The following is a 72,089-nucleotide window of genomic DNA, read 5'->3' as shown; positions in this document are numbered from 1 at the left end:
TCATAAATAATTTTTTTAATGTTTTATTACATAATTGTTTATACGAACGGTATAATTAACAAGATTTAATAATATATTGAACAGCTCTTTTTGGACTAGAGCAATGATATATATTGGATTTAAGGGGCAAATGGACAATCTTGGGACCACACTACAATCATGTTTATATTTTAACGTATTTTGATTTGTATAAAATTAATTTACTCGACGTATCTTCGATATTGTTAGTATCCCGATCCCCGTAAACGTTCGCGTGCAGTAACGTAGTGTAAAAAATAATTATTAGTTATTGACGAACTGTTTGCCATTATTACTGTTTACCATTATATAATGAATATGTCTGCTAGACGAGACCGATCATGCATCGATTACAATATATATTCAAGTTATTCGTTCAACCGACAAAATCTAGTTGCGTTGGTGTGCATTTCCTCGCATAACAATTACCCAATATGAGCACGTTATAGACGTAATAGACGCGACATAGTGTAATATATATATAGTGACCTTTAATATCACAACTATACAGGCATGTGAGAAAATGGGTAAATTCAACTTGAATAGAGTGTAATAAAATATTATAATGTAGTAATGTGTATTTATGAATTAACGTTTACAATAGATATATTGTACTTAAAGCGAAATAAGTGACAGTAGACGGACATGACGTGTAAACCAGTTTCATCGTTTTAACGATCTAATTCATTGATAATTTTAAAAAGAGTAACTTAATTTTTTTCTGCCAAAATTGTGCAACCGATGTCTTAATAACCGATAAAATGCTAAAACTGAATAGTAACCTCGAAATAGTACTTTTGAATAGAATCTTTAACCAATACACTGTTATACACTATCCATACAATTAATGTTAATTGAAGTATTTTTAGTATATAAAGGAGTAAAAAAAACTATTAAATACTTTTTACTACAATTTTGATAAAACTGAGATTTGTCTCCTTTAATGACCACACTACAAGTAAGTACAATAATGATAATTGATGACGATTTCTGACGGGGTTTTTTTTATGGTTTTTATAATTTGAATTTACGTGAAAATTAATTTGAAACTCTAATTAAAAAAAAAAAAAAAAAAGAGTGTTATGAGTGTTTTTGACTTCAGAATTTTGACAAATTGTACACGACAGACATACGAACATTATTTATAGTAGTATTCGCTGTTCTACTTGCGATTACAAATTAACCTTATCTGAAATTCAAATATTTAGTCAAAAATTGTTAAGTAATACATATTATTCATGAGTGAAATTAAATATTTAAATTAATTAATTACCTCTAATAGAATATAAACATGAAACAAAAGAATCGTCGGATCATAATTGTTCACAAAATAACACCAACGGGGTATATTGTGTTAATAAACTTATCATCAAAATTAATCTCGTGGCATATTACCATTTTATTACCAAATTTTGTGTAGTCATTATTAAAAATTAATTTTAAAAAAGACACACCTTTTCAATGATAACACGTGCACTTGACGTCAATTTACCATGTTTATAATACTATAAATTCACATACAACTCATAACTACATCACAAAACAAAGTTGAGTTATTCCCTATGTATAGCATTTTGGGTTCATCAATTCATCAATTTATTAATCTCCTCACAATTGAATAATATTTTGAATTTATAAATTACATTATTTTTTTTTTTTTTTAAATTCATAAAAATTAACATCTGGTTCATTATTTTGGCGGAAATTAAAAATGTATTGCAACACCGTTTTATGTCCGTATAATCTTCTTATTCCTTTATTTTATTTTGATAAAATCAATAATATTTGTAAAAGAAAATGAATTCTTAGTATAGTTCTCATCAATTTCACGAATATCTGTAGTCAAAATAAAATTGTTGAAAAATGGTATCTATATTTTCTGATGAAAAACATACAACACTTACTTACTTATTAAATCAAATGAGCTCTATTTTACCTACATTTTTAACTATAGAATGTTTATGGTAACTTATTGTAAGAAAAAACCGTGTTAATTAAATATTTGTACATAAACATCTATTAGAAAATAAAACTACGTCAAAATATTTATTTTGATTGTAAAAAATATTAAAATAAAAACAGTAACGTGTGTTTATTTTATATTATATTAGTATTAATTAATATTTAAAAATAGGTGATACTTTTTTTCACATATATTTTAGATCACTCTACCTTCGTTGTAAATTGTTATGTTCAATTTCCGCGTTACGATAACATTTAGAGAATCGGTGATCTATATAAAATTAAATATAAAAATGTATTTCTGTGTCTAATATATTGCAATAATTAAAAATTGTAAAAATACATATTTAGTAAATATTATTGATTTAAAGTATAGGTACATTATTAATTTTTCAACTGTATGGTTTTTTTGTTTGTTTAAGAATAACACCCATTATAATAATATGACTGCATAATATAGAAAATAATTATTTTTAGAAATAAAATTAGAATAATGATGACGGCAATCGATGAACAAAATTATTTGTACTTTTTGTAGTTTTTGATTTATTATTGTATGAGTATATTATACTTTACTATCTGTAATACTAAATAAAAATAAACTTTAGTTATATATTATTGCTATTATTATAATTAATTTACTGTATTAATATGTTTATGAACAATATAATAACCTATTTTGTATTAAAGTACTTTATTATCAATATTTTAAAGAAAAGATGGTTTCTAAATAAAATATTATACATAATACAGTTGTAATAAACGACCAAAGTATAATAATTGTGGTTTTATTTATCCTAGTTGTCTTTATTTACTGATAAAAAATATAATATAATATGAATTTATAATATTCATAATTTCAGCACAAATGTACAGTACTCCGTAAATCTGGGACCAGTGCTTCTACAATTTAATGATACTTCGAGTTTTTATTGAAGTATAGACCAAATTAAATGTTTAAGATACTATCCACTCAATCCGGACTAGCTTGACAAAGCCTTTCGTTCTTACTTATTAAACCAATCATTGCAAAATATTATTTTAGAATTTAAAACGCATAAATGCACATTTTTTTAGTATTGATATATTTCCTTGTTTTGTAAGTTATAAATACTAAATTTATTAAATTAAAAAATTAAAAATGATTAATGTTGTCATAATAATTTACGAAGATATAACTTGGTGTTAAAAATAAATATTCATATAAATTGTAATCTAAAAAAGTAGCTGTCGTGAAACCCGTTAATTCTAATTAGGTATTGATCTTTAAAATTTAAAACAAAAATGTTATTATAAATTGAAAAAACACAAGCTATGGCTTCTTTTTGTCTATCTAAAAATGATAAATATTCATTTATTACATTTTAAAATGTATCAAGTATTTTTTTTATCAAACTCAACTGTTAGGTAATGAAAATAATTATTTTGAATAATTTGAGTTAAGTCTATATACAGTAATATATTATTAGGTGATTTGTGAGAGAAAATTAAGTCTTTTGTTGTTATAGGTATTTATTTAACATTCATAAATTCAAATAACAAAAATCAATATGATAAGTGACGTACTGACATATGTTTGATATGACATATAGAATGTTATATAAAACATAAAATTAATTCAAACATTTCATTTCCATTTAAAAATTCATTCTTTTTAAGAAACTATATTTTTTTTTAATGTATAAGTATATAATAAAAATATGTAATAACAAAATTAATTTTTTAGAGAAGTATTATACCAAAATAGAAGAAGTCACCTAATGATAATACTATGCTTAGACTTTTTTTAACATTTGTAGACGCATAACCGCCGTAAAAATTTAAAATTATTATTTCTACAATCATTTTTACTTTCATATACCTCTTTTTCATATTTTATTTAGAACGCGTTTTCAAAATTTGTATTTAGATATTGTTATATTACTTGAGTAATTTAAGTCACCTTTAGGTACGAAGAAAAGTTTGTAAGACATGCGCAATAACATGCAAGAATCTGAATTCTGCAATGTATGTAAATTAGTTCAAGAGAATCAATAGATCAATTATTATTGACCGCAAAAAAATTACCTTAGTATTATTATTATCATTTAGAAAAACAGTGTATTTTAATATTTGACGTCTATTTCTATTTTTGATTAATGTTTATTAATATACGGCAATCTTTACAAATTATATGGTGGTGTATAAAAAATCTTCAAATTGGCAATATTAATTTTACAACAACTGGCATACAATGTAACTAACGCTTTACACGACGATTACTACGCATTTTGAATAAGTATTCCGTATAGTGCACCTCACTTTGCTTTGTTTTCTTTTATTTCTAGTAGTTTTCACTAGTTTTTCATTATTTGTGATTTATCATTATTTTTAGAACGGTAAACAAAACATTTTTCTCGCGCTCAGTCCTCATGAATTAAAAGCTTTAGAATTTGCCCTTCAATGTCAATAACATTTTAACATTTTTTTTTTAAAACGTAAAAACACTGTCACTGTCTCTTTTTTTACTTTTCTTCGCCCCTTATTTTGACAAAACACATTTTATAACTTTCTGTAATTCACCCGTCACGGGATATTTCTATTGTTTCTTCAGAACACAACGTTTGGTTTTTAGTTATTGTCCCTTATAATTTATCACTGTCCACCGCATCTTTTGAAAACATAATGCGGAGCTTATAATAATTCTCAACATCTCTGAATACGTATTACGTATCTCGTACGTTTTTCTTTTGGACATTGTTTATTTTTTAAACAATAAAATATTATATACATATAGGTAGCTTAAACACTGAAAATCAGCGGGTTATTCCGATCGTTAGAAGAAAAATTCTTTCCAATTATACGAATTACTCTTTTCTAAAACTTAAGTTCAAAATAAAATTGTTTTATAGGAATTAGATATCTAATTGTAACCACCTCCTTTATTAAACCAGCAAAAACCGATGTAACTTAAATTGATGACGTGTCAATAACACACGAATACAACCTATTAAACTTAATAAATTTGTTCGCAAAATAATATATACATACAATCATACAAGTACTCAATAATAATGTCACTCTTTTTCGGACATTGAATAATTTACAATGAACAAGCTTCATGTTTTACTTTTGTCATTATAATCATGTTGTTATACAACAATATTGCGTGTATGAATATTTTATAAAAATTGGTGATTAAATTCAAAACGGTTCTTAAAATTATAGTTTATTTATTTTTATTTGTTTTGTTTTTTTCCACACTTTAAAATAATTTATGATTTACATTAATCAAGTGTAACGATATTTATTATGTGCATGATATTTTAAAATTAAAAAATAATTTTAACAGAGATGTGAATTTTGTTATTATACTATTCATATTTAATTATGTAAATAATTATTTTATAATATATCTAATAGTTCTATACCTAAATGAAATTTCCGGGGTAGATATATTTCCTAGAAGTGAAAAAACTCGTATTTCATTGTTATATCGCTACCATTTAGTTTTTTAAAAACCTTTACAATAAATAATAATACACAACGGGCTAATTTTGGACAATAGTGTTATCAAATTCGTCTCGTGAAATCGTTATATATTGACAGCTGACTAACGAAACAAAAACAAAAAATAAATAAAATGAAAACATTATACACCAAACACTGTAACTTATGAGCATTTTTTTCATAACCCATAACATTATATGTGTTTTTAGAACCATAAATATTATATTACAAAGTCAACTTTGAACTTCAGTGATATCACAAGGCATTTTTTCTAGAAAAAAAAATATTATATATAATTTTACGACGCACTAAAACACCAAAAACCCTCGTTGAACGACCGTTTCCTCTACTGTTAAGCTTCCCTGCTGCGGTACGTTAAAGGTTCTAACCTACCTTCGCTGTTCTTACTGAATAATAATAATAATAATTAATATTAACGTCGTAATTATTAATATTTACGGCCCGTGGACGATTCAGTGACGTATTTGCCGTGCGCTTACAGTAATAATAGTTATCATATTATTTAATGTTATTATAAAATCGTCGTGTTGACGATTTAAGCCCACGGCGCCGTGGCTACGTATTATACATAAACTGCTTCACGGAAATACGCTCTAGGCGCAGCGGACCACTCGACAGTGTACGTTTACGCACGGCGTAATATAGATGTTATTAATATATTAAATTCGGTGAAAATATTGCCTTCGGCGGAACAACTTAATGTAACATTATAATATCTTCTTATTACATTTGATCGCACCATCTCAAAAACTCGGGGGCGGTATTTTCATAAATATTATCGACCGGTGTTATATTGACATGGCAAGGGATTTGATGTCTCATAAGGACATTATTATACTTATGAAAGTAAATGAATAGAATTGACGACAGCAAATAAGTATGCCACAATAATGACATTTCGTGGGAATGTTAATCTATAAACAAATACACGCCTATACACTTAATACCCTTATACTTATCAATAACTGGTCAAAATTAAAAATCATATTTTAATTAGTTTTTTTATCGTTTTCTTTTATTTTTTAAATAAGGAGACACCTTGAATAATTACTCCAAAAGCCTTTGACATACTAAACTGTAACCGAGTACATATATTGAAAATAAACAGGAAATATTTATCGAATTATTGTGTACCTATATAATCCTTATAAATATAAATTTTTATGTGTAAACGTAAACAGATTACAAACATTATTGGATTTGTTATTGTAAGTAATTATCATAAATACAAAATAAACAACATTTTTTTTTTGTACAACGATTTTAACCAACCCCCCTTCCTCATATAAATATTTAAATAATTGTCACATCAGTCAAACTTGATTTTGTCAAACTAACAAAGTGATCTAATAATATTGTGAGAGATAAAATAATAATATGTTATAAACTCATAAGCCATAAAGTATACGTCAATGTAATGATATCTTGTAAACTCAGTACCTATGCTTTTTTATGATCATACAACCAAAATATGTCATTCATTAATAGTTGGTACTGGTAAATCGTACTTGGACCGTACTGATCTCTGGGTGGTTCGTTGTGACTATCTCTATTAATAACCTTTCTTCCAATTATTATGAATTAAAATAAATAAACTCTTGTAAAAAGTTATTCTGATTTTAGACAATTGCGAATTATATTCGGTATATAGTAATAAATCCTAAAATAATTTGGTATTATTCACAGTAACAGTAAATCAACTATTGCTTTTATTTTTCTTATTTACGAAAACTAATAGAATTGCGTCTAGGAGAATCATTCGCTAAGTTTTGATTTTACAGACATTTCTCAAGATAAAGTTTTTTCTTACAACACAGATTTCAATCTTTTTTTTTTCGAAACTAAACTGTTATTATAGTAAATATTGCTGAGTGCACCGTATAAATCTATTTTCTGGAAAATAACCAGGATTAAAATATTCTGAATATTGAATAAAGGAGAATGCATGACGTAAATTCAAAAATGAAACGAAACTACAACTATATTGCGTATTTTAAATTGTTGGCGGTGCGATGTAGCTATTGTAATTTTTTTGTTTATATTTTGCTCTTTAATAAACATGTAAGTATATCGGTTTAAATGTGATTTGAAGCAACACGATAAAAAGTTGACGTACTATATAATAATATAGCAAAAAGTAAAATAAAATCGAAATTTACCCGCACACAATTTAGAACATCTAATAGTTAATGAAATAAAATCGCTATTCATATTTTCTTATTACATATTCCCATCAATCAATTCATTTTTAGACGATACTATTAATCATTATTTATTCCCGAATTTTGTAAATTTCTACTCGCGTTTTCATACCTTTTTTCGGGGGTGTAAAATTAAATTTTACCTCTTGAAATCGTACAATTACATAATAAAATCTGATCATATACCTGTTTTTCTTCCTATTAAATCATTAATAGATAAGTGGCAGATACTTATTTTCGTTGGGAAACATAATCTTGAAATTTAATGTATTTAAACTGACACCATATATACCATATAATACAAATGGCGTTTCGAATAGATTTAAAAAAGCGTTATCTTACTTGAAATATTATCTACGCGCAAAAAGAAAAAACACCATAATCCTTATGTCACAAGTTACGTAATCTTTAATTTACTAAGAAGGCTATTTAATTTTAACGCTAAATAAGTTGAGATAACTTCAATCGATTATCGCTTCATCTGTGAATGAATTCGAAGTTGTGAAAAGAGTGTTTCCCTCACTGCAGTATTTTCAACCGTTATCCAAAATCATTGAATTATTGAAAAAGTTTATTACTGGACGATTGGTAATAATTGCGAGTACATTAACGGTGTTATACGAACGCAGTGGATTTACTTTTAAACAAAATTATTCATTCAAAATATAATTTAGATTTTTCTCATCAGGTATGTCTCTTGACTATTGTGCTGACTCCTAGATTTTTGCCAAGTGCGCTCGATTGTTTTCCACTTCTAGTGTTGCTGACGATAAGTCGCGTAGGACGCCCGTGTATCATGTTTTATGCGGCGAAAATAGCGTGCAGCACCCGGCCGCGTCTGCCATCTACCGGAAAATTTCGAGTGGCAGAGGACGTGCATATTATATTTTGCGCTGTGTGGGGGGGTAGTGGTTGGCAGGGGTGAACGATACACAGCGATATGGTCGGTGGAAATTGACCCCGGATGAATTTGACGATGAGAATTTCGGGACGGCGGCGTTGGTGAAAGTATGACGTCAACGATGAGGTCACGGGGCCTCGAATGACGTAATAGCATACGCGTGCAAAAGCCCGGGGACGACTAAGCCGAGAGTGTTGCCACACAGTACGTCGCTGCCACCCCCTCGGCCGCGAGTGGACCGAGTGGATGGAAGCGCTTCCGCGGCGGTGGCGGAGGAATGTTTTCCGCGAGAGCGATGGTGGGTGAAAACGGGGTAACGGTAGCCGATTTACTGCGACGTTCCGTCGTGTTATTATACGACTATAATATACGCGGTGTATGTATACTCTAGGCGTAAACAGTTATTGAAATTTATGAATAATGCGTTTAAATCACAATAAGTTTTAGTGATACGCGTCATCGATGACAGACGAGCGAATAATTATGAAAAACGACGTAGGTATCTACCGAAAACACTAATCCCGAGTTTTCGATCTTTCAGACCACCTCACCGCCGCCGTCGATGTAAATTAACAGATAAAATGCTGTTTTACCAATACGGATTCTTTACGTGCTCTCACTACAGACAAAGTACATCAAGAATTATATATTCGTTATAATTTAATGGCGGGCCCGCGAATAGCACCTACTCTAAATTACCACACGAAGATAAGAATCATGATTATTAGCCGAATATATTATAATATACGCACTTTATATATCTGTCGCATATATAAAGTGCGTTTAATATTACCGAACATTTGATTCGTGGCAGTAACTCTACGAATATAGTATATTAGGTAATATTAAAGTCTTATCAGTGCAGATGATAATATTTGCACAGAATAAAATATATTCTATGGTATTTGGTACAATTCTGTATATCTGGAGTGTGCAAGATTAAAATTCTGTAGAAAACGCATTTGTTTTAAAAAGGTATGAAAAGGTTATATTTTGTAGAGCTCATACAAACATGTAAAAGTTACACCCCGTATTTTATTTTGTGTAAAAGGTAGGTACTTTGGAGATTTATTTTATACCACTTGAACATGTATATGATGAGTTAACATTTAATTTTACGGTTTTCATGGACATAATCTTGATTTTATTAAGGAATACTAGCTACTGTAATATGGGTTGAATTAAAAAAATTTTTAAGATGCTAGTATTTTAACTTCATCGGCTATTCGATATGTTCGCACAACTGTCTAAGGCTAAAGTCATTTCTACTCAAAACCTAGTTCGGATTTCAATGTATAACGACAGTGTTTAAAATTTAAAACATTAAGAATTGATAAAACTATTTGATTAATTTCAATAGGTATATACACAAAAATACAATATAAATAAAACTTTATCGGTATGGATAAAATAGTTTGCGGAGTCGAAACGAAAATCACATTATCTGAGAACAGAAACGGAATAAAAAATAATTTGAGCCGTCTGCCACGAATAATAGTAATAAAAAAAAAAAATTTAATTTAACTATCAATTATATTTGAAATAACAATACGTATGTTTTCAACCTTCGAATTATTACGTATCGTCGTCGAATGATTACTGCAGTATGACTTCAATCGCATTACTGGATCACAATAAGAATGGTCGAAAACTGCCGAACTATAAAACGTCCTACATCCACACACTATTAGTCACACGCTATCAGGCAACATCATTTATATTGCGACGGCGGTGCGAATAACGGTGATTTATACCCACCGGACTCGGCCCAGAACCACAAAACGCATGCTCCCCGGTCGTCAGCCGAAGTTTCGGGGACTCGGTCGGCGTCACCGGTGGTCACTGATTGATGGTGCCGTGTAGTTTTTGTGCAACGATAAACCAACTCACTATAATATGTGCGTTATATCATTATACACTAACCTATACATCACACACGGCACGAAGCAGTGTGGATGGAATAATAAGTCTCACGTCCTGCACCGGCGTTGCCCGGACCACATCCGCTCAGACCATACGTCCCACCGCGCGCGCATTTAGAGATCGAGTCGTGTGAGTGATCGCGGGGCCTACCCGGAATGCGATTAGTCATCGCAGACACAGATTTCGACTGTCTTCGAAATTTACCTCCCTATACACCCTATCCTCCCCGATAAACAAGTAACGGACGCATTCAATCTCGCACGCGAACGCGCCATAAAGTCATGAGCGGGGGGCGATTAGCATGCGCGGCGTATGCCGTCACGAGTTCATATTTGCACCGTCTATACCGTACACGCGTGTACGGGTAATGTAAACGGTCTCGTACAGCAGAGCTCGTATCGAATGTCGATGTAAACAATAAATTATACTTTTCCCTTTAATATGCCGTATGTTATATAATATTCGGTCTTCGCGTAGTTTGTTTTATTTTTGTTTTATAACTTATCGCGAGACCACATATAAAGCAGATTTGACGTCGGAAATTTTTGATCGCTTTATCATTACCTCTTAAACCGACCGCATTGTCGACGTTTGTTTATCGATGAATAGATAATTTTACAACGGTTGTGCGCAATCTATGAATTTTGTTTTGTCGTACATCCCTTCCTCGGCAATGGTCATCGCGTATTATTTACACACAAAATTCTATACATAAATTACCCATTTACATACACGATTTGGTTTATATTTTTATATTCACATTTACTTCATTTTTGTTTTATTGCTATTTGCTATACATGTTTTATACTCTTCAAGTCGTAAACTTTTACAATACAGTTATTTTTATTCCATGCGAATACCATTAAGTAAGTGTATTATTCAAACAATCTATATTTTTTTATACTCCAAGTTCAAAAAAAAAACTAACCAATTAAAAATACATAAATTATATTTCACAGTTTAAAAAGCAAAGGCGATTGAGACCCTTTTTGATAACTTATTCTATATAATCGTATAATCAATCTGTACAGTTTATTATATTGCATAAAAGATTTAATTAAACATTCCTGATTTCTGAATAAAGTAAAGTTATCATAAAAGATATTATACTCAACTGCTGTATTAAACGTACTAAATATTATATTCAATTTCACTATTTCTTATTCACTATTAAAGATATTTTTTTATTTAAAAATATTTAAAAATATTACAAAAGTGGTTGTAAATAGGCCTCTTGTCATTCGTATAATAGAATTTTCATCGAAAATAAAACTTATTTATTTTCACCGAAACATAAATAAACCTATCAAGTTTAATTTGTTTGTGTACAAAGCCATTGATGAGTGCGGAATTCATTAATATTTAGTATTGTTGTTAAATATCACTGAGTAAATAATAATACATTAAAAATAATTAGAACGCTTACATTCCAAATCATATTTACACACCTTAGTTAAAAATAAAATCCAATTAATTCATTATTGATTTTTATGCAACTAGCAATATAAAACATAATAATATATACTCGTACATTTCAAGACTTTATCATAAGGCATATTATATTATTCATTTTCTCATTATAAATAGTATGATAATATAATTCAATTATGTACGCATGCATAATGTATTTACGAGGAGAGATTAAAGAGATATATCTCCTCCCCTTGACCCTTCCCTTTTTATCTTATACTTATTTGGTTATAGCTATGATTTTTTCTATTTATCACTTTATCAGTAGGTAATAAAATGCTGGAACGTTTGGACATAACCAATTTTAGCTAAATCCACTCTCTCAAAGAAATCCTTAATACACCACTGTGCAAACGAAATCAAATTATCTACGAAGAATTATTTTCCGTTTAAAAAACAAATGTTGTATTCTTGATTAAATTTTAATGTTATTTATATCGATTAGCTGGCGCACTGTATAGGCAATTTCGTTACATTAACATAAAGATGGTTTTCAAACGACAAAAAGAATTTAAAAATCAATACAAAAAAGTAAAAAAAAAAAAATTTACAATTTACGTGAATTAATTACTAAAATATTCACATAATATTAACATTATTTTGATATATTTTACAGTATTTATATATATATATATATATACAATTTGAAAAATAGATAATTTTAGATTCTGAACGGAACGATGAATTTATTGATTTTACAATAATGTGTGTTTATTATGTATATGTACATCATAAATGGTCAATAAAATACATCAATTAATTTTAAGAGTGGTTTTGAATAGGAATTTGGATGTAGTTTTATGTTTTAAACAAATACTTTTTTTATAATCGGTAAAACAAACCAAAAACTAAGGAAAAACGGGAATTTTTACACGAATCCAATATTATTATTAATACTCGTTAAATATTTATTTATTAATCATGATTACCGACATTTATACAGTCTTTGCTTTGAATCGTTTTCATCGTATACAATTGATTATCATTGAATTAAAATTTAACAAAATCCATTGTAGTGATTTACTCAATAATGAGTTTCATTCGACGCCTGATATACAGTAGAGTGAAACCCACTTGCCTACCTTTTTTTTTAAATTATAACTTTGTACATCAATTTCAACTCATAAATTAAAAAATAGCTAATTCATAAAATGTTTAAGCTAAATATTGTTCTTCTCACGAATTGAGTAATTTCATCACATTGGCGTAGAATGAATTGTAAAATTAAATATATTTTATTTCAATCGGCAAACACAATATAATAGTTGTCATTTGTTATTTTAGTTGTCATGACTTTACGTTTACCATATTTAGGTCATCAAAACTATTGGTTTCCATTAGAAAAAAATTCCTCGATTATTATTCAACGCCCTTACTTTATATACAACAAGTCAATGGGCCTTTATACAGAGATTCAAGTGTTATATGCGTAAAAGGGAAATAATTCTGAAATAAACTAAAAATAAAATCTCTAACATTTGAAAAAAAATATTCTTGATATTTAAATTTATTATAATATTATTATAATATATAAATATAAGGTGTGTATTCCGTTTATATTTTAAATATCAATTGTGCATATTGAAACAACAACCAGATGTTTTAATATTTTATTTTACATTTTATTCGAGTTAAATTTATACATTTTATTATTAACATATAGTGTGCATTGAAAAAAATCTAATGATTTTGAAGTATAGTGTCAGTGATTAGTACCTATCATAATATTATTTCTAAAACTCAATACTCATATTTGTATATACTCGTATTGTACAAATACAAATTCCAATTATATTTTCTTATATGAATAGGCTTTTGCTGTTTTTTCATATTAGTAAACACTCTACTCATCAGCTTGTCATATAGTCAATATGTGTGTGCGTAGAAAGACGTGTAAGATAAATTGCTTTTCACGAATGCTATTTATAAATAGCTCTCTCTGCGTTAATAAGTAACGAAGTAATTAAACTTAAAATATGAATGATATTATCATTAATTTCGTTTTAATTATTAAATATTGATATCAAAAAAAGATTGTACAAGAATGTATAGTATAAATGAACCAAATAAACCTTTTTTTGAATATTAATCACGAACAATTATCAAAAATTACTTTAGGTATTGAAATCTGAAAATTATATTTTTAAATAAAATATTTTAGTTGTAAAAGTTTACAGAATTAAATAAAGCAATTTAATCAAGTTAATTTCTCATAATGGTTATATTTATTTTACCTTATTATATTCAATAAATAAAGAAAATCGTGATATTTCTTACTAATCATTTTTTTCTAAGAAATGTTTGCATTGATGTGCTTTTTTGAAGATGGTATTTAATATTCTTGTAGATAAACTGCTTTGTAAATTGTTTATAACTACACACATTTCAATATGTATAACTTCAAGGAAAATATTTTGTGTTTTTACTTTTTTAATAACCTTGAGACAAGTAAAATTATAAATCCTTACCTATAATGTAATATTAACTTAATACTTTTTTTTTTACTAATTTAAAATATCTCGTTGAATATTTTTAACTTATAAAAATACCTTACAAAATTGTATATATCAGTAATTTTAAATATCTTAAAAAGTTTTCTAAATACATTTTTAAGTATTATAAAAATGTCATGCTGTTAACAACGAAATAATTCACAACATAAACTCTACGCCTATAAACTTCCAGTTGTTAAATCAGGTTAACTATTTATACGTAAGTTACAGCAAAAATATAACTATAAAAGCATAAAAAAATAAAATGAAAAAAAATGTTGTCTCTTTTTTTACTTTAATCATTACTCTACTCTCTATATTAGTTCAAAGTAAATCAATATCTATATACTGTATTTTTTTTAAATTAAATACTACTTTATTTTTTCTCTATACTTTATGAACACACACACATGTCTATTTTGTAAAAATCTATGTACTAGAAATGTGTTTTTTTTTTTTTATTGATATTTGTATTGTAATTTTACCTTTCTATGGCTGGTATTCATCTTCTGTATAATAAATTTAAATAAGAAGGTCCTCACTCATTCTGTCAAAATTATATAGTATAATACATTTTGTATGTATTTTGTGGCTGTCTTTATTATAATTTGAAATCTTATTATTTGTTATTTTTCAATGTTTATTTGTGTATTCGAATGATTTATTTTGTGATATCGTATATTCCTTAAATTTATACCATGCTATTATTAGCATGTAAGAAGCGTGCATACTAAAAAACAATTTCGAAAATTCTCCGTAAACTCTATGATATAACAATAAAAAATTTGTTTATAATGAAAAAAAAAAGTGATGGCTTAAAATAGATAGATACCTAAAATTATAAAATTAAAAATTATTTCAGTGCATGGAGATCCTGATTTTACACACTCAACCGACATTTTTTGAACGTCTTTCCACAATCACATACCTCAAAATTAAAATGCTTAGTGCTCTTAGTCTTAAATACCTAGTTATTATATAAATTAGCGTAAATAAGATTATTTAATCAAACAAAAACATAAATCCTATTCACATATTCTAATTTCTGAGTACTTGGATGTTTGAAACTGAACACGGTAAAAAAAATGATTATACCTTACTAAAGTGAAAACCGATGAATATATTATTACTCATTATCATTATAATATTATAATATTACATTAATGATTAAATTCACTATTTTTGTATTTAATTGTAAATTATGTGTAAAAAAATTGAATGAACATACATTATAAAATATATTATTAATTTAAATTGCTTATATCAGACATTTGTTTTATTCAAATTTTGATCTTTGACCAAATGTTACGATAAAATTTAAATTTATATCTTCAAATTTTTTCTAGTATCAAAATCAATGTACTTTTGTCCATTTAGTTTATTTTAATTAAGTAAAATATTAGTGCTTACTTCTTACACATCAAGTATTACTGTACATATAATTCTATTACAAATATTGTACACGAATTTGTATAATCTAAATATAATACATTATAATATATATATTGTCGTTGTAAGAAAAGTATTTAAGTACAAAAATTAATATTTACTTTAGTTAAGTTGATATTGTAAGTATAATAATTTATAAATATAATTATTAAAAAAATATGTTTTGTTTTATTTGTTGATATATTAAAGTTTAAAATAGACAAACTATTTATTTATTTTGGTGAAATTAAAAAATAAATAGCTACTAAATGATATATTTTTGCATACTGAATTCTTATAACATTTTAAAAATTTTAAATTTAAATCTTTATTTTATTGATATTTAAACTGTGTTATTAATTTTTTTTTAACCTCAAATTAATTAATTTAAATTATTCTACAGTAAAATAAATAATTTTGTTCATTTAAATATATCATACCCTAAATATTGTAGAAAATTTAAAACTTGAGTTATAACATGGCAATCAATTTACTCACACAACTTTACTCATATAGGAGTTTTCATTTAGCGAATACCCATTCTAATAATTAATAACTTATACAATTAGAGATTATACTTATTAAATTATTAAATAGTACTTTGTAAGAGTTCTTAAACGATTTAAGTTTAAATCAGCTTTTAACCTAGATTTTTAAAACATATATATGAAACTTTTCATTGAAAAATAAAGCTATTAATTATAACTTTGTATTAATACTGTAATTAGTTATCAGTAGTAAAATCCGTGTTTCTATAAAAAAAATAAAAAAAATAATCCATCCTTGAAAAATTCCTGGAAAAATTCCTAGAAAAATTAAATAAAATGACGTTAATAAATTTACTAATAACAGTTGAAAGCTACATAACTATATTTTACGAAACGTATATTTTAAATTTCACTTAAAAATTCATATATTTATAGGGTAAATCACCAAGCATACACATTTTTGCTATATATATATATTATATATGTAATAAACTTATAAAAATGTTGATAATTGGAATTTTTAAATATATTCTAAGTACTATGTATTTTTAAATACTTAGTTATTTATTCTTTTTAGGGATTATATTTAGCAATTTACTGGGACGATATAACATACAAACTATTTTTTTGAAATGAGAAACAGTATTTTTTTTAATTATCAAATGTTATAGAGACGATCTTTTTACGTATAAAAATTTTAATTCGTATAAGTAATTCTGAGTTCTTAAAACTAATCCTTGAATCGTATTAATAATTTTTTCATAAAATATAAATTATACGTAATAATTAGTCACTTAGTCTAGTACTTGTAATTGTTTAAAAAGTTTTTACAAAGGATACAATTATAATAAATCAATGTTATGTTATTAACTATAATTTTCAAATTATCATATCAATATATCTTTTATAGGACTATACTTATTATCACAGACCATATTATCCTTAGTGGTTAATGTTTAATGATTTAGTAAATACTAATTTTGATTTCTATTTAAATGCATATTGAACATTCAGTTAAAAATGACCTATTTGGAAAAAATAAGTTTATATTATCACAGGTTATTATCGCATCACATAGTATAAAAGATATAAATATTTTAAAATATAATTTTTAGTAGAATTAAAAATTCCGAAATTAGAATTTAAATAAATGCATTATTAAAGAATAAATGAAAAAGTATTTTATTATGCTTGGTAAATAACTATGTATATATTTATCTATATAAATTTTAAATGTTTTGACTGTTCTTTATTAATCGTTACTGATTATTTGTTCTTAATTAAAACGTAGAATATATAATATGTAATTCTATGTATAATCCAAATAATAAGAAATATTATATAATATTTTAATCGAAAGTTTAAATCTTAACATTCACTAATAAATAAATATATAATTAAGATCTAATAGCCAATAAGACCTTATTTGTAATTATTTCATGACTATGGAGTAATTAAGTAATACAACGAATACTTTACATCGCTCTGGTCAATCCATAATCCACTATAAAATCTTTTTTTTATTTTTGAAAGAATATAATAACACTGTACAAATACGTATATAAGTCTTGAATAAAACTGTTCTATTATTATAAACGTTTTAATTTAATTTAAAAAAAGTCTTCATGAGAACATGCAAATATTTGAGACTAGTTTAAACGTTTTAAATTATAAAATCTGTTATAACTTATCAATATTGAAAAAACTTAATACATTAGAGTTAGGTCATACGTTTCGCCTCGGTTACCTCAAATGGCAAAATATCTCAACGGAAATGTGTTCTGTTTTTAGGTCACTACAGTAATGTATACTAGAAGTGTGGTAAAAACATTTATTTATAAATATATGAAATAAACCATCGAAGCATTACAAAAATTAACTAAAATTCAGTATACTATTGGTTTCGACTTATAAAATTGGTTTGTTAGTGAGTTTAAAAAAAATAATGATGATAATACTTTTCATTTGACATACTCGAAAAGTCAAGATTTACGATGTATAGAATATAGGACGAGTTCATTTTGAAATAAGTTTCTTAACAACTATTTTTCCTCAAAAACACCGTTGTTATAAAAAAAAACTTTTCCGGTCTCCCTAGTTTCTAAAAAAAAAAAAACAGATATTTCAAATTTATTTGCTGAAGTCGAAATTTTCACGACATTTTTACGTGAGTATTTATATAAATTTTATGGTAACAACTCATGACTAAGTCTGAATTTGGGAATTTGAATAAATATAATCATTGTAATATATTATACGAAAAAAAAGTGCCATAAAAACAAAGCGGTTATACTAAAAAATTGAACTAGTCTGTTAAATCGCCAACTTCTGACAACAAAAGTAATTAAAAAAAAACCACAATATAAGTAATTGACAAATTTGTCAAGAAATCAAATCTACTACGGATTGTCTTACTATATTGATAAGTAGATAGTAGATACTTATTAAACATAATATCTTGTTAAAAAATGTTTATTGTTTAATAAATAATTTAATTTAAAATGATATCTTAGTGTGTGATTTATAAAAAAAATAAATATATATTATAATACGTTATAGAACTAATAACTCGGTCAAACTATTTTTTTTATTTAGTAAAATATCAAATGTATGTAATGGTGGGTGAGTGGCTTGCCCCGATCAAATAAAATTATTAAACCACCACTGATAGAAGGTTATCGAAAACTTAGTTAATGTTTGTGGCTTAACAATAGCATTTAAAACGTCATCTATTAGATGATTTAACAACATTATTTATGGTGGAAAACAATACTCACCTAATTTCCACAGAATATAATTAATTACCGTAGACATTCAGACAAAAAATGAATTATCTTGAATTATTTTACGTATTTACCCAATACCTGCTCCATCGGAGTATTTAGTCTTGCTAAGTATTTAAACATAATATATTCGTTGTAAAGACTCCTAATGTTATAAAATGATTTAGCCTTTACTACCCATGCACAATTAAATTTAAAAAAACCATAAAATAAAATGACAATAATTAGCAAATAACATTTTTACTAATACAAATATGTTTGTTGGGTTAATCAACTTCATAATTTTTAAAACAGTTCGACCGTAACATTCATCATGCACATACGTTCTTAGCGTTTTATGGTTTTCACTCCATTATTGCTGTAAGCACTTATTAATAATTATTAATTATATTTTTATATTAAAAACGTAACTATAAATAACAGCATTAAAAAAAAATACTTCATTTCGCAGCGCACACTTAAACTCTTTAAAATATTTATTTTCTTGTTTTGTCTCTGTCGCTGAATCAAAATGACAAAAAAATCAAAACTTTTTATTTCTCGAAATCGTTTTTCTGTAATCATTACTAACATCTCTAACGACCAAACAATAGCCACGTTCTCGTCTAGTCTTGTAGATATTTCTGTCAACCTGCCTCACACTGATCACGTTTGAAACATTTGGTTCCATCTATCTTCATCAAAAATATAGTGAATTTCTCAAAACCGTCTTAACCAACATCACCTGCGCTAATTATTTCACTTATAAGAACTCATCTTCATGTCTTCATAATAATATTATGGATTAAATACGCAAAATTAATATAAGTTCCCACTCATATACCCTTCGTTATATCCATAATTATTAGGGTCATCATAAGAAACCTGCACTATTCTACTATTCCACATTAAGTACTGGAATCATTAATGATCTTTTTGCCGAATCAGATCATGAAATTCTTAATATTAATCATTTAAATTAAATATTATATCACATAAAAACGCTAATTTATAACAACTATTATTTTATTGTTATTGCTTCTATAACTCTGTTATTTAATTGTTAAGCTGTAATAGTTTTTACTAAAAGCTTATAATCCTTCTCCACCATGTCACAGCTCTTACATCTCATAAAATCCAGAACACATTAGTTACGTCCTGTAAAAAAAAAATGTATATGTTACATACAAAGTCCGGAATTGTACATGTCGTAATGTGTACAGTGATTTTTTTACACATCGCCAACTGTACAATGTTGCTGTATAAAGTAACTATATTGTATATTGTTACATTATACAATTTGCAGTGTGCAAACAATCACTGTACATATTGCGAAATAAAATAAAATAAGTGAAACTTCAATAATAGTTATTTTCAAAAGTATTTTCCTAACAAATATTACATATCAATATATCATATAAAAATAGACATACCTAAATCCTTACATATTAGTAATACTACAGTGTTATTAACTCTTATTAATTATGTTACCCACCTTATACGACATCTAACATATTAGTAAAGGTATAGTGTAATAAAAATGATTAAGTTTATCTAAACAACTTTACAAAACTATCGTTCAAAAATATAACTTAAACAGACTTTAGTACGGGCTAATGCATTATACGCTTCACTGGTGCAGTATTTCAATGTATATTATTGTGATTATACAATTAAAATAAGTGCAGTTAAAAATAAATTTAATTTTAAAAGTTTGTTTGTCGAAAAAATGAAAAATATTATTTTAAGTGGCAATGCAATATCCATAGCTAATGAAGAGAATTACAAAAAAAAAAAAGAATAATGAATTATATACTTAAAGTTAAAATTTAAAAAATAAGACTTTATTACATTATAGATGTTTAAATCGCTACGATATTATGAAAATAGATAGAGTTAATAAATTAATTTTTAACTTACATAAATCAAAAAACAATGAAGTTAAATACTATTTACATTGTAATGAAATGTATGATGTACTTAAAAAGTCACATAAAGAAATAAGGCATGGTGGATTTCATAAAATGATTTATAATTTAAAAATTAGTTATGTTAATATAATATGTTTTACAATTTAATAATTGTTTAACGATTGTTTAAGATATTTAAAAAAAAATAAATTAAAAAAAAAAAAAAGAGAAGTAGTTGTTAAACCTATGGTATTTAATGAAGTCTATGCACATGAATAGGTTGATTTAATCGATATTCAGTCTTGCAATGACAGTGGGTACAGATTTATATTAAATTATCAGCACTATTTATCGAAATGTTTAACAAAAACTGCAGCTAAAGTAACATATCATTCAATTGATATATTTTGTACTTTTGAAGCATCTTCATTTTTTCAATCGGACAACGGCCGTAAATTTGTTAATTTTATGATTGATGAATTAAAAAGTATGTAGCCCCAACTTAAAATTGTGAATGAGAAACTTCACCATTCCTAGAATCAAGAAAATGTTAAAAAAAAACAAATAGAGATGTGTGAGATACTTTAAAAGCGTGAACGACTGACAATTAATGCAATAAATGAAGTAAAGGTCTTCGATTTTGCTAGTTTAAAAAAAAATTAATAGAGATCATTATAGTATTAAACAATTACCATTTTTGGTATTATTCAGCAGAAAATTATAACGGACTCAATTCTAATACTCTACCTGAAAAATACTCATAGCGTTAAAATCTGAGAATGATTTATAACAAGCAATTTCTTTATTAGAACTGGTTAAAGATGAATTAACGAAATAGAAGTTAGTGAAGAGTAATAATTGAATTATTATTTTAAAGCAAGCCTCAATTGCAAGAGAACAATATGATGATTCAAGTTGATTAGCTATAGAAGACATTTTGATTGCACAATCAAAAATTGTTAAATATGTTTTTGAGAGTATAATAAAAAAAATTAAAAATCTAATTGTAAGTTCATTACATTACCAAGCAAAACGAATAAAAACTTATAGTGTCTTAAAATATCCAACCGATTTAATCGGTACAATTGTAATTTTATCTGTACCAGATGTAGATAGGAATAAAATAGATTCGAGAAATACATAGATAATATATTATTTTATAATTGCAAATCAATCACATATTTAGTATTTACGTCTCGCAATATAGATCAAGTAGTACAATTTTTCTTTAGGAATTTTATTTTCCTTGATATATTTTTACGAGGATTCTGGACTCTGATGAATTTAGGAAATACATATTATAAATTACAATAAACATGGATAGATTTTATTTCCTTAAAATGTAAAACTACCAAAAATTTCAACGAAATCAAATTAAAAAAGAGAGAAAGTAGGTAACCGTTCTGTTATACTGTAGAAGCCGAGTGTATTTCGTCCTTGAGTAAGTCATTATAATTAATGTTTTAAATTTAAATTCAATAATAAATCATTAATTATAGCAAAAACTAATGAAGATGGTCTTTCAACCTTTTATCATATAAATAATATTGAAATTTATTAGGTAGGTACTTAATTTAAAAATTGTTAATTCAATATAAACTATAAAAGGCTAATAGCATAAGTTAATCTAAATATTTTGAAAATTATATTTTGTGTATAAAATTGAATAACACACGTAAAAAAATCATATCCCTACGAAAAATATTTTAAATTATAAAAAATTACTATTTATAATGGTTAATCTTCATTTAAATTTAAACTAACTTATTTAATTAATATCTTTAAGTAAAATATAGTTTATCTATAAATTTTTTGATGACTGTATGAAATTCATGTTATAGGAAACATTGCATTAAATTTTTAAAGTTTTTGATCAAGATTTGTTTATTGACGCTCTAGTAAAAAAAATTAAAAATGTCAAATGTCTATAAATTGCTCAGAGGTCAAAATATTTTAATATTTAATTCTAATTTAAATATTTGGTCAACATTTCAAGTATTTACAATGATATTTACTTCAGTTACACCAAATAAACAAAATTAATTTTGTCAAATATTGATTTTGCGTAAAATTTTTTGTTTTCCTTTGTTTTATTTTTAAAAAAATACTATACATTTTCAAAAGTGGAAATTAGAGCCAATCCAATTTGCTATCAGAAACCATATTCAAAGATGAAGCATTTTTTCCTATTATTTATCGTGTAACTGACATACACACACATTACAAAAATATCTATTACAAAATAAATAAATTTATTGCTTCACCTAGGATCTAACATTAAATAAATTTAAAATAACGAGTTTAAAGCTAGTAAAAAGCTTATTAAAAATATAAATTTAATTTTCATAACTATATGGAATTTTTATAATTTTCAACGTATTTATCTGCTTTCTAATCATAATCATATATTCAAAGAACAAATTTTTATTTATTATTATATAAAAACCTCTAATTAAAATATTTAAACTCTTTCTCAGATTTTGTGAAACGCAATTCGTGTATACCATTTTTGCCGAACGAATCTCATGTACGCCATAAAATCCTTAATGCAGTAACCAGATATTTAAAAGGGCAGTGATGTTATGACCTAAATAAATAACACGTATATCAAAAAAAAAAATTATACTTATATTATAATGTATTATATATTTATTATTTTTTTTATTTTCTATTTTTATGTACTTATGTGCATTATTATATTTATACCCTAAACATATTATTTGTACTTATTGCATTTTGCAATAAATTAAAATTTAAAAAAAATTATATAGCAATAACAAAAATATACTAAAAATATTAATATTTTCTTCAAACATTTGTTTAGAAATTAACCTCAATATATTAATATAATATAAGTTATTTTGTATGCTATTTATTTGTCAAGTATTTAGAATTAAAATATAGATATTTAAATACTTTTTAAGTTTTTTCAAGACTTGTTTATATTTATAATATGCATATTACATTTTGAAAATGTTGAAAAAATAATTAAAACGACATAATGCCGTCATAATTTATTTAATTAGCTAATTGGTGCATTTCATTATTTGATAACTGTATTATTTTGATAGACAATATATGTAATATTGTGTACTTTTTATTTTATTTATGAAAACAAAAAACATTTTCTTGGCTTCTTCGTAAGTGTAAAGTCACCATATTACTTGACAATACTTATAAGATAATCATACTCGCTAGAAAACTTTTTGTGCATCTCAGACGATACACTTTATACTCTTAATGTTTTCAAGCAGCTTAATCTTTGCCATTAATGAGTATCAAGTTAAAAGTCTAATACAAGTATTTTTCATTAAAACTTCATCGTTGATAAAACATACACGTACCTATCTAACTATAATATTATAATATTAATTTCAAAATATAAAACCAATTGTGCCAGAGCCTATTTGAAGTAAATGCACATTTCTCTTTATGTACATTATACCATTCCATCATTTCTAAGTAAATAACAATATTTCTGCTTAAGAATAAGAAATAATATATGTTAAGTTGACATCGTATATAAAACTACACTGACACTGTTCGTAAAGTAATATTTGATCATTTTAATTGCCAATACTTCATAATTAGAAAATTATTTAATTAGTACTAAGTACATGTAGACTAACTATAAAGTGTAATATTATGCATGCACATAAATAAGTTTATTTGTGTTTAAATTTCTTTGAAAATTTTATTACGAGTGTTTATTTCAATAAACCCGTGAAGTACTAAATTAACTCGCCCACAAATCTTCACGCGTTATTAAGTTGTTTAATTTTCAATATTTTGTAATCTCCTCATTATTCTTGAATTAATTTTAATGAAATAACCTATAAACTTTCGTAATAATTTTTGTGATAGCTGACTGACTTAACTTTTTTCTGACCAAAATTATTCTCACTGTAATTTGATTAGATTTATTTAGTACAAAATGTCATGGTTTTAAGATACTATTTATATGAAATAAATATTTAAGAAGTATCTACTATGTCTAGTTACATTAAATTTACTAAATATATAATTTCTTTATAAAAAATTATTACTATTGATTTGTTATTTGAATTAGTATTATATTTATGGAATAAAAATAAAGCAACTGTTGGAAAAATGTTCGTTTTTACTATTATAATAAGAAACAATGATAGTTACACAAAAAAAGACAAAGCAACAGGAAATTCAATTAAGTATAATATATATTTTATATTTTTTTTTTCTCCGAAAGATAGTGGTCTAACCACGTACGAACAATTTCCTTTTAATTGTTATTAGGAATAATATTTTTTTCGTTATTATTACTAATGAATAATGGTAGCCAAATTTATAAAAAAAAAAAATTATTATAATATAACACTGCGACAACCTTAATTATTTATTTTTCAAAGGATTTATTTTTTTTTCTTGAATTAATAATTCAAAAAACTGTTAAAACGTGCATTTTTACTTAATATTTACGACTTTAAATATATCTTAAAATTAAAATATTGTATCGGTTTTAAAATTAAATCTAAATGTTTACAGAATAGTGTACTTTAAGTAATAGCATTAATTGTCGTAGACTATATTATGCCTGTGTTCAACTAAAAATAACCATGTTAATTAATATAATAAATGTACCTAAAGGGTAAACTAAAAAACTTTTATAATGCTGATAATAATTGGCAAAAAAAAAAACATTTCATCACAATCATATATCATATTACAATCAATATTACATTTTAATTAAATTTATAATACTTGACAACTAGTTTATACTATAAATCGTGTGTATAGTGTACTAATTTATAAATCATAATAATAATATGGTCAGTTTTCGGTGTAAGTTATCAAATAATTGTGATTTTCAACGATAATGCGTTGTAGTAAACAATAAAAAGATGGTAGTACGGTTCATTCTGTCGATAGAACAAAATATTTTTATGAAAAATATTATTTTTTAATTGTAAGTACTTACATTATATTAAATGATGATATATTATAAAATAGATTATGTATTATATAACAAATTCATACTTCTGGTACATAGACTTAGGTACATCAAATGTTGTCTAGAACAAAAGTATAATGCTCAACTATTTTACAAAACATATTTTTGTATTATAAATATTATTATATTTACTTAGAAAAGGATTTTTCTGGCACGATCGAATTCATTTGGAATTAGGTCGAAGTCGTATGCACGTTTTGACTAACTAGTCAATTGTTCAAACTTCAAGGTATTCCCGGGCAACTTATTATCAATGACGCACCAATATACCTAGACAGAGATTATTGGATGTATTGTTTTCGTGTTTTTGATAATTTTGACGCAACCTAAAGTTCTAAAATCGTAAACCACAATCCTGCGTTGATATTCAAAGGGTTTTGCAGTACAAATTTAATATTTAATACATAATGTAAAATGTATCCCGATGTAACGAAAATTATTTAAAGTAATTTCCATGCCGACTTATTTTGTTTTTCTGGAATTCAGTTACAAAAATAAAAGTATAAAAGTAATGTTTCTCCTATTCTACCTGGAGCTACATTTATAATGTTATGCGGTGGAAAAATAGTATTTTCTAGAAATATTTTTCATTTTTCTAAAGTTTAATGTATTTTTTCGAACATGATATCTCATTAAATTTCTTAGATTTTCCTTGTACAACAATGATTATTTATTTTCAATTCACCTTGCACCATTATATTATATTACTAAACACTAACCTTTATGTATAAATAAAAATGTTAATTGTCTACGGGATACCTAAGAAAATGAGTTACAAGACTTGTTATGAAATAACATAATATTATAAACCGTACTGGTAGTTGTTAAATGAGTCTGTATAATCAATCACGTAGAGTTCTTTTTATCGAATTTAGACGTCTATTTTAATCGATGACAACACGATAATTCCTTTCATGGTTGCACAATAAATTATTAATAATTTATAGCGAACGAATAATAATAATTATTCACGATCTTAGTTATTCATCCTATCAACAGATAAATTCACTTAATAAGCATTGAACATTAATCTGTATGCTTTTATGCTTTTATTCTTCTCTAACACGTCATCAGTAAATTTTGTTTTTTCAAACATTAACATTGTATAAAAAAAAAGTCTCTGTTTAATACTTAATTTCTTATCAGTTGAGTTTAAAGCGTAAATTTAAAGTTTTATTCTTTGTTAACGACATCGTATACGGGAACTAAAAATTATATCGAACAAATACGATTTTTTTCCAAACGCACAACAGTTGTGTATAACTTTTTCAGTCTATTAACAATGATATTATTTTGGACAATTTCATCCAAAATACAAAAATAATTGCTATTATTTAAAACTTACGAAAAAAATAACAATTTCGTAATGAAGTCACTGGATACATCATTTCCATGAAATGTTATTGTTAGTGCCTATAGTTGTCTAGTTATCTGCTTTCTAGTTATATAAGATCTCTGCATTAGAATTATTCATTTATGGTCTAATTGTAATTATTACTATATAAATTGTATTATAATTACAAGATCTCATTGAAATGATTTATTTTTATTTTCGTAACGCTCGTATTATTATCATAACTAATTTTTACTTCATAATAACTACAATAAATGTAAAAACGTTGGTAAAATAATAATCAATATCTCATTAAATATTTTAAATAATGTAAAAAATTATAATAAAAACACTCACAATAATTATTATTTTATATTTAAAGATTATATAAGACGGCGCTTTGTGTAAGTAATTTTAATGTAATTTGTTTTTTTTTTAAATAATCACACTTACATTATAAAAATAGTTTAAATATTATATTATATTATATTATATTATTATTATCATTTATGCAATTTGAATAGTTGACTAAGTTTTAGCGTGTTAAAATAAAAAATATATATTTCGACATATGAGTATGATAATAAATAGTTGAATATTGTAATACTGACTAACTCTGTTAAACCGTTGTATTACATGTTTAAATTGTGTTTTTACAAAATAAACGTAATCCATGCTGAGATTATAAATTTCTTGTTTCATTCACGAAAATAGAGTCATATGCAATTTTGTTAAATTATAATATCGTAATTCACACTCCGATTAGTCTATAATTTTTTTTCTTCTCACTATTTGTTTTTCACAAAGTACACGAATTTATTTTTTGATATCATTGAACAAAGTTGAAGTAGGTATGTGTGAATAACGACGACTAACCACAGTCGTTAAAACAGTAAAATGGATCAATATATCGTACGATAAATTTGCATGCACGCTAAATAGCGACCACCCTAGCGTTTGCTGACTTAAACAAAACGATCAGATCCCACCTATTTGATATCGGAGAAAAAACTTTCAACAGCGTTAGAAAGTACCTACATTCTACCCTACCCAAACCTTGGCCCCACAAAACACGTAGGTTATTAATTTGTAAGTCGACGTTTATGACCTTAGATTGTTGGTGTAACGGACCTCACGCGTTATGTTCCTGCAACGATGGCGTTACCTCTCCTCTTCCACACGTGCCATCGCGTAAGTTAAATAATACCTTGTCTAGAATACTATAGTATTATATTTATGCATCATCAGTATATATCGCACGCGATCCTAATACTTTTATTTATAGGAAACACGTATACATCATGTACGAAGAGATAGTAAAAAGTAAAAAATAACGTAATAGTAAAACAATTATGACTAATATTAAATATTTTTTGGTTATTGGTACTTTTTTTATGATTAAAGTTTTTTTTTTTAATCTAAATCGTTATTTTGGTTCGATGTTTACAAAGACTACAATTATAACTACATAAACTTATACAATAATTATTAGATTTACTATTAAAAAAGACAACCTCAGCTGCTATTTATAGATTTTCACTGGTTCCAAAATATATTATACAATATTATAGGCTATAGCAATTATATATTATAGAATGATTAACCGAGTAAACGCACCCCCATTTTTCCTTTAAAAATTTTAAGTACACTTGAATGGTATCACATTTTCAAATATTTATATTTTTTATACTATTTAAGAAATATACTGTAGTTTTAAGTACCTCTTTTTTTTTTCAAAAGAAAATAAACTTTTTTCTTTTATAAATAGGTAATCAAATGAATTATTTTAAACTGTTTATGTATTTAATTTTATTAAAATATAGGTATGTTAAATATAAATCAGTAAAAATTAAGTATAAAATATTAATTAATCAACATTTTATAATCAGTAAAAATTACCTAAGCACAATAAATACTAGAGCCTAATATTGCATATTATATTCTGTACTATTTTTAAAATGATTTTTAAGGACAATATTTTGATAACTCAGAAGCTATTCATTTGAATTTGAATTTTTCGATAGGTACTTACATCAGAATTTTCCAAAAATTATCTGCTTGACAATTAACAGTCGAAAAAGTTAGTTATCATTTAAAAATAAATAAGTTTGTACTTCTGTAAGACTCTTCATAGGCATGAAAAAAATTTAATAATCGAAAATATGTTCTTTATGTTTATCCATAAATTCCACAAATCAAAATTTTAATCAATTCATTATTAACGGAAAAACAGGAATGAGCATACTTGGTTTTATCTTAATATTAACCTGTATATTTAATTGATCATGCTTTAATACCAGTCCCACTTCCCGCATCCCTGTAGCATAAACTTTATTCTGCTGAAACTATTATACCACAGATGTAGCTACGGAATTTCGCATTCATTATCTTAGTGAAAATTGCAACTTAGTCATCTTCATTAGCGTGTAGATTTAGTTTATAGTATTTAAACGAGAAAATCATTCCAAATTTGACCCAAAATGATGTTTTCTATAATATTCCAAACTTGTTCTCTAAAAAGGTATGACATAATATAGAGGTTAATTTAATTACAATTGTTTAACAATATATAATTTGTATAATGAAATTGCGTAATCAAATGCAATTATGCTACTCCCATTTCAATTCTCATGAGAAATGCTTAGCCAAATGTATTGATTTTAATTGCATGCAACTATTTTTTTTTTATTTCGCAATGAATCAGTCCAAAATATAAACAATTAATAATAATAATCAAATATAATGTAACAATTTCGTTGAAAAAAATGGCATTAGATTCTTAACAACGTCTTATGTTAAAATAATAATACTATGTATGGTTATATTGTACTTTCTATATATTATCCATAATTCTCAACCGGTGTGTTGCCGAGTAAGTTCAATTAATGTGTCGCGTGAAGTACTAAAATTAAATTAAACAACATTTTTTAAACAATTAATGAAAAAGAGGTCTTTTTTATATTGTATCAATGGGCCATCTGGGTCGGCGCATACTAGTTGCCTCCTAAAATATACGAATTACCTCCCGTCCTTATCGTAAATAAAAAGGTTAATTTACACTAGTTGCCTCTCATATAGAATTAAGTAGTGGTTCATAAATTTCATTAAACAGTTCCACATAAATAGGTAATGTTTATTCATTATTAAAAATATCAGACTTGGTTAAAAACAATAATAATCAATAAAAATAAAACATATTATACTACTTATTAAAAATATGAAGTGCAGTAAAAAACATCAGTCTTAAGTATAATATATAGAATGATGTTATAATAGTATTTTTAGACAAACATTTGCTGTCTGGGATACAACATCATAAAAATATTACACAACTATAAAAAAAAATCAAACAAAATAGGAAGTACCCAGTACCTATTATTAGTCAATAAAATAAATGTATGATAATAATAATAATATAATATAATATGCGTATAATGGTAAAAAATTATTTATAACATTGCTTAGGCTTGTATTTTTTAGCCAATATTTATAGGTACTCAAAATTTGATATTTTTGAAAACTAAATTTAAAACCTTTAATTAATTTAACACATTTGCCCTTTTCACTAAGTATACTTCGCACTTCACATTGATCCATTCTAAAAACGTTTCTAAAAAATATTTGTAAAAATGATATCGTACAACCAGAACGAGTGTTGGAAATCAACTATAAACGTCACTCGATCACGTATATTATTTACTATAACTGAACTTGCCTCAGGTCTGGTTTGCATTATATCTTATCATTACACAAAAGAGTTTATTAACATAATTGTTAGTCGTATAGGTAATATATTCGTATCAAATATCAAATATAACAAAAGTCATAAATTACGACTTTGAAATTACGAACTTATTTTTGATATATGATGATTGAAAATGTTTAGAACCACTTATATATATATTGCCTGACTAATGGGAGACAACTAGTACTAGACCCTTTTCGTTTATGATCAAACGTAGAACACGTCGGGAGACAACCAGGGATGGACTGGCGTAAAAAATCGGCTCTGACGATCATAGATAAAGGCCCAGTCACTCTGTAAGTATTATAGTAGGTATTAAACAAATAGCATTATACCAGCATCCTTTTTTTAATAGTAATAGCCTAGACAGATAGAATTAGAGGCTCTGCTTTTTCCCAATTTTATTATTCAATCATTGTCATTTGGTCTATTTGCTAAATACAATTTAAAAACAATTTTTGTGTCCTTAATTGTTAACTAAAATATACAATTATTATCGTAAGGTCGAAAATCTTAACAGCCCAGGGGGCGATCGCCTATCCGTCCGTCGGCCCAGTCCGCCCATGGAGGCAACTCGTATATAGTCGGGAGGCAATTCGTATAAAAATTATGGGCCTTTTTGACTTCAGGAGGCAACTAGTGTGCGCCCGCCTGGGTTAGTAGGTCGGTATCCTTCCAGTCTGGGTCTGAGTGTGTCATCATTTTTATGGATCTAAATTAGGACGTTTTCATACAAAAAAAGTTGAGAACCACTGTTCTATATTATGCATAGTTTTCATCTATACGTTTACATTTTAATCAAACGATATAATATTACTATAGAGTATAGACACTTAATGTATTTTATTTTCAATTAATTATAACTCGTTTTAGATGTTAATATTGAATTTTATAGTTTTTAAGTTTTTTTTTATTTTTGTTAAGCAATTTCCTACATTATTATGACTGGTCTAATTAATTTATGTATTTATCTATACACAATTAAATTATAACCTATATATTTTAAAGCTTATTTATACTATACTTTAGGTTCTGATAACCTTAAAAGTTAAAAGTTCATAAAATAATACATTTAGCTATTCATTTTATTTTTATTTTTGCATCACTCGGCAATGAATTTGAAATAGTTGCACCATCAATGGTAGAATGCACTTGCATTGTTTACCTATACATATTATAAGTTATTGTTAGGGATACGAAAATACTTAACTCATGGAATATAATATAATATTAAGATGATAACTTATGAGTTATGACTATGCTAAACCGTTAAATTGTTCGACACAAACGTAGATATAGATAAGTATAGCAAATCTTGTTAGAGTATTAAGTGATGATATACACGTAGATAATATTTACTATTTAGAGACCAAAGAAAAAGGTTAACAGTCGACGACCCAACAATAAAGCATTTTGACTTTTGCCGTGTATTATTGTGTTACAACTTACAATATATGATTGCACCCAATAAATGTATTTAATAGATTTTTTTACCTACAGAGATAACGATGGTAAACATTTTCTAAAACCGTCTCACTCGCCACAGTTTTGGGTCACACGACTACATATCCGTCAACAATCAACATCATTTCAACAATATAACTCATGATTTAATTTATAACCAACTCTACTAAGACGTTACATTCATCCTGCCACCTCGTTTTTTATCCAAAAAAAAAAAATAAAAAACGCTAGACCCTTGACGTTCTCGAAAGCATTAAAGTTCTTAAAGCATTATATGGCAACCCACTTAACCCTCACTACAATCATCGACTGAAAAGTTTTATGGCTAAAAATATGTGCCATAGAAACGTAGCATTATATTTTCATATTACTGGTTTTCCCCTACGTTTCTAATTTTCAAATATCATAAATTTAATGAGGAGTGTTATTGTTCAAAATTTCAAACTTCGAAACAGAATTCAAGGTAAAGAAAAAAATGCATACATAGAGACCTTGTACGTTCGTCAAAACATTCGAATTGGCCGTTCATAAATCATAGTGTACAAACGGTTTTCTCCGTGATAATGCGCTAAAAGTCGAAACAAAGCTTACATATTATTAAATTCGTCACGCGATAATTTAGTATGTTTACCTAAACGAATGCACTATGAGCAAAATAACAGGTAAAAACGTATAGTGCGCTACCGCACGTAAAATAAAAGAAAAAAGCACCACAATAATCGACCGTTCGTTAAACTTATATTATATTTTATCGCATTGTTATTTGTTACACAGTTCGGCATGGGTTACTGTCTGGACTACATTGGATCGTCTTGCGCGCGCTGTCCTGTTGTGGTGACCGCGTCGGCTCGCGACGAAGATGATAAAGGTCCGTTTTTATTTACAAGTTAAGTACACAATCTGTTTCCATAAAATCTGTGGTGGAACTGAGAATGTTGGTCGCCAGAACAAATTACCAGTCGTTGACGGCCGATGGGTCGACAGACGTTGCGTAATTTATAATTATTATAACGGATCACGGCGGGCGCAACGTGCGATGACTTGAAGGTTAAGTAGGTATAGGTACCACCTCGTTGACCAGCGAAAATAAAATTCCTGTAGTCTGCCGTTTATACGATTTATTAATTCAATGAACGTATTTCGTTACGTTTACAGTTAATGCTTTGCCGCTAAGAAAAATCCATATGTTTTTTAAACTTGATTTATATTAACAAAATCATTCCTTCGTTGTAAGGCCTTTAAATTAAACTTAACTAAGAACGTGTAAATTGTTTTTCTTATCTAAATTTCTACTGCTTTAATTTTTTAATGTAGATAACATATTTTATGTTTTTATATGTTGCAATGTGTTAACGATTCTGTTTTTATACTATACAAAATTTTTTGTTATTTTTTAAACATTGATGTATTTGAATTCAAAGTAAAAATCAAAATCGTATTCGATATTGTAACTAATTTGCATTGTCGTGTTTCGTATAGATAGTTTTTATATTTATTAGTTATGATATAATGATAATTGCTACATTATGTTATGAAGTTGTAGGTAACCGACTTATACAAAATTTGTAAAACTGAAACAATGAAACTACTCACTAACAACTTATATATATACTATAACAGTGTTAAAACAAGACTGATGTCATCCACCCCCTTACAGTAAGTTCGAAAGAAAAAAACAGTATGTATCGATTTAATATCATAATTTCCAAACAAAGTTTTTTTTTAAACTAAATATTATTTTATACTAATAAGTACTAAATAATAGTAATGGTAATTAAATATATTGTATAGGTTAATTAATAATTTATTATTGATTGAATTATGAATATTGATAGAATAGAGTCTAAAATGGAATTCTTGTTTCCGGTGAGAAATCCATTTGAATCCTCTTTGTATTGAAATTCGTTGGTAGCTTCTTAGTCTTAGAAATCACCCCGCTCTCATAATCACTTCAAGATCCGCTACAGACATATAATTAATTAGGTACCTAATAAATAAAAAAAAAAAAAAAACAAAATATTTTGGTACTGTAAATATCTTAAATTGTATTCACCGAGAAAAGATTATGTCTATACTTTAGTGTATTTATTTACATAAGATTATGCATAATCGATTGTATAAATAAAATAAATATGCATATTTGTACTTACACAAACAGGAAGTATTCTATATAAAAATAACAAAGTTCGTGTATAATATGCGTTTTTGCGGTTTTCGGAAAATAATTTTTCGAACCATATACCTATATTTATTTTAATGCGTCCTTACTTATAAAATCAAAAGATCTTTTTGCAAACGCTTTTTCGTATAAAATTTAAATCACGGCAAGCTTATTATTAAACATGTGGCTTTTTTCAATTCAGCGGCAAAAAACATAATTGATTTGTTAATACGTCTGGGCGATATGATTTGATTTTGGCGAGTCGTTTTGCCTCCATAAAGTACATCGTATACGTTAATCATTGATAATATTATATCTATAGATATTTACAAACGTAATACTAGCTGTAATGGCGTACCACGTCAACAGAAATATAATACTTATTTTTGAATTCGATTGTTTTAGAAACGTACTATGTCAGTGACACTGATTCAGTGTACACTGTATACGTAAATTTATAATTTATGTATAATATTGTTACACATACTGAATACGATCCAGTGTGTAGTGACTGACTACTCGGCGACTTAAATATAGAATAGGTATTAACATGAGAAATGTGTTCACCAAATAATTTATTTTATATTTTTGTCGATAAGTATAAGCGCTTACAAAATAAATAAGGTAGGTGCCACCTATACAGTTTCGCCGTACTAGTTTTTTTTTTTATACATTCGATGTATTTTTAATATAATTTAATTTAGTTTAATACTTGACAACCACGGTTCGTATAGACGAGTGCAAGTGTTTCGGTAAATATGAAGTACATACCTACGAAAGTAAAAAAGTGTAGGCGTCAGATTTGCTACAGCTGTGGTATTTTTCTGTGATGTCTTTAATAATAATAATTGAAACGTCGAAACTCCGAATAAATTAAGTCGCACGTTCGTGTTAATCAAACTAGTTCCGATTCTAAAAAATAAGAGTATCCGTATTATGTGTTTTTATATACGATAAAAATTTGGAGTCTAAATTAATTATTAAGGTCTGGAAACTGAAATGGGTAAACAGACCTTTTTGTTTTTATAAGATAAACGTAGGTAATATCTATACTAGTTTGCTGAAACTTATGCATAATTTTAAAAGTTATAATAGCATGAAAATATTATATTGGTTGGTAGGTACCTATTAATCGAAAAAACAATATTGTTTTTACCAAATTAAAAAGACTAGCTACTGGCTACGAAGCTATATGAAGCGTCTATTTTTATGGAAATGTGACCAGGACGACGCGTTTTTAGTTTCGACAAAACGGATGCAATTTTTATAGAGTATCGGAACATTTAAAAAAATTCATAATATGATTTATAGACGATCCAACAGGCACGTAGCTAGACATTTTTCCATAAGGGGGATGACATTTTTTGGCCCCTTTCTGTTTTTTGTACCTTCAATACCACTTCTCATCTTAATACACGATGTCTATAAAAAAAAAAAAATACTACATTTCAAAAAGTATTGTCTGTATATAGGTCAAGTATAATAAACAGAGGTACCAATATTTCAATTAGTATGAAAAATTAATCATAATATTATCGAATAGGTAAATCAAAATTTCACGAATAAAATCATTAATTTATTAAAATAATGTAGTCACCAAATGGTAAATAACAAAAGTCCAGAAATAGGTATGTATAGTCGTACTACCTCCTATGTTATAGTATTATACAGATAGTTTAAGTGCTGAAATTAAGAAGTATGCATATTATTATAACGCAATAAAACACTAATGATAATAATCATTTTAATAATAAAAATAAATTAAATAGGTATTTAAATTTATTGTCAATGTTATACACAGAAAACGCCTTAAAAATGTAAAATATGTATAATACGTATTATATGCATAAAACCTAACATGTGTCTATTAATTAATCAGGGTTAATATCTACCTACTGACTACTGAATAATGCTAGAATGTCCAAAATTACGCGAATGCATTATTAACATTGATTGTTACCCTAACTAATAAGGAAACAATTACCTATAATAATTTTTAAATATAAAATGTAGGTAAACAAGACTTTGGTAGATAAAATTTATCCGAAATATCTATGTATAATTTATCGTGTTTACCTCTCGGTTCTCAAGTTTCTTTGATTATTTAAATGACTTATTAAAGTTTTCTTAATTGTTATACCGTGCCTTGTTGACTACTACGGTCTACAACGACTACAACACTGCGTGTTTTGAATGAATCAATACTCAAACTCATTAGAGAATAATATAATATTGTTATTTTGTTAGACATGTTTATCTTATTATTATATAGGTTATTAATGTTATTATTGTATTCTTGTCCGTAGTTGTGTTCATCAATGTATTTAGGTACGTTCGATAACCGATTGGAATTTCTAGTTTTTAATCTATTAATTGTGTTATTGTCTTACTCTTATCTGAAATTGTGGAGCGATAAATATTGATAAAATAATATCTTAGAATTAAATTGTTGTTATACGATCGTTAATTTTATGGAGTAATATACCTGATAATACATTCAGGATTTGGGACAAATGACAATAAAACGCTATAATATTTAAAATATTTAAAAATAAAATTAAGGATGCCAGTTTGAGACCACTGACTTTTCTTAGAGAGTCAGGCCCCCTAAGGCCTCCCCTTGACGACGTGCCTGCGTTTCAATAAACATTTTAATGCATTAATTCTATTTAATGGTTAAATACTCTCGCTTTGATGGTGTCGTGTACGACACATAATCGTTAAATTGTTCAAAACCTACAGTCGTGTTTTATATCAAACGTGTTACGTGAACCATTTAAAAACTACCTAAATCATTAGTGAATTTCGTAATTCGTACGCAGTTCAAATGTTTCTCGATTTCAAGTGAATTGAGAGATTTTTACCTTTATTCGTGTTTTGTTAGAAGTTTTTTATGCGTGTCATATATTCCAATATTTGTATAATGTATACACACCGTGTATTACATTATACGTAACGTATGTATAACGTTTGAAAAATTTAATAATATCGTTTAAATTTCAAATGGATAAATCAGCCTGACGGAATTATCGAATTATGCAATCCATCTTCTATATATAATCTATAACAGATAATAACAATAAATAATAGTCATAAATCAACTACAGTGAATTATATATACTTATCAAAAACATGAATTAAAGACATTATTATCTGGGTAAGAAATTATTAAGAATTTAAAAAAAAAAATCATACCTACTAAGTTCTTATAATTAATTAAAGTTTAAAGTTTACGCGAGCGCAATAGTAGTACAACAATCTGCGGGACAATACTCCCCTTTGCCACTCGACTTATTGTTTTATTTAAACTTTAAATACTTGTAAGTTGTAACTGATTAACTAGGTGCTCGTTTGAAATTCAATTTTATATTTTAATCTGCTCTAAAACAGAAAATGTTCTTAGTAGTTAAGAGAAAATAACTTAAAAAATTATAAAGTAATTATAATATGTAAACATTACGCATTTACTTGTACACCTACTCGATAAATTATCGTATTGCAAGTATAAACTTACCATATGTCACTCGGATCAACTTAAAGTTCTTTATATTAATAGACTACATAAATTGGACGTGTCCGATGAAATAAACTTTAAAAGTGGCCTGGTGTGGCGCAGTGGTTGGCCTCAATCACTAATGTACTCCGAGGTTAAGCATCGGCCAGCGTCGCTAGCTCTCGGATGGGTGACCACCCGACTTCTTAGTAACAAATCCATGGCACACATACTGACATACACTATACACACAAGTGTTTCAACCCTACTAACCAAATCTTACACTAAAAAAACTACTGTTCCTATACACAGCTAATGGACTTAGTTGCCGGGCTTAGATAAAATCAATAATAAAAAAAAAAAACTTAAAAATATCAGAAGAAAAATAATTTATTTCATAACGTTTTTAAATCTTAATTAGTCCAGAAAATTCAACAGTGAAAATCCTATGTAATTAAAGCATTTAAAAATTATTTTTTTTTTTTTACAATCATAAAATACTATTGAAAAATGTAGGTAGGTATTCATTATACATGTAAATAATCTTTCATAGTATAAAGTTTCCCCTATCTCTTTTTATTCAAATATTTATTGTAATAATCTGTAGTTATATTAATGTTTACCTATTGACTGTATGCTTGTATCGCTTTTAAAGTAATTTATTTTAAAATTGTTGATAGTCTTAGTTTATTTAAAATGTCTCTTTTCTATAATTAAAATATGTGTAATAAAAATAAATTAATGTTAAGGCCATATCATTATAAAACATCTCTTAAGATAAGTTTTTCTTTCTTGATAATTAATTTTTTTTCTATTATTTAACGGTATATACAATCTGTGCCCTGAGGTACAGGTAATTAATTTAAAATAAAATTCCACATTGCATAATCAATTTCTTTTCTTGCAAATTTACAAAGCTAATTAAAGATTATATGAGCACTTAGAATAATTTATATTTCAGTGCTAAAACATGAATTGTCTGAACATTAATTATTAGTTTATATACATAAACAAAAAAATACTTTTATAATTTATTAGTAAAAATCAAATATTATTCAATTACGAAATATTTAAAATATCATAACATTTTGATTAAAAAAATACTAATTGAAACTAATTAAATGAAAATATATTACACTTTAAAGATTGATTTTTTTATATTATTTATATTGTTTTACAGTTTTTGGTTTAATTTAATTAAACTATTGAGTGTCATTTCTTTAAGAGAATAAATTATGTGTAAATTTGATTATATCTGATCCCCGTGTTTGATCAATTACAGAATAGATGTTTTCATTTATGGTCTCTTATACGCGGCATTTGGTAATGATACTTATATATTAAAGCTTATAATAAAAACTATATTCACATTATATTATTTAAAAATTCAAAAGTTTACATGTTTATTAGAAACATTGCAATTAAAAATTTAAATATATTTATAGTTTATTTCAAGTTACAATTTATAATTAAAATAAGGACTTTTATGCACTAAAAAATCATCAAATATGAATTTATAAATATGCACCTATGTATCAAAAAATTAAAAATATATAATAAAAACTTTGAGTTTTTGTACACAAAAATTGTAAAATGTATTATGTACTTACTAATCATACAATAAAGTTAACAAGACAAAATTTGCAAATGTATGAAAGTCCTTATAATAACCTTATTATATTCAGGTTAAAATAATATATTTGTAAATAAACAATTAATACATCTAATTCCAAGCATGAAACATTATATTTCTTTTGGACAAAACATTAAAATTTTACAATAATATTTATTATATGAATAATGTTCACTACATCAACAATATTTTATATAATATATACTATATAATTTTTAGAATGAATTAATCCATTACCATTAGTAAAATTTTATAAATAACAATTTATAAAACTACAAATATATGTTGGTTATATAAATTTAAAAACATAAATAATAAAATTTTGTCATAACTACAAACATTTAATTTTTCAATTTTCTCGCTTCATCTTTAACAATATACTTATCCAATTGCTTTTCTGAATTTGGATCAAACTGAGATAACTCACGAAATTCTTTATCTCCAACAAAACATATTTCATGTCCATCCTAAAGAATAATAAATTAATCGATTATTTTACATATTCACATGTTTTTTAATCAAACATTCATAATAAAAAAATTTAAAATGTATTGAGGCAATATAACTTACAGGATCAGCAAATATCACCACAGACACTGAAGCTTTTCCAGGTGTGTCTAAGGTTACAAAAGGAGTTAAAATTTTATATTGATTATTTTTAGCATTTTCTTGGTAGCTTTCTAAATCAGATGTAGGAACTGAAAATGCTATTCTTCCATATGCTGTAGCATGGTTAATTGGTTCCCCTGAAAAAAAACAAAAAATAATTAATATATTAATAATTTGTTTTATATTTAAAAATAAAACAAAAAAAACTCAATTTAAAAATTACCAATATCTCTTAACTTCAGTTTAGCTTGATCCTCGCTAAATCCTAATTCAAGTAAAGATTCGTTTTGATTGAAAATTTTTAAACCAAGTATACCATTCCAAAATTTCATAGATTTTGTTAAATTTGTAGATGATAACATGACATTTACGACAGGATCTAAAATAATATAATTTAATAATTAATACAAAATTAAAATGTTACTAACTTATATAGAACAATATTCAATTCTTCAAGAAATGGAACAAGCAATTATACAATAAATAATTTATTATTTTAAAATGAAGAAAAACATCTGCTATTCACAAAATATGTAATTGGTATGATGTATTGGAGTAAATCAAAAAAAAAAACTCAAAAGTTAATTATAAAAATATAAAATAGTACTACCACCAAGTACTAAAACATTACTTTTAAAATTTAATATAGGTAAAATTAAATATATTTATAATTGTGAGAAACTGCATTTTACTAGATACTGTGGTAAAAGCATTTTACCATTAAAATACCCAATGAAATGTATATTGTATATAGTTTTATAGAAATAATTAACTTTGTGAAATTGCAATTGGTTGTTAATTTATTTTTCAGTAATAATAATACAGTAGATTTGTAGAATATCGATTTAACTGCATTGAACAACCAGATATAAAAACATAAAAAATAAAAATAAAATTGGTATGTACTTAAAACTCCACAATACAAGATGATAAAAGAAAAACAATAAATAAATTAATAAGTTTAAAGTTAAGCTGTTCAAATAAAAAGAAATAAAAAAATGTTTTCAGCCACTTTTTATGTTTTTACTTTGAAAGTACTGTAGTTGTAATTTATTTTAAATCTATCAAAAATGTTATTATAAAAACGTACATACTTCAATAATATACAATTTAGCTGTGTATAAATTATTTGAATAAAAACTAGTTGATAAATTTTTAATTTTTACTTAATTTTCCTTGTCAATTATGATTTAGTTAGTTTATTTTATATTAATATAATACTCTAAGTGCATACCTTTATCAACAAGTTGAGGTTCATCAATCACATAAAACCTATATCCTCCTGGTGCTACAACATAGGACATGTTATCCTCAACTTCAACAGGCCAACTGAGAGATTTAGCATTTTCTAATACTTTTGAAGATTTTAATGTTATTCCAAGGAAATCATTCCCAAGCTTGTAATCATCAACACCATAGTTGTAGGTAAGTTCAATTACAAAATGAGTGTCTTCTGGTCCATATCCGACCATAGTTTTACTCCAACGGTTGTCATATGGACTACAAGGATTAAATTTATAGTAATCATATAAAAATTGATTGAATTATAAATATCTTATATGTATATTATATACTTTAACTAAATAATTACCCGTTGCACGCCGCCTCACAACCTTGAGTGAATTCTTCGTGCCTCAAGATCTATGAAAAAAAAAAGATTAAGAGCATTGAACTCCTTTATTTTATGAAAATAATTACTTTCATTCCCAAAAGTTCTCTATAAAACTTTATGGTTTTGGTTCTTTCGGCTATTTTGAACACAAAATGTAATGCACGTCCCGTCATCTCTATTCAGACAGTAGATGCTTTTTTCAAAGTAAAAATATAACAATTTCTTAAGTTTCTTTATTTTTTTTAAGTCGATACAGAGTACTTCAAAAATTTTCACTATTAAAACGAACTGAAAGGCAAAATCTAACTAATTTGGTAAGTAACTAAAGTACCAAGTAGCAAATATCGGACACTATAATAATTATTAAAGTGTACACACTATACACTTCACGGTACACAATAATGCTGGAGGGGGTCAGGCGGACAAACCGGTTCGCTCTGTTTAATCTGAAATTAAAATGATTACGTCATCAAAATATTTTAGTGATACTTTATACTTTACATATTATTATAGGTGTAGGAACTTAAATTATAGGTACTTAATTTCCGTACATGTAAGAAAGTCATATTATCAAGATTTACAAAGAGATTCTTAGAATCACAAAACTATAAAAATGTTAATAACATTTATCCAAACTGTCCATCAATATTTGTGTATATTTTCTAGTTATTATTTACCTAATTTTCCAGAGGTGTAATTAGGATTTAAAAATTAGTTGAAGGATTAAACTACCTAGGACTTAGCCGTTTTGGAGATATAAAATTTCCAAATTTTTAAATAATATGCCTTTTAAAAAAATACATTTTTACCTAATTGTTCTAATTAAATACCTACTTTAAATACAAAAAAAAAAAATGTTTTACTTTACTTCTAAAATGTTTAATTCAACATACATTTTAATATACTCTTTTATTTGTTTATTAAATAAATAGCCTATGATACTTTTACATAATATTAAATAACTAATAATAATAAATAATGTGTAAAAGTATATAGAGTAATTATTACAATTTGTGTAGTTTTCTAGTCAAATAATTATTCGAAAAAAATTTATCATAAATCAACAAGATTGTATTTTTTTTCAATTCAATATTTATGACAATTACTATGGCGATTTATAAAGTTTATTCTAAATTTAACTAGAATAGTGCTTACTTCACAGTTATATTTAAAATATAAATTTATTATTGTATTATCTTACGTAATTATGCTCAATTGTATATCATAACTTAGTAATAAACACCGTACAAAATTATGTATTCAGTGTCTGAAACAAACAACGATAACGCAAACAAATATTTAATAAATATCGACTTTGGTATCGTCCAAGTTGGTTCCGTTCATAAGAGATCAATCGATATAACAAACGATCTAAAAGCAAGTTCACGGGTTTTTTTTTTTTTACAGTTATTATTAAAAACTACAATAACTTAATATTATTTTCATACGCCATTAATATTTACTGTTTATTTAATGGTTTTTCACAAAATAAAACTTTCTAAATTGAATAAAATATGGAGCATGTTGACATAAAACTATGAAATTTTCTACCTATAGTCTACATGATTATTTTACTTTTAAAAATTAAAAATAAGTATTTAATTAATTATCGTCATGTAATACCTATTAATTGTAGGTACATTTTTATATTAGGAGCCCATCATTTATGGAAAATGTATTTGTTAATGTACCTAATACGTTTAAAAGAGAATATTGATAAGAAATAACACTTCATTATTATTGTTTTGTTCATTTTTAGAAAATCACAAAATTCAAAGTAAAAAATAACAATGAATCTATGTATTTGGCCGATTCGATCGAATTTGAGCCATCAATAACTACACGAATATTTCCAAATAAAAAAACGACTTTTACAGTCATATTTTCTCCAAAATCTGTATTTGTACAAAATACGTTAGAGTACTTCACGTTATTTTCGACAGATGATAAAATTGAAGAAATTTATAATGAATCTGGCGAGTTCGAATCAAAAAGTGAACATAGTCATGTTGATATAGTACAAAAGGTCACGGTTCGAGTACAAGGATCATGTTACGGTAATTACAATAGTTTACACTAAATAGTAAATATTAAAATATATTGAACTGGAATAATTAATTAAAACGAATTAAAAACTTTATTGTATGATACGAAAAATATTTATAATTAATGAAAGTACATAGGTACAGTGTATGAAGTAGAATTATAGGGACCATTACAATGTTCAATAAATATAAAATATATTATTAAATTACTAATACAGTGTATATGCCACTTGTACCTATAACTTTAAGGCCCATCAGTGAAAATTTCACCGACCAAAGTGTTCATGTGCCAATCAAAAGGAGATGAACCAATTATCAAGTCAGTAAACTTAATAAACAATTCTAAAATGCCTGGACAGTATCACGTGCAATATGATTGGACGAATTGTCCGATAAAATGTCATCCATCGTTCGGAGTCATTCAAAATCGGATTCAGATCAAATTGGAACTAAAACCCATTAAAATCGGATATTATTATAAACGGCTCTATATTCTGATTGCGTACCATGTAAGGAATCTATATATTCGTAAATGGTATATTATTTAGTGACCCTATTAAAATATATAATATTATATGCTTAAAGCTTGGGTAGGTACTTTCATGTCAACAGAACAATACCATCCTATGACCTAATTTATTAAAATATTAAATAATAATAATATGTACTTATAGCCTTATAGGTATTTGTATTCAGTATTTGAGTATTTCATATTTTTGATATACTTAAAAATTATTAAATTTGTATTTCATTATTTAACAGAATATAACCATACATATTCATTAACAATTAATTTGGTCAAGTCCGAAAAATGTTGAACAATTTCTTAAATTAAATATCAAATTGTTGCCGACTTATCTACAGAAAAAGTATATACAATTTTTTTTCACCAACCCGTTTTTTTTTAATGATATTAAAAATGTATTTCCAGGTAAATTTAATATTTTAACGAGAAACCAATGAAAAATCATTTTAATTCGTTTTGTAGTTTACAATATGAGTACCTAAAAAGGTATTATGCACTTTTTTCTACGATCTTTATATTTATACATATTTATATGTATCTTCAAAATATTTCCACATTTATTTCACTATTATAGCGTACCTTGTTAAAACTAATGACACTCTAGTCTCTATTTGCTCTATTACGCTCTATTTATAATTTACGGGGCTGTAGGGTTGCACTCCTTATATTGTATATCATAAGTTTATTATGATATTATGTTTTAGCACCCCGTTTACATTGATATATACGCATTTTCTGGTACGATGATAGGGGATCCATTTTCCTACTTCAAGTCGCCGTTCGGACCATTGCCGAAACCTAAAAACAATTACATCGAATTCTTTAAAGACGTCGCGCATCCTAGGAATGATGTACAACATCGAGTAATCGTATCACCGAAAGAATTGCGATTCGGTTACGCGAGGAATACAAAAACCTTGAAATTTAACGTACACAACGATTCCGATACAACACTTTTCATAAACTGGATACACGGTTAAGTATTAATAAAATTTTTATCGTCGCATATTGTTGTGTACACCCATTACCATCATTTACCGCAAATTTGTTCAGAACAATTAACTATCAAGTACACACGTATTACATTTTATGTTTTTATAGATTTTTATTTATTAGCCCACTCATTAATTAGAAAAATTATTCACTACAGTTAATCTACAGCAGTAAAATCTGAATAAAAAATTAATTTTAATCTATCAAATATTTATTTATTTCAACTTTATAATATTACAATAGGGCTTAAGCATATATTTCACTAGGTTATTACAAATGTCTACTATCCGCCCGTCAAGTTAATCATAATATAGACAACAAAATATATTGAATGCAAACACAAGTACCAGCGAGATCAGGTGGTCAACGACAATTTGCATCATAACCTAAGATTTTTAACTGTTCTAGGGACTAAATATTAACGTGGTGTATGTATAATAATATATCCCCTCTCATACGCAGAACCCAGCAGTGATAACCCTTTCACAATAAGTCCAAAGCAGTTTTATATCGATAGCCACGATACGAAAAAGTTGAAGTGCACGTTTCGACCAAAAATCGTTCCAAATATTTACTTCGTTGAGTTTGAAGCTAACGTTTATTTTGGGACCACCAACAATTCACGACTGTTGGCTATGAATGATGCATTTCAGAATCACATGTATGTTGTTCCGATGAATATTTCATTAACAGTCGCAGGTATACATTTAAACGAAGTAAATTCATTTAACGTAAGATACTCATTAACGTTTTTGGAAACAATTATATTTTTTAAGTTTTTTTAGTGTCTTGAATAACAATATACATTTTTAATTTCACATTCTACAACAAAATATTTTTCTGAGTATTTCGATCTATACAAATCAAATTTTGGAGAAGAAGTCCACTAGTTATAATTCATAACTTTATCAGTATTTAAAGTTTGGATGAGCGGAATAGTTGACTATCGAGTATCGATTAACATTTTACGAAGTACCGTTATACTCACGATTCTTATATGAAGTAATATAATGAGTGTCTTACGTTAAATGGTACACAAGTATAATATAATACGTATTCCCGTTTGCCATCATGTTGATCTGCAAACAGGAGCAATAGTATCAGCGTAGAACTAGGCACACCTATTCTTATACAAAATTGTTTTAACATCTAGGACATTCTTCCGATAAGCCTTTTAACGGATGGAAATCAACATGCAAACTCAAAAACCGCGTGATAGTAATGCCACCGACCGTGCCAGCTTCTACACCCGTGTTCGCCACTTTGTTGATTAAAAAAATCGTGTATGTACCGACGACGTTTGAATTACGACCGCCCAATAAATCGTAAGTCCAAATGTTGAGTGCAAATGATTTGCTTGTTAATAAAAATCATAACACGCATATTAATTAAGAGAAAAAAGTTAAGATTATCACGTATATTGTATAACAAACATTATTTTTTTTTTTTTTACAAATTTGAATTGAAAAAAAATTATAGCTATTAAAATTTTATTTTGAATGAAGCAATTCCTAACTCATTTTTTTTTAAAAAAAAGATACTTTGTATAAATAATATGATTCATACAAATATGTAAAATTTAACAATATCATCAATAAAGAAAATAATATAAATATACCTACATAATATTATAATATATCCTAATTTAATACTAAAAATTAAAATGTTTTTCAAAATACATAAAAATTAATAATAATAAAATCATTGAATTATAATTACTTTTCATCACAATTTAAATTTAAAGAACCTCAAAATATTGACTTTTGTATATAGTATATTATATTTGTATACAATATATAGAACATCACATTTAACAAAAAAAATAAATAATTTCTCATTTTAATATCATAAACAACATAAACTATGAAGTACCATAAATCCATAATAAATAATATTATGTACAGATTAATGTTATGAAATGTAATAATTAAAAATCTCATTTAAAGTTTTAATAATACCTAAGTGCTTTTATAGAGAAAAAAAAATCATTGCGAGGACCACAAAATTTCAAATAAATGAGCTATACATTTTCATATATATAATATATATATATATATATATTGTGGAAAATTATTTTTTAGCACAATACCTACATCTAAACTTGAACTCATTAAATAAAAAGTATCTGGTTAGTATCCATGCTATTGGTCACTACTATACATATTTACAAACATTTTCATCATAGCATAGGCATTGTCACAACTAGGATAAAAACATTTTTTCCATAAAATGTTGACTATTTTGAAGTAATATTATGATTTATCATTAATTAAAATATTTTATACAATATGGTATATTGAGAAAAATAAATACTTATTATGTTCCAAGTTATTTTAAGCTGTTTGTAAGCTCTTCACTTTTTGTACAACCTCAAAAATAGTGGTCTAGCTATGCATATCAGCAAAGATCTAGTAAATGTTAAATTAATAATTTCAGACTTGTTTTGTAAGAAATTCAAAAAAAATATAATAATAAAATAAACTTCTATTATATTACCTACATAGACACGCATATTTATCTTCATAAGTTTTTCAATCTGGTTTAATAGATTATATATGATAGACAGTAATCAGTGTAATAAAGTATTTGAATGCCGGTTATTTAAATAATTTTTTAAGTATAAAATTCTTTTTATTTAAAGTATTTAATGATTTTTGTTTTTAATATAGCTTTTTTAGTAACTAAACCTTCTTTTTGCTTATAGAAGGTTCATCCTTGATTACCACTTTTTATAAACTGACTATCAATGAAAACTTCATTGTCGTATGCCAATAATATAAAATATGAAAATTAGATACAAATTGTTTTTTAATTTAATAATCTATGCAGTATTATATTAACAAAAATCAAAATTAGAGTAAATAGATAAATAAATATGTATAATAGACAGAGCAGAGGACTTGTAATATTTGTAAATTTTTTTGCATAACCATAAAAATATTAAAGTTAAAGACAAATATGTAAATCTTATGTTATGAGGTTTTTCTGGTATCGATTTAGCTTTTTGGACTATGTGGCCAATTTTGTGAAGCAATATAAAATGCTATTTCAAGAAATTTAAGTGTAGAATTGCCTTAAATAAGAGTTAATATAATATTCAAGGCTTAAAATTTCCAATCAAAAAAATTAATTTTAAATAAATAATAAGTACATAATACAAACAAGTATGCATATTTGATGAAATTTTAGCGGTATCTACAAGTCCTTTGCCCTAATAATAATAATAAAAATAATTACTATAAAATAATTCAAATTACCTTAATAATACTTAACAGAAATCCAAATGTTTACAATAACTTACAAACAAAAAAAATATTAATGAAATTTACTTTTAAAGCTTGAATAACTAAATTATCTAGTTATTCACTTGAATCTTAATGCACTAACTAACATTAAGTATTAATGTTAAATTAGTAGTAAACAGTAAACCTTTTCTTAAGATATACGTTTGCTAAAATTTTGAACAATACTGACTCAAAAAGAGTAAACCGATTAAAACTTAAGAGGACTATAGTGAGTAGTGACTAGTGTTGAATGTAATATTTATTATCTAATAAGTAATAACTAAATAAAACAGTACTGATAAATATTAACAGTCATTTGATAAGATATCAATTTTATCAAAAATGTTGGTTTTTTTATATAGTTTTACAGTATGACCATTTAAATGGTTAAAATAAAAATTATATTAAGTATAATGATTCATAATGCATACATATTTTAAACCGAAGAAATAATAATTTATAATATTCCACACGTTACACGTAGGTATTTAAATATTTAATCCAAGTTATGTCTGAGCATTAAAGTTACATGGGTATCTCATTAATCAATAGGTAACCCTTGATTTGATCAAACACTAAAAAAATGTTGTGTATACATTTTTAATATTTTCAAGTTATTAATCTAAACTCCTCGAGGCCCAGATAGGTATCCCTTCCACTGCCCTAAAGCTATGAAATAAAAATCTTAGCAAAAATAGCAATATATTTATTAGTTATTTTTATCTTTGATCCTACTAAATATCACAAGAATTAAATATGCATAATTATCTTATTGTATAAAAATTATATTAAGTTATTACTTATTGATTATTTACATACTTATGTTACTTTTTTAGTATTAAATAGCAATAATATTGAGTAAATATATTGATAATAAAGTTGTTATAACTTGGTAACCTATTAGGTAATTTAACATTGAACATTTATTGTAAAATTTAAAATAACAATTCTTGTATCAAAATTAAAATATCAAAAAAAAAAAAACAACAAATTTGTGGGACTTAAAATAAAATTAATACTAAAAAGTTGGTAAAAAGATTCTTATCTTTAAATTGAATAGTAGGTCAAAACATTTAACTAAAAATAATAGAGTAAATTCGATTAATTTGAACATAAAATTTGCTTTGTAGTAAAAAGAGACAATACAATAACAAATGCGGATGTGACGTCCTCTTAAGACATAATTATAAAAATATATTATGTACCTATGATTAAATATTTTATAATGAGCAATTTAAAACTATAAGTAAAAATTGAACCTAAACTTTTAGTGTACCTACACCCTCTCCCTCCTGACCCTAATAAATACTTCTCTGGACGCTTTTGAACTGATATTTTTATGTATAGCAGAATTGGATAAATACTTAAGAAAACGCTAAATGACTATATTCACATGTGGTATCTCCATTTTACAAACGCATAGCATACTAAATTGTTGAATCTAAATAATCCATTTAACTTTGGCATGTTTAATATTATATTCAATTTACCTATTATTAAATTTAATAGTATAAAAATATTCACTACTTAGGTAATATTCTTACTCTTATATTTGATAATAGGTAAATTTACTGTATATGTATACCAGAGTTAATTAGATTGTTTAAATCAAACAATTTGCTATGCTGTTCCGTTATACATTTTTAAGATGGAGATTGAAAACACCGTATGTCAGTGTAGCATACTCTTAAATAATTTCAGTGGCATTGACCATAGCCTATAAGTATTATTAACAACCATATCATTATCCTCAGGCAATATAATGCAGTGGTTTTCTCAGATTATGCTTACTGAATACTGCAGAATTAATAAGTTGCCACTATCGAACTATCTAAACCCTTCCATTTCTGTTAATTTTTTTATAAAAATCAATAATCGTCAAAATATAAATCTGATATCACGTTAACGACTCCTATTCTTATAGTAACGGTTACTGCTAAACCTTTTCATTCAAGTCATGCGATAACCAAAAATTATTGTAAGCCAAGGTTAGGTGACACAATAATTTTAAAATTCTAAATTTTAACATTATAGAATGTTTTTGGCGAAACCCATGATGGGAATGATAAACAGCGATTATCAAATTGTAGTGTTTCAACTGATGAAAACGAGTAACAAAGAGTCGCTTTACGCCGAACGATGGGATGTAATATTCGACGGTTTCGATAATAATTTGGTATAGTACTTTTATAATTAATGATACCTATAGTAATTTATTTCAATGTCAATGGCGTATTATTTGTGTGGAACATGCTAGGTATAGATGAGACAATAACTCTTTTAAAAAAAAATTTGAATAAACTAATCACTTTGATAGTTATATTTTATATTTTTATTTTATGAAAGTTGAAGTATACGTTATTGTGATATGGTAAATATTGTTGAAAAAAATTCTTTTCTATACTAAATAACTGCTAGTAGTAAGTCATAATCGATTAATATTAAAAATGGTTTGTGTCAATTGTTTTTCTTTTTGTGTGTGTAGCGAAGAGTACTATAAAGTTTCTAATCTAACGTACGTTATATGGGCCTTTTTATTCCCTCCAATACCTACATACACACATAAACAAACAAAACCAAAAAGTATGTGAAGTAAAAAATATACCACTGCAAGGTAGGCATGTCGATGATTATAGATTATAAAAATCGATATCGAATTGGTTGCAGATTAGCATAGACATCTACGCGAGTGCAGAATTCGGGTGCGTGACAATCGGCGAGTGGAATCACGTGGTAGTGCCGGACGACGTTCAAGTGGGTTGCGATATGTGGAACGGGCACATACCGATAGTCAACATGACTAGGCATAGGTTACGGTATTGCATAGAAATGAATAGTCAACATCACTCGGTGAACAATGAGGTGATAGAGTTTCCGCCTGATAAGCGTCGTTATTCGTGGAGTTTAGGGGCCAAAGAAGAAATTGATGACGAAGAGATCGGTGTCGAATACACAGACTATTACACTGAATTAGAAATAGATGCCGGAACGGAAATGGATGTCGGATCGGAAATGATAGATGACGGATCGAATAAAAACGCCAAATCAGAAATGGACGCGGAATTAAAAAAATACGCCAAACCGAAAAAGAACGCCGTACCGGAAAAGGATACTGGATCGGAGTATGATGAACCAAAAAGGAAAGCTGGACCTGATGAGGACAACGAATATTCATCAATGAATCAGAGCTATGACGAGTATTCGATCAATTCTACAACAGTGTCTGTGAAGAAATTCGAACGACTGTCATCGATGCTACGGGGCGAAGTTAAGAGATGTGAGAGGACGACACCGTGGCCGTTTGTGTTTTCGTTCGATAAGCTAGTCGGCGAATTGGGGCCAAATGAAAGACGTAACTTGCGATTATCGTTCCGTCCGACAGAGTGCCTAACGTATACGGCCGACGCAACATGTTATTTAACCTGCGACCACGACGACTATCCCGAAATTTTCAACGCGCTACCTGTCACCATCCAAGGTACCGGATGCAAAACGCGATTCCAAGTGAGCTTAAAAATCGTCACCGTCAATCATCTCCGGGCTTATAAATTATTAAAATATATTTAAACAAAATTTAAACGAACAATATATACCGGATTTGATATTATTTTCATAATACCTATACTTTCTTTTAAAAATTGGTCGTTATATTATCAAGCTTCATATTCATAGTAAAAAAAATGTTTAAGGTATACAGGTGAAATTTTGATAGTAAATATATTATACACATCATTATCATAAAAACTAGACATTAAAATAAACATAAATATTTAAAAAAAATTTTTAATATAATTCAATGAAATATACTATATAGGTAACTATTATTCGATGAAAATTTATCCATATTCTTTTCGATATCTATATGCAAATCTTTTCAAAATATAATGTAAAATAATTACAGAACCACGGTTTTGAAATTTACTTGTTCGTAACCATGTCTATATTGCGCATAATCGAGAAATTGCGTTGGCAAGTTACCGAACTAAAATGAAAAGGCGTGATTTTTTCTTATAAACGTTTTAATAAATTAAAATATAATCATAGATAATATTTTCTTTAAATCGTCATAGAGGTGGCCAAATCTCCGCCTATAGTCATCTTCATCACTCATAAATTACACTATACTATTTTTTTTTTTTTTTTAACTAGCTTTTATTAATAACACTATACTATTATTAATACAAACAAATAAGAATAAACGGTTTGTTATATAATTTATAACGTAACATAAGTATTCTGAATGACATCAAACATGGTATAAAGTTGTGATAGCTGCCATACAGTATTTATTCTTCGAAAAATAAACGGTTCACCTTAATTCTTTGACATTAGGTAACGCCAGAAAATTGTAATTTGAACAATGTAATAATTAACATGGAAAGAATACAAAGATTTATAATCGAAAATAAAAATCGTTCTTACGCAAAAATAAAAATTGTTACAATTCCAACAAGATCTATGATTTGGTCTACTTCTATATGTAAATTGAATCCAGAAACTTTTCTATTCACACCTCAACAAAATCAATGTGTACGTTATATTTAAAATTTTAACATTCCCAATGATTACGCGTGTAAATTTTTATATTACGTTTTTTTAGAAAATTGATTTATCCATATACCCTACAGAGTTGGGATTTCAAAAGTTTTTCATCAACATACAGTTTGATCCTAAAGTGGAATCTTATCAAGAAAACGATTTTACAATAACGGTCAGTATGAACGTCATAACATGTAAATTGCAAATTTTAAAAATATCTAACGATTCTATACCTTATTTCGGAAGATTGACTCTGAACAAACTTTTTCATTGTTTAAAGTAATTATATATAACTATGATTAACAAGAGAAGTCATATGTACATTATCTTGTTATATACAACTAATAATTATATATTAACACAAAACTGATTTCAGAATAAATAACAAACTCGATGAAATTTATACAAAAAATACTTCACCATTAATATGGACTATACCTGCAATTTCTGAATCAACTACTTTTGACATTCAATTATATAATTTTTCAAAAATACCAATAAGTTGGGGAATAAAATACAGCGAATGCATAAAATGCACATCGAAAAACAAAAACAATAATAATAATAATAACCATAAGAACTGTAGATCTCTTTCCAATAAGTGTGAACACTACAAAAGTATTAATATTACTCCAACTGTTAACTTGAAAGTAATTTAAAAAAAATTTAATTGTATAACCTAAATAACCTGTAATTACCTTTGTAATACTTTATTCTCAATTATTTAATACTAATGACAATTACAATCTTTTAGATGAATAACTTTTCAAAAATACAAATTGAATTAAATACTATAACTAAAGATGAAATTAATTTGAATTATAAATGGTCAATTGGATTTTATAAATCGCTATTATATAACACTGAGTTGCTAATAAAACCTAAAACATTCAAAGACGGTTTAATTTCATTTGATCCGAAATACGGAACAGCCGATCAACTAGAATTCAAATTTTTTACCAGTATTCATAGCTCATCATAATCCACCAGCACAAGTTCATTATAAAATTATCTTATTGTACTATCAATAATAGCTTAATAATACTTCATACTTTACAGGCTTTTTGGGTCTACAATAGCAATAATTGTGATGTAACATATTCGATAATTGATGATTCATTAACACCTGCACATCCATATTTTCGTTGTCTAAATCCAAATGGAGTATTCAGCTCTAAATCAGTACACCCAATACTATTTGTGTTTTCACCTAACAGATTATGTGCATTTGAGGTGCTTTTTAAGAAAATCGTTTAATTAAACTAAATTTCGAATAAATAAAATTATATTTTTATAGGCTACCATTATGCTACTAACAAACAATTATTACAGACGCCAAATAACCCTTTTAGGACAAGGTGAATCGTATACTAGAACCACTATTTCACCAGGACATGGTTTGTCATCATTTTTACCAATGCAGAATGATAGAAAAAATATTTTTATCAACGGAAAATATAATACTTAAACCAATATTAACACAATCAAATACTAAATCCTTGTTTTGCCTGTATAACAACAGTGATGAAGAAATTATTTACGAGTGGAACGAGTATGATTTTATTTGTAATTTGATACAGATAGATGGACAAACGATATTTCAATAATAAAAATATATAACGATTATAATAATAAACATGTTAAACGTTATAATAATATGATTTAGGTGTACAGTTGACAAAATACTTACAGCTATTATATGTCCGATTAAAGGAAATTTGAAAAAATATAAAAGTCAAATATTTGAAATGTCCATTACTAGTTATAATGAACCAGCTATCTTAACAATTATGTTAAATATTAGCTATAAGCTAGTTTCTCAAATTGAAAATTATGAACGGTCATTAAAAAACTATAATATAAACAAAAACAGACTTGAAGGGTATTTTATAATCAACGAATGCGGCAATTATAAACCAGTAAAAATTTTAAATATCCATCTATAAAATATAATAATACTATTTTATTTTTATTTAGTTTACAAAATGTTTCCTTATATATAATCGAACTAAGAAAACAAATAAATGCACTTAGGCATATTTTTTTATATAAATACAAGTAATAACTAAGGCCTGAATTTAAATTTCCTAAAATCTATCAAAAAATGCTTTTAAAAATCACCAAAAATGGCTCTTTGACAACTAGTACATCTACGAAAAATAAATATTATCACAATGCAATCTCTAACTGATCAATTAATATATTTTGTTATTTGTTGTTACGGATGAAAAGTACTTAAAACCTATCAAAACAAATATTATGAAAATAATATTTCTTAGTATAATATTTTTAACTTACTCTAAAAACTCGTACAATATATTAATATAAATATTAAAAAATAATAATATGACTTGAAATTGCTTAAAAATACTTTAAAATTGAAAAAAAATACACAGAAATATGTGATATATTAAGATACTATATAGTGTGAATAATTACCAATTCAAGGTATAAAATATAATTTAAAATTAGTCTGAATATTTTACTACTTAAGAATAATAAATAATATCTAATAATAAAAAACACTAAATGCTAATATTATTTTCTCTATTGTAATCGCTATATTGTTTATTATTATTATGTAGTTTATAACTATGACTTCAGCTTGATTGGTTCCTTTTCGCGTGAAATTTTTTTTTTAATATATAGTAACTTATCTTATTACATACATAATGCATAAATATAAGTCTAAATTACTATATTCATAACTAATAGTTGATGTAACGTCAAAGTTAAGATATTTGTTACAATTTTACAATTATTCTCATGCTATGAAATAAAACTATTGAAATATAAAACTAAAAAACTAAAAAATACTTACCATGAAATTTTTTTTAGAAATTAAACATGAAAATAGAAAAACAGCCGCAAGAAAAATATTTAGTTCTGTATGCTTATGTTAGAATAATCGATGAATTTAGTAAATGGATAAATGAAGCAAAACATAACATAAAAAAGCATAATTTTCAACAAGATAAGAGAATTATAAAACAAAAATTAGTCTGTACAGATAACTTTCGAAATATTTTATGGTAAATTATTGATAAATTTATATTTAAAAATAATTATAAATTAATATGGTTACTCCAAACTCTTTCAGGGATGTTGTAGATAAAATTTGTTCAAAAGAAATTGATAACAAGCCATTATATTATTACCAATTAAAAAATTCAAAACAAAACTATCAAAATGATATATCAAAAACAACAAGAAATAATTTGGAAACTATTTTAACATCACTTATTAGAGACAGTTTGATTAACATATTCCCATCAAATACATGGAAACATTAATAATGAAAATATTATTCCTATAAAATGTACTTACTACTTAATAAGTACAAACAAATATTTACTATATAAAAGATTTATTAAGATAAATATAATATTTTCATATTTTTGACTTGCCTACTTTTAATTTATTTATTTTAAAACAATGCAATCCTGGTGACACACAAGTAACTTACAGAATGATATCGAACATTCTCGAGAACATGTGGAGAACACTCGAAAACGTTCGGTTGCGAATAAATAGTAAATACATACCAAAAGGACAGTCAGTCGAGTACCTAAATCAATTATCTTATATCGTTGTGTTAGGATAACCATGTAACATCTATTTTTTTGTCACATATTTTTTTCACGTACAAATTGTATACAAAAATAATATTTGTGTAAGTTTAAAAAAAAAGTATATACATATTAAGAAACTTGGGATCATTTAGAATTAGAACATGATAATAATGTATAAAAATTGAACGACTTATACCTACCTATGTTTTAAATTTTTATTTTATTTAGGCATTTCTACCTATTTAATTGTGATTTGTATTCATATTGTAACGTGGCTGGGGAACCTAGTTATACTATATTAGTTATCCAGGGAAGATTTTCTGGTCCTTATGGATAAATTTCCCGTAGCTAGGGGGTTAGACACGGTATGTGGGATCTTATCAATAAATAAAACACGTTTGGTTTATAAATCTCTGTTCAAAATATATTTTTGGTTTGTACTTAACAAATGTAGACGGTGGTAAACAATCCCGGTGTTGGTGAGTTCATGTTTGTTGGTGAGTTCGTGTTTATTGCTGGTCAGTCTCGAACTGCCCTTTCGATAAATGGTGCGTATTGGCCACAGGCCTCACAATCATTAACAATGTTTATCTCAGCATAAATATCCCACTATTGCCTACTACGGAATTGTCACATACACAGGTGTCATGTAACAATAATATATATATTATTGTTACAATATCGATCTAGGATCTAGCCGATAAAGGGGACAGTTATAAATTTAAAATATAAGACAGTAAAATTGGTATCATATTATATTATGTAATGATCAAAATTAATTTAGTGTAGAAAAAAACTAGCTTTTTTTTTAACAAGTATGAAGTTAGTAATTACTAATTAACTTAGTCGATAAAATTATCTATGCGTAAATATAATTGTCCATGTACGTACATCTTATTATTAGAGGGTAGTAAGAACGCATTTTCTATGAGCGAGTACACAATGTAGATAAAAATTAAACTGTATACTTACATCACGTACGAGTATGATTTGTATTTGACATGAACTATAAATAAAGGTAGGAGCATAATATATAGGCAACTCATCATACTCATCTTCTATACTAATTTATTATTTTCTTATCAATGGCTGAATCCCAAAAATGCGTTATATATATTATACATTAAAAACTATAGAAAGTATAGTACTTACATGTAACATGTGTAATCATCGCACCGATAACTTCGGTGAACGTAGTTCAAATCACCAACGTTTTTTCGAAGTTAGTTTATCAAGACATATATATATGTCAGCAGAATTTTTTTTTTATCGATTAGTAGAGCGTACTTCATTGTTAAATATTGAGTAGACACTGAAATGTATGATGTGTTAAATTTGAGTTCAACAATAAATTATTGTATACAATATGATGAAAAATGATTCTTTGTAAAAACGGTCTAACCAAGATTACCAAACAATAACTTACAATATTTCCCAATTATTTTAAAAAACACTGAGAATTTTTAATTTTTATCTCCCTAAAGTACCAATTAGATCTGGTCTGCCCCAATTTACCGATTATAATCAAAGAATTTCTTTTTCTAGAAAAAAAAAACGTCTCTAAACAGACAATACACAAACATTTAAAAAAGACACATCATTACAAATTCAATATATTCAACACTACTCTCAAAATTAAAAAAAAATAAATTATTAACAGCAATATATGTCTATAAATATTATTAAACAAAAAATATTAGTAAATTTTATTTTTAAATTTGTTAAACTACAAATATTGCATTTTAAAATTCAAAAGAGGTTGATCTCTGAGTCACGTTTCGCAAAGCGCCCAAGGAAGATCGATTTGGGTCGACGTAGCCATCGGTATCCGGCAAGGCTGGTAAGGGAAGTGAGCTTGGGGTAAAGTCCCGCGATAAAATATACCATATTATAATAAAATTTCCTTACTCTTTAGAAATATAAGCTGACAGACTTAGAATCGTTTTTCATTGAAAACCTAAGACCTAGGTAAGTACAAATGTACAATAATTTATTATTTAATTTAAGTTTAACACATCCAACACTGTTCTAAATGGTGAGATATCTGCTTACACAAGACCTACATTATGTTACTACGTCATGATCTCTAAAATAACAGTAATTAGTAAACCAATAGAATAAAGATTAAATAAATATAAGAATATACGTTTATAGTCTATCCACATTACACAGCAAATCACGATTAAAGAAATACTGTCTTGCATACCTACTCACTATTATGTAGTAGATACTGTAGTGGCTACCGAGGTTATAAGTTTCGAAATAAAATTAACAATTCTGCTCAAATACCTAAGTGAGTACTAGGTAATAGGCGCGATTAACTACCTTAGTTAATCATGGTAATAGGTAGGTCGTAGGTATCTATGAACAGTAGAACAATAATATTACAATTTTTATAACTTTACCGCACGATACGTTTTACTTTGTTTATTTTTGTCGTATCATAAATCGTGATAACACTGATAACAATATCAGCCACTGTAGTTGGCCTACGATGGAAGATTCATGGCTCGCGCAAACGCCGCAAACCGACAACCGTCCAAGTCATCGAACTGTGACGTTTAACGTTCGTGTCATGGAATAATATGACGCTTTGAACTTTCCAATTACCAGTGCTATTGAAATACTACATTTTCTGGGGCTTTCGATTTGCAGCTTACGAAAAAAATCAGTACCTATTGAACAACTATGCTCATAATTTATTCAGTCGTAGTTCGGCTGCCGAATTCATTTCTTTAAACACCGTTTCGTCATACCGTATTTTATTCTTAGAGTGTAAATCTTCAACGACTTTAACATCTAAAAGTATGACGAAAAATCAAGATGAAATACTATTAAGCGAAGAATACGGACCAGAAGAGTGCAATGTCATATACAAAAGACATGGTATTTGAAAACAAGTTACTCATCATAAGCATTTGATTGATAAGCACTAATAAGTTGTATTTTATTTTGTTTTTTTTCTGAAAATTAGTATTGTACAGTACAGAAAAGACATATCCAAAATGTTTAAAAATTAAAATATAAATATTTTATTTAATATCTCACGCACAATACAATATTACATTCTGTAAAATTTAGAAAAAGCGATCTAGTGGCTAATGCTTTTTAATGAGCACTCATGTTCAATATGTGTCATTATAATTTTTTTTTTTTTAGATCAACGGCAATTAATATTGGAATCTGAAAGACGTAAACTGTCCACTAGTTTCATTCGTAGCTCAATTAATATACTAAAAGAAGTATTTTTGCCCAGAGGATTTCCAAATAGTGTGAGCAAAGACTACACTGAATATCAAATTTGGGATACTATACAGGTGACATATTAGTACCTGTAAAATAATGCATGGTAGATATAGATTAAATAATATTATATTATGTTGAGATACTTATCTATCTATCAAAGTATTAAAAAATAAATTATTGACCTATATAATTTAATAGAAATTTAGTTCTGATTAGTTTAAAAACTATTATATCAGTAGATTAACTGTACCTAAATTTGTTTTTAGGCATTTTGTAGTACTATATCAAACATATTAGCTACAAATGCTATTCTGAAAGGTGTCGGTGTAGGTGATGCTCAAGCTACAGCTCTTGCTGCATCCATTACTTATATACTTAAAGATGGAGCTGGTATGATTGGGCGCATAACTTTTGCGTGGTGGAAAGGGTAAATTTCCATATTTATTAAAATGTAGATTTTATGCACCAATGCCAATAGTTTTATTTTTTCAACTTAGAAAACATGTATATTTACTAATTATTAAGAAAATTACATAATTTTTACTTAAATACTGTATATATTTATACATAAGTAATTTGTAAAAAACACTTATTTTATTAACAATTTATTGATTTCAGATCTGAATTGGATACACAATGTAAAAAGTGGAGACTTCGGGCAGACGCACTTAATGATTTGGCAATTTTCATTGAATTACTTTTGGGTATGCCGTGGGTTAAACAGTTTTCAATAATAATCCTATCATTTTCAAGCTGTGCAAAGTCCATTGTAAGTGTTGCTGGAGGAGCCACACGTGCAGCATTAACACAGCACCAGGTATTTATTTATTAAAATATTATATTACATCTTACAATTTTGAATTTAAATGATATACTTTGTTAAGTATTTAAAGGTAAACTTTCTTTGAAATAGATATTTATTTATTACATTTATAATATGAATATATAAATATTTACTTATACACTATATTTTTTACTCTAAATAGGCTATTCGTGATAATATGGGAGATGTTTCAGCAAAAGATGGTAGTCAAGAAACTTGTATTAATCTAATTGCTTTTCTTATTGGATTAATTATGTTACCAATTGTTGAAAACCGTATTTTGTAAGTATAAAAATCTTCACTCTAATATTTGTTATTTTTAACTATCAAATCCTATTGATAAATAATTATGACAAATTTTCTAGGTTGATATGGCTGATATACTTCTTAGTAACTTTGTTGCATTTATTTGCCAACTATAAAGCAGTCAAAAGCTTAAATATCAATGTTTTCAACAGTGCACGTTTTGATTTGACCCTTAAATATTATTTGTCTAATGATACACAAAACCATGATGTACAAAAACCTGACTTTATTAATAAACGAGAAGCTTGCTTTTTAGAAGGTAAATTTATTCATAATACTATCATTAGAGCATTGTTAATTGTTATTATTTATTCAACATTAATTAAAATACAATCACTAAAATTATTAACAGAATTATTGTAACAATTTTTTTTACTTTTACAAATTATATAAATTTTTAATCAGTAACAATATTATGTAGATTTTTCTTAAATAATAGAAAGTAATAACTAATAAGTAATAATTTATGGTCAGTTAAAATTTTTGAATTTATTATTTTAGATGAAAAGCTGTGTTCTTTTAAAATACAATTGGGAACATCTGTCCACGAACTGTTGTATACAAATACATTAACTACGTGGGATTTAATTGATCATATTGAAATGTATAAAGATTATCTTTACATATTAATTATGGATACACATAAAGACACCATACGAGTAGTGTTAGATAAAAATATTAACACTGAAAGTATTTTAAAAGCATACTTTCATGCTAATATATTAGGTCATTTAATTTCTCCCAAGAATAAATTATCATTAATAAAACTCAATTCTCTTCGTTCTGTAAGTATTAAATATAATAATTCCATTAGTTTAAAATAATTTATTTTAAAAATTATATATAGATGAAATATACATCCACCAACACTCAATTTTGTTGCACACATTCTGAGTATGTTCAGCTATCATGCGATTTTGTTAATAAAAATTTTGATAAGTTTCTCTTACATGCTAAAATGTCAGGTAATTTACATATTTTACAAATTACATATTTTATCAACACTCGTAACTAATATTTTCATGTTATGTTAGATTGGAGCTGTACAAGTCATCACCTTGTAGTAGATGAATGGAGGGCTTCATGGTGACAGGATATTAATTATAATTTTTTGAGTAAAAAAAACTATTAAGCAATGTTAATATTGTAAATGAAAATATATTTTTCACAAAAACAAAAAATTCATAATTCATATCACAGCATTATTAAATTATGTAGATATTTCTACCTTGGATGATCCCGTTTGTGATAAATGTTTAACAACGTCTATCCAATCATATCCTCGTGGTTTTTCTCCTTTAGAATCTAAACGATCCCATTGTTTTCTTTTTTGAGCTTTACTCATAGTTTCTTTCTTTGTTATCTTTTTTGCAGATTCATCATCATTATCTATTGACTAAAAAGTACAAATTGTAACATTAATTATAATGTATTTTATTAATGATGTAATATACTAAAATACGCACAAGTTTAGTTATACTCTCAATAACTTCTTTATCTGGTTGATCAGCAACAAGTTCTTCAGCAAAATCTTTAAGAAATTCAAAAAGAGTAAATGTCATGGATTCTCCCAAATAATGATCAGCCTCTTTTGAAACTTTATTTTTAATATTTTCTTTAACTGAACTAACTCTAAAATATTTATTTCATATTAATAATTTTTATAAATTTTATGTATATTGGAGTAATATTCAGTATGTTTAAGAGTGAAGTAACCAAAAGTTTGTTTTGAAACCAGAGTTGAAAAATATTTATGATACTTAAGTTAAAAATATACATCCAATAAAGATGCAATAATATTAATTTAAATTTATCTTTCAATAAGACTATACAATATAAGTCAAAACTTTAAATTAATATATTAACTGATAAATTAACATTAAAATAATTTTGATGTATTGTTAATTTTTGATTTGAAACTAGACAGCTAAACTTGACTGGTTACATAATCTAAATCATACAAATATTACATATGTGTAAAACGTTATCAAATTTATCCGAACATGTGTTTATTGTAGAACATATCTAAATTTATTTTGGGCGCTTCATTTGGATAATTGTTATGCCATTCAACCTCCAATATAAAAGATTTATTGTCACTATCTTCTCCATACTGTTAAAAAATAAATAAATAAATAAGTAACTAGTAATATATTAGCTATAAATAATATGATGGTAAAAAAAAAAAAAATTTTCAATTTGGGACAAAAATAATGTAGTTGTTATTAAATGTTAATATAAAGCCTTAAACGCAAAAAACCTGAGCACGTACTCAACATCACTAGTAAGTGAGTATAAAAAGTAATGAATATAGAATTAAATACATTTTAAAATATTTTATTTGATGATAAAAAGTATTATCAACATAAAATTTTTGAATAAAGTTACAAAAATATAAAATTTACATAAATTATGAAGCATTTAAAAACAAAATTTAATTTTTTTGCTAAAATTAAATATGAATTACTTATTTAATTGATTTAAAATCATTTAATTAGTAGCAAGTATTTTAAATGATACAAATATGGTTTCATAGGTACTAAATATGTTTGAAGCCTAGAGTAGTTTATTTACAAGAAGGTAGTATTTATAAATACAACAAATGTCTATCAAATCACATTCTACCAATAACTTGATTCTTAATTTTTTTTTTTTTTTTGGTAAATGAGTATCTTGTTTAAGAAAGTATTTACATGCCTGCATCAGAATATAAATGTTAAAAACATTAAACTAAAAGTGAAATTATATATCATACCCAACAAAAAACGTTTTAATTTTTAGAAATTTACGTTGTTCAAAATTATCTTACCTTGTACTGATAAATAGTAGGAGATACTTGCTTAAAAGCTTCATCACCATCATAAATAGAAAGCAAAGCTTCTCTTTCCTCTTCTTGAAGCACAGAACATTCTTCGTCCATATTTTGAAAAAAAATAATTATACAAGTTACCAAAAATATTTAAAACTATAATTACCAATTTGTACAATTATTTATAAAAAGAAATACTAAATATAGCTAAATAATAAATGTGTATGTGATTGCATGATTTATCCATATAATTATTTAAAATAAATAAATAATTGAATGTACTCAATTCAGAAACAAGAAATTATTCATTCAACGTGAAAATTGAAAACATGGGAAATTCTATTACTCAATGATAACGTTATCATTGTTATCACTGTTATTATTGTTATCATTTATGACTAAGGCTATTTAAATTTTAAACCTCAAGTCACAAATAAAAAAAATATGTTAACTACGTTCTAGCAGGTTGTCAAAATGTTAGGTTCACATGATTTATATATCCAATCAAGTTTTATAATTAATATTCTTACCAAATAATTAAACTTAATAATATGATAATAAAGAACTTAAATACTTAATACTAAACAAAAAATTGGGCGTTTGTACAGTTGTTTGAAAACGAAAGTATTTACATAACATAAATATCTATCTATTATCTATATTCTATATTATAATATTAGTAATAACTAATAACTGTATAATATACACTTATTGATACAGTATTATAGTATTTAAGTACCTAACTGGTTGTTATTATTGTCTTTAATAGTTTTTTGAGAAAAATTATACCTATAAGAAATTATAAAACCATTTAGGTATTATATTACAATTTATAATATTATACCCAAATTTATACCTATACTCATTTTAATACCAAGAATACAGAAGCCAAACCAAATGAAAATAATATTATAATAGTAATATTATCTGATTATAATAATAAATGATGCTTATTAAAACATAAAAAAAAATAGTAATAACAATGAAATTACTTGGTAGATACATAAATAGTAAATTATGTGACAACATTAGCTTTGATCGAAATTATTTTTATTTTTTTAGAATTTTAAGTACATAAAGATATATTTTTTTTTAAACGAGAAATTAATAAGAAATATACTCAAACATTTAACAATAATGTTTAATAAATAATAATGCAATAAAAAAAGATATCCATAATTCTTTTTATAAAAAATTCTCGAAGTGCCTACATTTTATACTTATATGTACTAAGCAGAATTACTGAAATAGGATAGGTAACAATTTTAATATGTTGAAATGAAATTTAAAGTAGGCATATAATATTAAAATGTTATATTAATCTACATACCTATTTAAAATTGGAAATTAAATTAAAACATGACTAGAAACACGAAATTTAAGAAATTACTTGGTTTATACCAATATGATGTACTTAATAACTAATAGATATAAAATGAAATGGAAATATTATAACATAGTAATGAATAAATAATATATACCTATTATTGCTAAAAATAAATTTAATATTTATCATTAAACTGCTTAAACTATTTTTGTAGTTATCTTTATAATGTTGAAATTGTGTAAATAATAATGTGTAATTAGTAATTACCTATAATAAAGAATAATAAAACTTATAAATAAATAACGATATGTAAACCATAAACACATTAATAGGTAATGAATAATATAAGTAATAAAATTAAGTTGGCGATTTAAATATTTTAAATTGGTTCTTACCATATAAAATGTACTTAATGAACTATGATTAAAATAAAATAACTTTATAAATTTACACGATTATGTAATTAAACATATATAAAGAGTTAAAAAACATTATGAACGTCGAATGAAATTAAAAAATAATGACTTAAGAAAAAATACAGATTTAACGGATTTAACGGGAGTTTTGATGTAGCCGATTAGGTTACCAGTGCTTTGAGATTGGTTAATTCTTTTTAATATGTAAATATTCAAAAATAATATAATTTATGGTAATTATTATGGATGCATGTAACCGATGCGTTTTACTCGTTTTAGTACAAAAACTTGCTTCACTTAGGAAATCACTTTCGTAAAGTAGACAGATTTCGAAAATGTTTTGCTAATTTATTTAAAATATGAAGGTTCTATGCAGATTTTGCTGGACTAAGTTTTTGTAAACAGTATTTTTAGAGGTATTTATACACATTACACTTCTATATATTTTATAGTTGTAAAAATCGGGTTTCAAATTTTGTTTTTTTTTCAAAGATAAAAGTTCCTCACATCATATTCGTGCGTTATATCGTATTTAATAGCAGATATATAAATATTAAATAGCATATTACCTAAATATTGTTCTATAATATATTATTCAGTTAAAATAAATTTATGTAATTGCTTAATTTTTTGTATTATTATATTACATATTACCTATGTAAAGTAAGTTCCACGGTTCATTGGATATAAAATCGATGAACTTACTTATTCGAAAACTCCACTTATATTTATACTTCCTACATAATTGAACACTACTACTTAAAATCTGAACAAAGTGGTAATGGGGGGGAGGCTACTTCACACATATCATTATATTGTTACCACACAAAGTCCGTTGACCGAAATAAAGTCACCGTTGTACATCATGCAATGTTTTATTGTTTTTCGCGAGCAATTATTACCCCACGCTATAACCGTATCTCCTTAAAAACTCGTATTTAACAGACATGTCGGAAATAGCGGTTATACGGTATCGTATATCATTCGTGTTGTAAAGATTTTAAGCCATTGTTGTTGCATTTGTTAGACGAACGTGAGAATTTCCGATGAGTATATAACGTGCAGGATGCATGTTAACGTTTTTAGCTGTATATAATAATACGTGTAAGGCATGGGCACTTAGTACACATTGTATATAAAATGGTAAATATGGTTTTACGAAGGCATGTATTTTTCTATTTGCGTGATTTAGTTATTAGTGTTATTACCTACTTATTTCTGTATTCGCATGTGTAAACAATTTCTGGAAAAAAGAAATTCGACCTCTCTTCGCTGTAGTTAACACGATAAGGACGCAGGGCATTTTATAAGCACCAGATGACTGTGACAAATACAGCTAGTTTAATATAACGTATTGTTACTTTTGCTGACAATTGTACAATATCTTTTATTCTTATAGCAATACGAACAAACTATCTAGATCATTAAAAAAATATTTTTCTGGTTTTAAACGCAATACGAGTGTCTAAGATTTATACATTATGCTTATTTTGATGTGTAAAGATTGAGGATGATCATAAATTATGATTACTGTCAAAAAAATGCATCAAAAGGGGAGGCAGTCCATCACCCTGATAAAAATGCACATATTGTCAGTTGTGACTGCCGACATGCAGGTATAGTGTATACCTACGCGTTTTCCGGTGTCCACGGTGGCGTGACAGTGACAAAGGTATAATTTATCAGCTTGAACGGCGGAGTAGTGTACTGTATACATAAATAAAATACAATAATTTATAGCTGTGTGCGATAGTATATTATACACTGGCTGGCAAATAAAAAAAAAAATGCATATTAAAGCTTCGGAGGAAATGGAAAATTCCCGAAGCCAACCCAGTTAATTTCCGTTTGATTTCCGAAATTCCGCACGCCGTGGCACAATTATTCCGATTTATTATTGCTGAGTGTACTGCAGTGTATGTTGCATGAAACGGCGCGTTGTCATGGTGTGAAGTGCCGTGCTGTGGAATAAAAACCGTCAATTTCGTGGATTTCGTGTAGATAATCACGGCGGTACATTTTTAAACATAAACATTGTGTATTTCAATGGCTGATATTAAGAGATACGCCCATTAAGAATATTTATAAGAGATAAATTATAAACCGATGAAGACGTCTTGACCGTGTAGTTATGTAATTTGGTGAAAACACATTTCTTGAACCACACAGACGAACAACAGAAAGAAAATCAACTGATTAACAGCGCATCTATACTAAAACTGATATTAAGGGGATTTTGTACATGTCTAATGGACTAACCATTAAGTCCGCTAAAAATAAATTTTCTCACATTTATAAAAAAAAAAATTACGTCAAATTCAATTTTGTTTTTTTGAATATTCTTATCGCTACGTTATAGATAAATAAATTATGACACGCTTGAAATAGAACATGTCTAAATTTTAATATATATTATTTAGTTTTAAACTTGATTTATTAGGTATAGGTACCAAAGTTTAAATAAATTATGACATTTTTTAAACAAATCTATTTATAAAACGAATGCTGAGCGCACGAACGCCACATATTTATTCATTTTTGTTAAAAATAAAAAAGTTGAATAAAGACCGTATTGTAAAATCACACAAACATCAAAGGTAAATAAAATTCCATATTTCTTATTAAAGTTATCGTTACCATAATATTATTTACGATATACCTATATAATATTGTTAAAATTACAATTTACTCATAAACACAACAAACAATCCTACTCAATAAAAGATTGTTTATTTTGATCAGTTTTTAATTGAATGTAACAAAAACGATTTTGATTGTTATCTGCAAATAAATATAGACAATATTCTTATTTTTTCTAGAATGGAATAAATTATATCAACAATTTCAATTCAGCTCTGTTTTTTTTTTTTTTTAAATAAAATACAATTATATTATGTTTTTTATTTTTCATGGAAATATGTATTATTGATTTTTATGTTCAGTAAAATTAAAATATTTGAAATATAGCGTATGGACGTCATTAATACATAACATAATGTATAATGTATAATATGTATTAATATAGGTACAAAAAATTGTTATATCACTAAAAATTAAAATAATACTTTATTTTAGTTGTTGTAAGCATTAGAAAATGTATTGGTAAAATATTTAATACCAATAAAAAAAAAGCACAAATTATTAACTTTTCATTAACCAACATTAAATAAATACATATAAAAATGTAATTAATAGGTCCACATCTAGACCGTCGACTAACTTGGGCAACCCATATCCATTCTAAACGCCTCGCCTTAAACAACCGTTCTCAACAGTTATGTTTACTTTTCACATCTAAACACGTAAATCTAAAACATAAATTTCCCCTGTATAAACTTATATTCAAGCCAATTTTGATCTATGGTATATTGGTATCTAACTACGGGAAGCTGTCATAATCACCAATATAAATATAATCCAAACATTCCAATCCAAATACCTTCGTTAAATAACTAAAACCACATTCTATGTCTCGAACGAAACTCTTCATAAAGATCTCTTATCCCAACAGTAAAAAACGTTACCTACCAAGATATTCTATAAATGCCTATATTCTACGCCTAACCTAACCTAAACTAACTTATCGTAACCTCTTCATTTCAAAACTCTCCATCATCACTAATTCTGACGTCTCTAGTTAAGACAAACTCGATGTTATGATCTTCTATTTGTCTAACCCTTCTTACTCCGTGTTAGAAAGTTTCTAGATTTGAAAAAAAAAAAGAAAAATTTAATTTATTAAAATTTGACTAACAGAATAATTTAATTAAAATATCCATTAATTTGTGTAAATAATTTATTTAATATGTACTTTAAAACTATATCCAATATCCATACTTCAATATATATATATATATAATTGTTAAACTGTCGAAAACTTTGTAAGTAAAGTTGTAGTGTATTGTACATATCTACCGGACTGCACTGTCGAAATAGCAGTTTGAAATGTTGGTAGAAATGAAAGTAATAAGTAAGTACCTACCCGACCTACGCAGTTTAAATTGTTTTTTATTATTAATTATCAAACGATCTTATATAGCATAGGGTATTTTTATATTTTTTTTCTTGAGTATTGCGCATTTATAAATTCTAAAAATCCAAAACCCACACTATTTTTATTGTAACCTGTAGGGCAATAATATGTACTTTTTATGCACTTGAATAAATAAATATATAAAATATACATTTAAATACATTTTAATTAGGTATGTATGTATACTATTAATATTTACAAGTAGTATATGAGAATCTATTATGCTATAATAATAATTTTGCAATAAAAATGAACGTTGTTTAAATAAGGATATTATTTTATCAATAAACAGTAAATACTCATTATTTCTAAAAAAACCTTTTTTTATTTAAGTTGAAATAATTATAGTATTATACTATGTATAACATATTGGTCAATTACTCCATTCATTTAAGCATTAAATATTTATTAAGTTATTCCTAATTAGCTACTATTGTTTGATGTTATCAAAAAATATTCGAATCTAAAAATATTATATCGAAATACGTAATATGAAATAAAAATGCTGAGAGGAATGGATATCGCTTTGCTAACATTTAGGGTCAATTGGGTCACTATAATGAATAAGTTAAATTTGATTTCAGTGATAAATAATTTTATACGAAAAACAATTTCAAGTATAAAATTCATAAATGTGTAAAAGTCTTAGGTCTCCTTGAATAATAATTTTATATTAGAATAAAATAATTAACATTCTTATTTCAAACTTCAAACTTCAAGTATCTATCTATAAAAATAATTGTGGTTGTATATTTTTTAAATATTTTAATTTCAGTATGATTGTCTTATTATACAAATATTGAATAATGTTTTTAAACCTAAGCAATATTTGTTCTTTAGTTGTTACAAAATAAAAAAATCAATTTTATTAAAAACTGGTTTGGCATGAAAATTCTCATTTTTTCTATTTTTTTTTTTTTTTTGTTTTCCCGATTATTAAGAAAAATTTAAAATTTTTACTCTTAACCCTTTTCCTCCCAAGTCAAAAATCAAAACCTTATTGTCCTAAAGGTAATGACTAGGGTTAAGGACTTCATGTTCTTAATTAATTTCTAGAAAATTAATATTAAATATTGTATAATATGAATAAAATATTATTCTCCATGTTACATATTGTTTAAAAAATTTTTTAACAAAACATGTGAAATATATACTTAAAATACAAATACAACAAAATATATGCATTGAAAAAAGGAAAAAAGAGCTGAACATGTAAAATATGCAAAATAAAAATGATTGCTTTACACTTCTAGAATTACGATAAAAAATGTCTATATTACTTTTATTAAATATTTATAATCCATAAATCATTTTGTACAATAAGTAAATGAGATAAGTACATAATTTTATTTTTTTTTCACTTGAATTACACGAGAAGGGAGACTATCTAATTATAGAACCTAACCTATATTACTTAACTACGTTTTGAATGATTATTGAAATACATGTAAACTCTTATAGTCCCTAGCCTTAGTAGTAACTAATAAGACATACATAAAAAAAAACACATAATTGTGAAATAATACATCCATCACTCCGCTCAGAATCTAAAATATACACTGTCATTGAAAATTTAAAAGAAGTAAAACCTTTCAAGCTATAAAAAGTACATTGTTTTCAAAAATGTTTTTTTTGTAATGACTATGACTTTAAGCTATGGAACAAAATATTTAAAAAAAAAAAAAAAAAAAAAAAAAAAACATTAGTTGGTTTAATGTTAGCGTACTTATACTAATACTTTAAATAAATACTATTGGCGTTAATCGTTAAATGTAATAGGTATAACCCTGCAAATGATTTTACTTAATCGTTTATTATATTTCAAACAATTCAAATTAATTTTGCACCGTAAAAAACTTAGAATTGCGTGTTACTTTAAGATTAATGATGTAAAAATCATTATGTATACACAAATAGTTTCATTTTTCAATTTCAAGACAATATCTTCTACACCATTGTTATACCTATACTAGCTATAGTAGCTACTGGTGTTGATTTAATTAAGATCTTAATTTATTACTTGTTTTATGATTAGTACAGTAACTTGTTGATATATTCAGTTTCAATT

The 72,089-nt window shown here is 26.1% G+C and overlaps 4 protein-coding genes across 4 annotated transcripts; 2 read left to right on the top strand and 2 right to left on the bottom strand.

The window, feature by feature from the left end:
• Nucleotides 1-40,167: 40,167 nt before the first annotated feature.
• On the bottom strand, nt 40,168-49,127 carry LOC112595058 (glyoxalase domain-containing protein 4). The gene is made up of 7 exons (XM_025340142.1): nt 48,924-49,127; nt 42,189-42,548; nt 42,082-42,131; nt 41,725-41,990; nt 40,714-40,869; nt 40,452-40,627; nt 40,168-40,348 (listed from the first exon to the last, which is right to left on the bottom strand). The coding sequence occupies exons 2-7, from the start codon at nt 42,273-42,275 to the stop codon at nt 40,223-40,225; spliced, it is 861 nt and encodes a 286-aa protein (XP_025195927.1). The 5' UTR covers nt 42,276-42,548; nt 48,924-49,127; the 3' UTR covers nt 40,168-40,222.
• On the top strand, nt 44,411-56,782 carry LOC112595057. The gene is given in 17 exon segments (XM_025340140.1): nt 44,411-44,656; nt 45,378-45,648; nt 46,129-46,365; nt 46,820-46,991; nt 50,985-51,126; nt 51,618-52,454; nt 53,283-53,480; nt 53,551-53,768; nt 53,866-54,139; nt 54,244-54,438; nt 54,440-54,484; nt 54,549-54,722; nt 54,787-54,921; nt 54,923-55,041; nt 55,156-55,408; nt 56,328-56,521; nt 56,590-56,782. Coding segments are annotated over 17 exon segments (3,882 nt in total). The 5' UTR covers nt 44,411-44,431.
• Nucleotides 56,783-59,547: 2,765 nt separating this feature from the next.
• On the top strand, nt 59,548-62,605 carry LOC112594958 (RUS1 family protein C16orf58 homolog). Its single transcript, XM_025339999.1, has 9 exons — nt 59,548-59,947; nt 60,221-60,378; nt 60,574-60,734; nt 60,926-61,124; nt 61,294-61,412; nt 61,496-61,695; nt 61,938-62,221; nt 62,284-62,401; nt 62,471-62,605. Exons 1-9 carry the CDS (start codon nt 59,869-59,871, stop codon nt 62,524-62,526), a joined length of 1,374 nt encoding a protein of 457 aa, XP_025195784.1. The 5' UTR covers nt 59,548-59,868; the 3' UTR covers nt 62,527-62,605.
• LOC112594959 (RWD domain-containing protein 4) lies at nt 62,582-64,431 on the bottom strand. The gene is made up of 4 exons (XM_025340000.1): nt 64,246-64,431; nt 63,440-63,549; nt 62,903-63,068; nt 62,582-62,832 (listed from the first exon to the last, which is right to left on the bottom strand). The coding sequence occupies exons 1-4, from the start codon at nt 64,354-64,356 to the stop codon at nt 62,647-62,649; spliced, it is 573 nt and encodes a 190-aa protein (XP_025195785.1). The 5' UTR covers nt 64,357-64,431; the 3' UTR covers nt 62,582-62,646.
• Nucleotides 64,432-72,089: the final 7,658 nt, after the last annotated feature.

Source organism: Melanaphis sacchari, unplaced genomic scaffold (genome assembly GCF_002803265.2).
Source record: "Melanaphis sacchari strain LSU unplaced genomic scaffold, SCAv2.0 Contig24_pilon_pilon, whole genome shotgun sequence".
Classification (NCBI taxonomy): domain Eukaryota; kingdom Metazoa; phylum Arthropoda; class Insecta; order Hemiptera; family Aphididae; genus Melanaphis; species Melanaphis sacchari.
Note: the sequence above shows the minus strand (reverse complement) of the source record. Positions and strands in the feature narration are given on the sequence as shown.

What these genes read in the sequence shown, in the direction of transcription:
- LOC112594958 (XM_025339999.1), top strand. Translation starts at nt 59,869, where the DNA reads ATGACGAAAAATCAAGATGAAATACTATTAAGCGAAGAATACGGACCA. An exon ending in ACTTTTGCGTGGTGGAAAGG is followed by an intron (nt 60,735 to 60,925) that starts GTAAATTTCCAT and finishes TATTGATTTCAG; the next exon opens with ATCTGAATTGGATACACAAT. An exon ending in CTTACATGCTAAAATGTCAG is followed by an intron (nt 62,402 to 62,470) that starts GTAATTTACATA and finishes ATGTTATGTTAG; the next exon opens with ATTGGAGCTGTACAAGTCAT.
- LOC112594959 (XM_025340000.1), bottom strand. Translation starts at nt 64,356, where the DNA reads ATGGACGAAGAATGTTCTGTGCTTCAAGAAGAGGAAAGAGAAGCTTTG. An exon ending in ATGTTCTACAATAAACACAT is followed by an intron (nt 63,069 to 63,439) that starts GTTCGGATAAAT and finishes TAAATATTTTAG; the next exon opens with AGTTAGTTCAGTTAAAGAAA. An exon ending in TTGAGAGTATAACTAAACTT is followed by an intron (nt 62,833 to 62,902) that starts GTGCGTATTTTA and finishes TGTACTTTTTAG; the next exon opens with TCAATAGATAATGATGATGA.
- LOC112595058 (XM_025340142.1), bottom strand. Translation starts at nt 42,275, where the DNA reads ATGACGGGACGTGCATTACATTTTGTGTTCAAAATAGCCGAAAGAACC. An exon ending in ACCTCAACTTGTTGATAAAG is followed by an intron (nt 40,870 to 41,724) that starts GTATGCACTTAG and finishes ATATTATTTTAG; the next exon opens with ATCCTGTCGTAAATGTCATG. An exon ending in ACTGAAGTTAAGAGATATTG is followed by an intron (nt 40,628 to 40,713) that starts GTAATTTTTAAA and finishes GTTTTTTTTCAG; the next exon opens with GGGAACCAATTAACCATGCT.